This window comes from Eulemur rufifrons, chromosome 30 (assembly GCF_041146395.1).
Source record: "Eulemur rufifrons isolate Redbay chromosome 30, OSU_ERuf_1, whole genome shotgun sequence".
NCBI classification, from domain to species: domain Eukaryota; kingdom Metazoa; phylum Chordata; class Mammalia; order Primates; family Lemuridae; genus Eulemur; species Eulemur rufifrons.
The window spans coordinates 100,390,998-100,463,086 of record NC_091012.1 but is presented as its reverse complement, the minus strand read 5'-3'; the positions used below and the strand labels follow the sequence as shown (position 1 = coordinate 100,463,086).

The window sequence follows — 72,089 nt, the reverse complement described above, 5'->3', positions numbered from 1 at the left end:
CCAGTGTCTTCAGGATCCAGGCCTGTGCCTTCAGGACTGGCCAAGGCATAGCCTGACTTCTCCAGGGTCCAAGTTGCTCAGCCAGTGCATCTTGTGGAGAAGAAGCCTATAATGCTGCCTTTAAGTGAGAAAAGAACATTAAAAATAGTGATGGAGGGTGCAGTGCCTCATACCTGTAATCCTAGCACTCTGGGAGGCCGAGGCAGGAGGATATCTTCAGCCCAGGAGTTTGAGGTTGCAGATGAAGCCACTGTACCCTACCCAGGGCAGCACAGCAAGATTGTGTCTTTAAAGAAGAAAATAGCGATGAAAATGAGCTCCTGGTAGGAGGAAGAAGCGGAAGAGGAGGGTCATGTGCCAAAGACCTGGAACAGCACTGACTAAAACCTGGGCCCTACGGGAGCAAGAGGCAGTCCCGGTCTTAGGCTGCCCCCACCTGTGGACACGCAGGCAAGGAGACTCCGAGGGACGCCCCAGCCAGGGGCTCATGTACTCAGAGGCCAGTGACCCCACCAGGTATGAACATAGAAGATTCTGTCCCTCCCCTGTCTTCCCCCAGGCCTTCCCGGTCTTGGGGATGAGTCTCCCCCTGCTGTAAAGGCTGGTATTGCTGCAATGTGGACAGTCCATGGCTGACCAGCATCTGGTGACACCAAGACCTCACCATGGGGCCACAGGCTTCAGTCATGCTTCCCCGACTGAAAGTAAAAGGTCACTTTGACTTTGCAGGAAGCTCAGGCTTGGACCTGGTCTCAACCGGGCCCACAGGCTCCCAGAAGGGGAAGTGGAGGGGGCGTAGGATGTTGGCATTGACAGCAGGCTGGGGGCTGAGGACAGAGAACAGAGGCCACCGTGAGATTAACATGCTGGGCCTAGTAATGAGGAGGAGGAGGGAGAGGAAGATCTGGAAGGTTCCTGCAAAGGACTGTGCTTAGAACTCATGAGAACACAGAAGACCCCCAGGGCCTCAGTGTCCTCATCTGTAAAGTGGTGCTAAAAGTAGAATTTACGCTCCTGGAGTAGGTATGAGAAGAGCATGATTTCTGTGACGTGGTCAGCCGGTGCCTAGCACAGAGTACGCGGGAGGCAAATGCTGCGGTATTGTTCCAGAGAGCTGCATTAGTCAGGGTTGTCTGGAGAAACAGGAACATATAGGTGCAGGTACGTAAGAGGGGACTCACTGTGGAAATTGGCTCGTGTGGTTATGGGGGCTGACAAGGCCCACGAGCTGCCGTCTGCAAGCCGGAGAACCAGGGAAGCCCGCGCTGCGATTCCGGTTCAGTTCATTGCAGAAGTCCTGCCCTCCGTCTAAAGTGGAAATGCTGGCCAGGCGCGGTGGCTCACGCCTGTAATCCTAGCACTCTGGGAGGCCGAGGCGGGTGGATCGCTCAAGGTCAGGAGTTCGAGACCAGCCTCAGCAAGAGCGAGACCCCCGTCTATACTAAAAATAGAAAGAAATTATCTGGCCAACTAAAATATATATAGAAAAAATTAGCCGGGCATGGTGGTGCATGCCTGTAGTCCCAGCTACTCGGGAGGCTGAGGCAGGAGGATTGCTTGAGCCCAGGAATCTGAGGTTGCTGTGAGCTAGGCTGACGCCACGGCACTCTAGCCCGGGGAACAGAGCGAGACTCTGTCTCAAAAAATAAATAAATAAATAAATCAAAAATAAAGTGGAAATGCTGTCACAGCCGAGCTTCCCTTAGTATAATTTGCAATTTATACTGGCTGTGGCTGACATCTGGCATGGGTGGCATCCTCCCTCTAGCTGTGGGGCTCCCGCCCTCTGTCCCCCATGGGGCACTAGGTCAGGCATCCTTTAGGAATTTCAGCTGTGAGCAGGAGAGCAGGCTCAGGGCACTTCTCTGAGCCTCGGTCTTTCACCTGTACCAGGGGGACAACCCCACCAACTTCACATGTATTGGGAGAAATAGAGACGGGGACACCAGGCACCTTCCAATGAGCGCGTCGTGCCAAAACCTGGGATGAGGCTATAGGAGTATCACAGGACTCCTTGATATCCAGGAACCCACCAAGCGCTCCCCCCGCCCCCCCCCTCCCGGGGCTGTTGCACCTTCTGCCCCTGCCTGGAAGGGTCTTCCCCCAGGGAATGCCATGGCCTGCTTCCTCACTGCCTCCAGGGCTTTGCCTGGTCACCATCTCTTCAGGGGGTAGGGCTTCAAAGTCCCAACTCCCTAATCCTTTATCCTAGACTAGAGCAATGTAGGGGCTGCCAGCCTCAGTCGATTCATTAGCATACAAAAAGATATGACTCTGTGGCCATGCTAAGCATTTTAGGAGTTCTGTGCCAGGAAACCCAATAGTATATTTCAAAGATAAATAGTGTATTTCACAATTTCAAACTATAACACTTGTATATACCGGCTCAATCAGAATACAAACTTTCAAAGATGATATAATTTTCAATAGTTCCAAAGACCTGAGAATAAACTGAACAAAATATGGGCAAGACTTCTTTCATGAAAACTGTTAAAACTTTATTGAGATAATTTTAAGTCAAATATCCAACGTAACAACAGTCTGCAGTGTTTCAGCTTGTCTTCCTTTAAACCTGTGGTTGTCCTTCACCTATAATATAAAAATAATAGCAGAGAACATTCCTAAGCAAAACTTTATGCAGATTATATTAAAGGCATACAAAGGACATCACACGTTTGGTTTTATAAAACGAGCTATTAATAAAACCAGAAGCCTAAGAGACATCCTTTGGCTTGCATTCAGTTAGACCTCTGTACAGACTTTGCAAATAGACTTCCAAGCATATATATTATCAATATTTTAAAAACAAACCCTGCTTTCTCGTAGTACAAGGAAACCAAAAGACCGCATGAGCTCTGAACAGACTAAATCACATGAACCCATTAAAAGGTACTTTTAAGTAGGAAGCAAACATTGTGTATACTTTTACTAAAAATCTAACCAACACACAAAAAACCTAACAAACAAAAGGAATTTACAAAAAATGTATCATTTAATGCTTTGGCTTGAAGTAATACTCTGGATACAAGATAGATAAAACAGTTCATGTCACATTAGGAACTGCGTAAGTGAACTAATACAAAGGCCAGTATTTCATTTGCTTTTTCTCTCTTGCACAAAAGTACAAAAATGTGTCTTTGGGCTAGTTTACCCTTATGTGGTTGTTACGTAGGGTAACCACCTCTCCCTGGTTGTCACCGTTAGTCCCGATGTAAGTATGAAGAATGCCTCTTCTTACATTTGAGAGTGCTCCAGGTTGTATATTAAGTTATAAGGCCGCACTAGTTTTAAGTTATCACCACCATTTTTGACATCAAAATGTCAAGGAGATATATACCGTATGTCACAATATGGTAAAAAAAAAAAAAAAAAGAAAGAAACAAACAAACAAACAAACAAATGCAGGGACAAGAAAATGGGAAGGTACAGTAAGGCACCTGGAAAAGCCAAACAGTGGTTTCTAAAAGTACGTGATTTTGAAGGACATCTGACCAATTTCAGAAGTTCTTCCATGGTATTTGTGATGTTTACATATTTAGATATACTGGGATACAGTAAATAATGTATGCTTTCCTAGCATATCAACCATTTCATCCGTATTTTAAAAATGTTAGCATTTGGCCGGGCCCGGTGGCTCACGCCTGTAATCCTAGCACTCTGGGAGGCCGAGGTGGGCGGATCGTTTGAGCTCAGGAGTTCGAGACCAGCCTGAGCAAGAGCGAGACCCCATCTCTACTAAAAAAATAGAATGAAATTATATGGACAGCTAAAAATATATATAGAAAAAATTAGCCGGGCATGGTGGCGCATGCCTGTAGTCCCAGCTACTCGGGAGGCTGAGACAGGAGGATCCCTTGAGCTCAGGAGTTTGAGGTTGCTGTGAGCTAGGCTGACGCCACGGCACTCACTCTAGCCTGGGCAACAGAAGGAGACTCTGTCTCAAAAAAAAAAAAAAATGTTACCATTCAAGTTCGCCTCGAACTATACAATATATTCAGTATCTCTTGGTGTCTTGTTCATATTCCTCCATGGGCTTTTTGGACTTTCTTGAAGGTTATGTAAACTACTGGATACTGTATTCATGGCTATTTTTAAAAAAAGCATTATCTTTTTATTAATTGGATGACTTTTCCTTTTAGTAAAGATTCTTATCTGTCTATTATTGAGTACCTCTTTCCTTTTCCCTTAGGTTAATTCGGTTGCTCTCTTATTGTTATTTGTTATACTAATAAAATACTGCTGACGCAGTTTATTATTTTAATAACGTACACTTTTAAGGCTATGATGTTCCTAAGAGTAAGTTTCAGTCATGTATCACAGGATCCTGGAAATTGTCGGAAAAGGATCTTTTAATGTAAACAGTCTAATGCAGCAGGCCCTAACCTTTTGGCAGCAGGGACCAGTTTCATGGGAGACAACTTTTCCATGGGTGGGGGAAGGGGAGAGGGTTTCGGGATGATTCAAGCACATTACATTTATTGTGCACTTTATTTCTCTTATTATTACACTGTAATATATAATGAAATAATTATACAACTCACCATAATACAGAAACACGGGGAGCCCTGAGCTTGTTCTCCTGCGACTACACAGTCCCATCTGGGGGTGATGGAGACAGCGACACCCGAAGTGTGTTGCTTATGTCCAGACTACTCCGTAATCTCCTTTTGGTTGCTGTCCCTGCAGAAAACCCTGCTTCACAAAGATAGGCTGTTGGAAACGGAAGCAGGCTTTTCAGTGCTTTCCTGGCCATCTCAGGATATTCGGCCTTGACTTTCATCCAACACGTATGGAGATTTGACGTTGTCTCAGACATACTTTTAAGGCCACCATCATTTGCACTCTCAAGTAGTTAGCTAATCCTCTTCTAGTGTTGGTTGGCAAGAAAAGTGCACAGAACATGTCCTCACACACATCCTCCTGAAAAGTATTTTGCCCAAAAACAAGCATTGTTGCCTTGTTGTCAACATCAGTAGACTTCTCAACCTGGATTGCGTACCATGCTGAACCCTCTAACAACTGTGCCTCGATGTCCTCTGCTATTTCGTTGTCAATGCGTGTAGCTATGGTGCTAGCCGAAAGAGGGACACATGCCACCCTTTCAACAGCAGCCTCTCCTAAAAGTACACGGCCAATGTCCTTAGCAGCAGGCAGGATCGACCGGTCACCAACACTAAGAGGCTTCTCAGCTTCAGCAGTGTGCTTAGTCACTGAGAATGATGCTCTCAGTGCAGACACGTTTGATGAAGTGGTGGCAATCCATAATTGCTTCTGTTCTTCGTGTTCACCTTTTTTCCTTTCACAAACTTCAAAGGACGGTCTTTTACTGCAGGGTGCTTGGTCTCCATGTGCAAAGCAGTTCTAAGGTTTCATGGCTTCCCTGGACAGTGGTCTCCACGTATGACACAAAGCCGGCTTGGAGAACGTGAATTATCAGTTGTAATAAACCCTAATTTAAGGAGGACTCTTGGTATGTTCTTTTAAATGCAGCTTTCATTTCGTTGGTGGTCTTACCGTCTCCTGCTGTCTCATCATTGGGTCATTCCCCCTTTCAAAGCAGCTCTCCAGCGACGTTTGTTTTCCACTCCTTTTCACTAGGGGTAGCTTGTGGGCTTACCAACGCTGGGACGGACACACGTGCACAGTGGGGGAAAGAGGCCCAGACAGAAGTGGTAAATACAATAACGGGCAGGCCGCACATGGACTAAAGTCAATGTCGGATTCTGTCTTAAAGCCTGCCACCAGATGCAGCTTAATTGGCACTTGCCACACAGTGATAAGATTTTGATATGAGTCTGCAAGCAACTGATTTATTATGGTCTCTGTGCAGTGAAACCGCTCTGCCACTCATCATCTGTATTTGCAGCCACTCCCCACTGCTAACACCACCGCCTCAGCTCCCCCTCAGATCGTCAGGCATTACGTTCCCATAAGGAGCGCGCAACCCAGGTCCCTCACGTGCATAGTTTACAGTAGGCTTCGTGCTCCTGTGAGAGTCTAATCCCTCTGCTCATCTGACAGGAGGCGGTGCTCATGCGGTGATGTGACTGATGGGCAGTGGATCTAAACACAGATGAAGCTTCTCTTGCTCACGAGCCGCTGACCTCCTGCTGTGTGGCCGGGTTTCTAACAGGACACGTACCGGGACTGGTCCCAGGACTGGGGGTTGGGGACCACAGGTCTAATGGAACGGTTCAGCAGCATAGAGTAAGAACATTTAGAAAACTAATGCAAGGAAATTCTTTCCCTAAACATCAACTGCTTGCTTTAAATTCACACACTCTTGTAATTAACAGTCAGGCGATTTGGAAAACGCCTGTAAAACGCGTGTAAAATATACTTTCGTTGAGTATTTGGGAATTACGACGTTAAGGACTTCGAATTTCAAACCCTATCAATTGGTGCCTCAAGGCAGAAACTTGTGGTATGTAACATATGCTGTGGTTAGAGGTGATTGTATCACATGGGTGTCTACGGTTTCATGGGAAATAGTAGCTCATGAAGACTGACAGTGGGGCAGAGAGCATGCTGGGCATAAGCACCTTACTCATCATGATCATCGCTCATCTACATGCAATGTCCCCACTTGATCAGGCACACAAACTAGACTCTGGACTATCCCTTGCCATTTTATTATTCAGTCCTTCAGAGCTTCATTGGGGGAAGGATTTAACATGCAACTTTCAGAGTTCAGAATTTGACAAAATCCAGGAACAGGCATTTAGGTCTCCATACAGAAAAAGAAATAATCAAGCAGAGTACCTCCTCGTTTTCTTAGGAGCAATGAACTCTTGATTCAGATATTATAATTTGACTCAACGTGTTATTTTCCAAGAAATTATTTAAAACACAGTATCTTTGAATTCTAGCCAACAGAAACAGAGAATGCAAAAATTCAGCACTGAAGCTGACTTTAAATTCTTAATTCTTAAGAATGTATTTCCTCTTCTTATTTTTCTAGAGATAGGGTCTCACTATGTTGCCCAGGCTGGAGCACAGTGGCTATTCCTAAGTGTGATCATAGCTTACTGTGACCTGCAACTCCTGGCCACAAGTGATCCCCCTGCTTCACCCTCCCGAGTAGCTGGGATCACAGGTACTCAACATCATACCAAGCTGAATTCACTAATTTTAGTAAGACCAAAGGTAAGTCTACAAGTTAAGGGATTCATCCAGAATCTCCTAAATTATGTTACAGCCAGTGCCAGAAGCTTCCTCAGTGCCATAGCGTATTTCATACAAACTGATACTCCAAATGCATTGTGTATCTGTGAAAAGCAGAAATGATAAAAGATTGTGAAAATTGTTAGCTGTTGCTTACACTCAAAAGGAAGAAAATACTTTCACATGTGATGATTCACTGTGGCTTAGACCCAATTTGTTTCTGTGTCTGATAGTGGTTAACACATGGGGTCAGGCACCTGGGGTCTGAACTACCTTCCAAAGATCTTCACATGTGAACTCTCTCGCTAGAGTAGCAGTAAGTTTATCTTTATATTATTGAAGATGTAATATTGTGGAAAAAAGGACCCACATAGTTGTGTATCTTAATGGATAACATACCTCCTTCGGGCACTTCAACGGGCTTTCGCTTTGGTAGACTCTCCTCTTTGACGTCAGGACCCGGACCTTCAGCACCAGTCTCTGGCTGAGACAGTGCCTGGAGATCAGCTTCCAGGTCAGGGCCTTAAACATAAAAATGTTATCATTTTAAGCAGAAAGCATGAAATATAAATAAGTAAGTTATAATTTTCATTCCCTCAGCCTTATGAAATAAAAGCCTGTAGGCCGGTGTGGTAATGTCATACAAACATGGCCTTTACTCCTGTGTTTTCCTGTACTGTGAAGTCTTATTTTATTTTTTTTTTGTGGGACAGAGTGTCACTTTGTTGCCCGGGCTAGAGTGAGTGCCATGGCGTCAGCCTAGCTCACAGAAACCTCAAACTCCTGGGCTTAAGCGAACCTACTGCCTCAGCCTCCCGAGTAGCTGTGACTATAGGCATGAGACACCATGCCCAGCTATTTTTTTTCTATATATATTTTTAGTTGGCCAGATAATTTCTATTTGTAGTAGAGACGGGGTCTCGCTCAGGCTGGTCTCAAACTCCTGTACTCAAGCGATCCTCTCGCCTCAGCCTCCCAGAGTGCTAGGATTCCAGGCGTGAGCCACCGCGCCCGGCCTACTTGTGTATCTTAATGGATAACATACCTCCTTCGGGCACTTCAACGGGCTTTCGCTTTGGTAGACTCTCCTCTTTGACGTCAGGACCCGGACCTTCAGCACCAGTCTCTGGCTGAGACAATGCCTGGAGAACGGTTTCCAGGTCAGGGCCTTAAACATAAAAATGTTATCAATTTAAGCAGAAACCACGAAATATAAATAAGTAAATTATAATTTTCATTCCCTCAGCCTTATGAAATAAAAGCCTGTAGGTCGGTGTGGTAATGTGACGCAAACATGGCCTTTACTCCTGTGTTTTCCTGTACTGTGAAATCTTATTTTATTTATTTATTTTTTTTGTGGGACAGAGTATCACTTTGTTGCCTGGGCTAGAGTGAGTGCCATGGCGTCAGCCTAGCTCACAGAAACCTCAAACTCCTGGGCTTAAGCGAACCTACTGCCTCAGCCTCCCGAGTAGCTGGGACTACAGGCATGCGCCACCATGCCCAGCTAATTTTTTTTCTACATATATTTTTAGTTGGCCAGATAATTTCTATTTTTAGTAGACATGGGGTCTAGCTCAGGCTGGTCTCGAACTCCTGACCTCCAGCGATCCACCCGCCTCGGGCTCCCAGAGGGCTAGGATTACAGGCGTGAGCCACTGCGCCTGGCCTTGAACTCTTATTTTAAATGACAATGCAAGGATAAAGCACAGTACACCTACATTTCCTATGTTACCACCATGTATTAAGGGGAATGCGGATTAGCTACCCAACAAATCTGGAGTCGCACCATGGGTAGGATTTTAATTATAACCAAAATGTAATCTTCTGAAGGGTTAGGTAAGTGTATCTGTGCGCTATGACAAATCTTATAGTCATGACAACCATCCCTTATTGAGGTAATTGGAAAATTAGTTTGTCCAAATTAACTGAAGTTATGTTGAGACCCAAAGGCCCTATAAGAAACTTTCTATAAAAGAATGCCATTTACAACAAAGTGCCAAAAAGAAAACCAAAATTACTGTAACTTACAGTGAGTAGGGAAGTTGAGTGTAAAGAAATTCATGGGCATTGTTGTCAGTCATATACCAGAAACTTCAAATAGTTAATTGCTAAAATGACCCATGGCCTCCATTACGTAAATGTTTAGCTTCAAAATGGTATCCTCTGAGAAAATAATTTTTTCATGATGATCTTATGATAGTTTTGATTTTTCTCACCATAGAAGTATTTAAGTATCTTTTAAAAGTCACTTATGAATCATACTCATAAGCCATGTGTATACAAGTATCCTAAATTATCCAGCTTTTACCAAAGTTAGTATAAACAATATCAACCACAGGAAACAGCGGCTGTCAGTCATCGGGTCTTTTCTAGAGTCTCTATCCTGCTGCACCGAACTGTGCTGTTTCCTGGCCAGTACGAGCGACCCTACAGTACAGACACAGTTGAGCCTTAAGCATTTTAACCAAAACTCTGCACTTTTTCTGACAACACAGACGGTAGGAAGAACACAAACCTTGGAGTGAAACATGAATTCCGCTTCCATGAGTCAAATGCTCTTTGGTAAGCCTCAATCCCCGAGCCTCAGTTTTCTTATTCATAAAATAGCGCCAACATTCCTATGCAAATGGCCTTTATTTAGGGTGCTACAAGGTAGCTTGACTTGGTACTCCACATGCTATTAAAGGTCGCTGACACTTTTGACCCAATGGCTGAGAAGACCGTACAATAACATTGGAAGAACAAATTAAACTAGTGCAATAATATACAGTTTATAGCTACAGCTGAACACCTTCCTCTGATTTAGCAACGACTGTATTTTCAAGCACAACAAAATAAATCTTGAAGACAAAGATAAGATTCAGTACATCAAGGTTCTGCATGAAGCTGCAAAGTGTACTCTTCACTTTTCCAGCCAACTTTTAGGACATGTGTCAGATCCTTTTCTAATGTTTTCTTTCCTCCTGTTACTGGTTATGTCATCATGCATGATGCACACATATGCCCTCTTACCCCATGGACATTCTTTCTTTCCTTCCCCGTGACCTGGACTCTCAGGTGCTCCCGCATCTCTCTTCCGACCAGGAGTCACATCCTGAGTTGCAGTTGGTGGCTCCTCCTGCAGAGACTCTTCATCACTGAGCTGTTGGGCCCACACCGGTATGTGTGCGTGCAAAGGAAAAGATTCATTATTAGTACGTGTCAGTAATATAAATCTACAGACTATATAGATATCTCTGATCATAAGGAAGTCTAAAGTCGTTTCCCCAACATGATTGTATATACTTATTCTTAATAAAGTTACTCTTCCCAAAGACAGGTAATTCCAAGAAGAGTTACCCACAAGGAGTCTGGAAGCTATCTGGATCAATCTTGGGATGGACGTGTACCGTCTGTCACCGATAACCATGAGAAAGAAATCAAGGGCAGAATCCGGGGAACTTAAGAGAACACAATCCTCCTCGATCAATGTTTCCTTCGGGAGATTGCATTATCACTTTTTATCAGCATAGAAGACCTTTACCAGCGTTATCTATCCCTGCTCAAGAACACTCCCACAAAAATAAATTTCTGCTAACGGGAAAACATCAAATGTGAAAGCACTCACAGTCATAGGCCCAATCAGCTCACAAAATTTTTGCGCCATCCTTCCTGGCCTAGGCCTGTATGTTGATCTTCCTCGGTGACTCATATTTCTCACTGAAAGCAGAATACTGTGATTGGCAAAATGAACTTAAGAGGATAGTTATATCTGATCACTTCCATGACCAAATGTTAACTTGGAATTATTTTTTTTAAATTCTCAAAATACTTTGAAATTAAGTCCCGAGGTAAGTATAAGCATGTACCCCTACTCAGTGCTCGCAAAGCCATTTATGTTGGCCAAACTGGCAGAGGAATCCTCTAAAGGTTTGTGGCAAAAGACAGGACACTTCTGACGAGGTCTAGTTCCACAGCTAGACTCTCATCATGGACACGTTTGGGAAAATACGGCTAGAAAATTAAAGCTGAAGTGACTGCGACGGAAGGAGCACTAGGCCAATTCCTTAGGCCCACGTCCCCCCCACATCGAGTTTTGTTGGGGCGCACGGCCTCCCCCATTCCTTCCCGTGGCGTCTACTAGGACCCTTTCCCAACCTCCATGGCGGAGATGAGAAGTCGTGACACAAGGCATGGGCCCGCTCCTCACTGGGCACCGCTGTGGGGTGCTGCACAGACCTCGGGGATGCGGTCACCAGCCCGCCCAGTTCCCAGTTTCCAGGGCCCTGCTTACCGCCCGCCCCGCCCCTGCACGCCTCCCTACAAAGGACCCCGGGATCTGTCCTCCGTTGTCGGGGGTCCCGGGCGACCCTGGGACTCAGATACTTCCAACAACACCCCCCAGCACTTGCCCCATCTTTACCTGACCCATCCCATACACAGAGCCGTCCTCCCTTGTCCCAGCCCCGACACGTGGACAGGGCCCATGGCGGCATCGCTGCCTGTAAGGAGAACGACGACCACCTCAAGGACCTTCCCCCAAGATTACGGACCACGCAGCCCTATGGCCCGCAGCCCACTGCCTCCTGCTCACGTTCACTCACACTTAAACTTCTGAGAGGAGTAGTCCACTGACCTGGGGACCGAGTCTCACAGAAGGAAAACAAAGACGCTACCTCTCCTTCCACAGCTCTGCATGCAGCAGGCGGAAAGCAAAGCGCATGCGCAACAACAGCCTTGGGCGGAATGGAGCATGCGCACTGAGTTGGGCACGTGTGGTGGGGGCTGGGTTTTCCCGTAGTCCGCAGACCTGCGTCCGCTGAGTCTTCTGAGTATGAAGAAAGACACGTAAAGGGCGCTTCACCGCCCCCGGGGCTCAACCAACTTATGCATCCGCCTCCAGCAACTTTAGGGACAAATAGGCGCTCGTGGCCCTTAGTGGAGGATGTCTCAGAGAGACCTGCAGTGACAGAAATAGAAATTAGGAATTTTAATATCTGTTTTATACATGCTTTTATTACTCATTTCCTTCTCTGGTCGTGGTGTTTCATCATGCTTGCCATGAATTTAACTATTTCTATAGGAGAAATACATTCCCACACTATTTGCTTCTTTTGCGTTGTGTTTCGTCACTTTTAAATTTCTGGACTGGTAACCGAGTTCTCTAAATATGTCTGTGGTCATTCAGGCAGTGCATGGTTCAGATATCCATAGCTATTTGTCCTAGGTTCTAGGCTCAGTCTACTGTCATATGATGTACAGCATTGGTGACGATGCTCATCGTATACTGTCCTCCCCAATTATCAGCCAAATAACCTGTTGATAAGACAACGCTGACATAATGTCATGATGCTGTAAGGGAGAACACTACCCTGACAGAGGCACTAGCATCTCAGGTGTGGAAGAGCTTTAGGGATATTTATCCTGAGGTTCAAGTCTGGTGTAAAGCGGGTCTTTCACGCTGGGGGACACTTTGGTTAGAATTGGGTAGGAATTGTGATAGAATGTTTTAGGATTGGTGGACACAGCAAGGCAAGGATTTTAAGAGGAGGAGTTCAAAGAGTTTTCGATGGAAAAATATCATTTTATTAGCGGCCTCCAGGTGGGGGTTTTTCCAGGTTCTTGGTGATCGTCAGGAAAAAAAAAATTCCAGGATGCACTGAGTAAGCCAAGCAAGGGACAGCTTTTTTTTTTTTTTTTTTTTATGGAAAGTGAAATTACCCTGTGAAGAGAAAGAGCCCAGGGAGGCTGAAAAAGAGCAGGTGCTCCTAAAGGAAGTTGTTTTTGGTCTTTTCAAGTCTTACTAATTGAGGAGAGGAATATTCAAGGCTAAGGGGTTGGCTATTACTAAGAATTTGGTAGTAATTCCTAGAATTGAGTTTCTTCCCATTTTCATGCCTTATATAGTTGCCTTGGAATTGTCATGGTGATTTCAAGGGTGGAGAAATCTCAACACTGCAATGTAAATAATATTGTAATTAGCCAATGTTCATGTAAGGTGACAGAGATAGCTGACAAGCCGGTTGAAGCCAGTTGAAGCCGGTTCTTGCCTGCAGTTATCACCCCCCCCCTCTAGTTAGCTTCTGCCTGAGAGTTGTTTAACACCTGCACCTAATCTTCAAGTCCCTGCATCTGCTCTCAGCCCTGTTGACTAGTCTCCTACTCTAACAGTTTGACATTTTCATTTCAGGAGTTGGTGGATGTTTCAGACAGCTTCTGGAATGAATAAACTGTTTTGCAACTGTTATTTTCCTAGGCAAGAGATTCCTGTACTAGTAAATTTATGCTGATGAAGCCGATGGCATATTAACTCTCATTAATGTAAACAGCCGTATGCATGATTTCTGTCCTCCTCACTTTTATGTAACTTAGTACTTTAGTGTAGGAAATAGTATATGTAAGAGAAGGACAGGAAGGGGTCCCTGATGAGAAAGTATACTTTTGTGTAATAAATAAATTAGGATATATTGTTGAACTGACTGCTATATATTCCATGCAGCTGGGCTTCTTCTGAGGCAGTATCTTGAGTGGGGAAACGAAGGTGTTGCGGTGGTCGAGAAGAGTTGAGGCCACTGATGAACATAGCTAGCATAAGAAAGCATAGATAAGAACTTTAGCACAAGATCAGCTGCCTTTCTGAAGGTCAGGATATGTGGTGAGGCAGGAGATGTTGAAAATGAGAGTTCACCCTAGGGTAGAAAGCCACCCTGAGACTGGTTAATGAAATGACCAGCTGGATGAAAGGCAGGTTTGGCTTCTGGCTCACAGTTAATGGGTTTGTTTAATAGAAGGCTAGAAATAGCTTACCCGAGAGCAACAGCTTTGTTAAGAAGAATATGTAACTGTAAAATATAAATCTTTACTCTATTGTCTTATGATCACATGCATCACGTGTGTCCTTCTTTATGGTTCAATGATTTCTTGCTTTTGAATGCTATCAGAATGGAAAACTTACAGCACCTGCTTTAGTATAAGAAAAATTTCTTAAAGTTAAACTTTAGTTTGATTGATGGGCTTGTTTTCTTAAGAGAAATAAATACGAGTGAGTTGCTCAGCTCGGGCCTCTTGGTTCTGGAGAAGCCTTGATCCCTCTGACCCTGCTCTTTGAATTACTGTCTTTCCTTATTCCTCTGTGATGCCCTGTGTCCAACCCTGGTTGTCGGGCCGCACGCCTGACAGGCAGGTTTCTCAATCTCTCTGTCTCCCTAAAAAGCAGCTTGAATAGGAACAGTGCTTCAAATTATTTTAGAGAGAGAGCAGTCATAATCCTGATCTTTTAATTAGTTTATCATTTATCTCTTTTATTCTTTCTCAGCAAGGACACTATCATGACCAAATTTTATTGGGTTCCCCCCCCTTAACTCCAGTTTTTAGTGGAATGCACTCAGTTCTCAAAGAATAGGAGATAGTGATTTTGGATTTAGACTTTCTGTCAGCAACTAATTAGCAAATGGTGAAATTCATGCTATCGGATGGCTGGATGGTTGTGCTTCATGGGAACCTGGCTCTAATGATTCCTGAATAGCTCCACTCCAGCGTCAAAGGGCAGGCTTTAACCTGATGCCAGTTTCTAGCTTCCTCCTGCCATTCCTTTGGGACCTAACTTCTGAGCAACTGAGTGAGTTCACAGGATCATACTTGGATTTGGATGGGAGAACGTTGTGATGGAGCTCTGGTGACTGACAGGAAGCAGCAGAAAGTAGGAAAGATATTGCAGAGACAAGAAGAATTGCCTGATACATGAGCCTAGGAACTATGTCTGGGCTGCTAATTGGGGAGTTAGAGCTAGAACTGACAGCAGCCCCTCTACCTGGGGGAGGGCTCAGTTTCCCAGATGACTAGAGCTTCCCATTGTCCAAGAATCTGTGAAGAAACTTAGATTTCCACAGGATGGTGGGTGGGTGGGACAAAGTCCACAGATTCTGGCCAGATGGCAGTTTTCAGAGCACTGTAAACCAAGCTCAGGCTGCTTCATGACGGAGGTGAAATTATTGATCACCTACCATGTTAAATGTAACTCTGATGCCTGCCCCATAAAATGGGAGCACAGTAGGGAAATGGAGGTGCCTTTGCTACAGCACAGCAATGCTTGACAATCAGCTATGCTTCAGCCCAAGCAAAGCCTCCACATGATGCCAAGAGAACAAGGGACCACATGTACTTGCTGACCCTTTTGCTTGTGAGTTCCTGTCTTTCCAGGGACACTTGACATGTGCACATGGAACGAACATTTCATCAGTAATTATATATTTTGTGGTGGTCTGTAACATACATAAGCCGTAACACTTGAAGTTATGGTTATTATGTGAGCATTAACTTTCAAAGATAGGTAATCTTTCTGTACGTACCTTTTTTTTTTCTTTTAGCATATTACGGGGGTACAACTGTTTAGGTTACATATATTGCCCTGCCTCACCTGAGTCAGATCTTCAAGCGTGTCCATCCCCCAGACATTGTGCACCGCACCCATTAGGTGTGTATGTACCCATCCCCTCCGCCCTCCTCCCACCTGCCCGACACCCCGATGAATGTTATTACTATATATGTTGGTCAGTGAAGTCAGTGAATAACAATTTGATGGTTAGTACATGTGCCTGTTTTTCCATTCTTGTGACACTTCATGTAGTAGAATGGGCTCCAGCTCTATCCAGGATAATGCAAGAGGTGCTAGATCAGCACTGTTTTTTGTGACTGAATAGAACTCCATGGTATACATATACCATATTTTATTAATCCACTCATATATTGAAGGGCACTTGGGCTATTTCCACATCCTTGCAATGATGAATTGTGCTGGTATAAACATTCTAGTGCAGATGTCTTTTTTATAGAATGTCTTTTGTTCCTTTGGGTAGATGCCCAGTAATGGGATTGCTGGATCAAATGGTAGTTCTACTTGTAGCTCTTTGAGGTATCTCCATGTTGCTTTCCACAGAGGTTGCACTAGTTTGCAGTCCCACTAGCAGTGTATGAGTGTTCCTATCTCTCCCCATCCTCGCCAACATTTATTGTTTTGGGACTTTGTGATAAGGCCATTCTCACTGGAGATAAGTGATATCTCATTGTGGTTTTCATTTGCATTTCCCTGATGATCAGAGGTGTTGAGCATTTTTTTATATATTTGTTGGCTATTAGTCTATCTTGTTTTGAAAATTTCTGTTTATGTTCTTTGCCCTCTTTTTTTTTTTTTTCTTTTTGAGACAGAGTCTCGCTTTGTTGCCTGGGCTAGAGTGAGTGCCGTGGCATCAGCCTAGCTCACAGCAACCTCAAACTCCTGGGTTTAAACGATCCTACTGCCTCAGCCTCCCGAGTACCTAGGACTACAGGCATGCGCCACCAGGCCCGGCTAATTTTTTCTATATATATTTTTTAGTTGGCCAGATAATTTCTTTCTATTTTTAGTAGAGACGGGGGTCTCGCTCTTGCTCAGGCTGGTCTCGAACTCCTGACCTCGAGCGATCCACCCACCTCAGCCTCCCAGAGTGCTAGGATTACAGGCGTGAGCCACCGCGCCCGGCCCCCTTTGCCCTCTTTTTGATAGGACTGTTTTGTTTTTGTTTTTTTTTTTTTTTTGAGACAGAGTCTCACTTTGTTGCCCGGGCTAGAGTGAGTGCCGTGGCATCAGTCTAGCTCACAGCAACCTCAAACTCCTGGGCTTAAGCGATCCTACTGCCTCAGCCTCCCGAGTAGCTGGGACTACAGGCATGCGCCACCATGCCCGGCTAATTTTTTGTATATATATATTTTAGTTGTCCATATAATTTCTTTCTATTTTTAGTAGAGACGGGGTCTCGCTCTTGCTCAGGCTGGTCTCGAACTCCTGATCTCGAGCGATCCACCCGCCTCGGCCTCCCAGAGTGCTAGGATTACAGGCGTGAGCCACCACGCCCGGCCCAGGACTGTTTGATTTTTTCTTGTTGATTTTCCTGAGTTCTATATAGATTCTAGTTATCAGCCCTTTATCGGATGTGTAACATGTGAATATTTTCTCCCATTCTGTAGGTTGTCTGTTTGCTCTAATGATAGTTTCCTTGGCTGTGCAGAAGCTTTTTAATTTGATCAGGTCCCATTTATTTATTTTTGTTGTTGCTGTGATTGCCTTTGGGGTCTTCTTCATAAATAAATTCTTTGCCTACACCAATGTCTATAAGAGTTTTTCCAAGATTTTCTTCTAGAATTCTTCTAGTTTCATGCCTTAGGTTTAAGTCTATTATCCACTGTGAGTTGATTTTTGTGAGAAGTGAGAGGTGTGGATCCTGTTTCAGTCTTCTACATGTGCCTATCCAATTTTCTCAGCACCCAAAAGATTCTGCCATGTATGTAACTTTGAATAAAAATATTTTTATATGCTTGCTATATTGATATCCTGCTCTTCAGTGACAGTATAAATGGGTATTTATCATAGGTAGAATAATATTCTGCAATAATTATTGATGATTGTAAAAGGTCCTAATATTATAAACAAAAACAAAGAAATTTCAGATGATTAGTAGGGAAATAGATTTAAAGTTAAATAAAATATTAAGAGAGCATATGTCTGTTGGAAAATATCTGAAACAGTATTATATATTCGTGAGTCGACTAGTGTTTATAAAAATGTACATAGTACAACATAAATATGTCATTGTATAATTACAAATTGTTGGTAAACATAGATAAAAACATTATTTTCTACTTTTTTTTTTTCTGAGACAGGGTCTTCCTCTGTTGTCTGGGCTAGAGCACAGTGGCATCATCAAGCTCACAGCAACCTCAACTCCTAGGCTCAAGCAATCCTCCTGCCTCAGCATCCTCAGTAGCTTGGACTACAGGCATATGTCACCATGCCTGGCTAATTTTTAAAACTTTTTCTAGAACTGGGGGTCTTGCTGTGTTTCCCAGGCTGGTCTCCTGCTCCTGGCCTTAAGGGATACTCCCACTTCGACCTCCCAAGTGCTAGTATTTCAGTCATGAGCCACTGTACCTGGCCTCATTTGTATTTAAGAGTTTTTCATGTTGCTTGTTGAAAAGTTACAAAACACAAAAAATTATACAGAAAAAAATCTCAGCAATGGGTGATTTATAAAAGTGCCCATTTCACTGTACCATTATAAATGATATCCATGGGGTATTCTTTGTTTTTTAGAAAATAAATATCCACTAATTTGATGGAGATAATTTTAATCTCAACTTTGCTTTAGTTTTCATTTAAGAATTACTAGAAGGTCTATAAGTGTTCCTATATCTTTGTAATTTGAACTTTTGTGGGGGCTAATTTTCTATTCTATCCTTTTATTTATTTATATTTTTATTTCCATAGTGCCTTAAAATTATTTGGCTGGTAATTGGGGAGGACAGTATACGATGAGCATCGTCACCGACCTGTACATCAAATGACAGCAAACTGACTCTAGATCCTAGGATCAATGTCTATGGATGTTTGTGAACCACCCCCTGCCTGAATGACCACAGACATATTTAGAGAACTCGGTTACTAGTCCAGAAATTTAAAAGTGCCGAAACACAACGCAAAAAAAGCAAATAGTGTGGGAATGTATTTCTCCTATAGAAATAGTTAAATTCATGGCAAGTATGATGAAACACCACGAACCAGAGAAGGAAATGATTAATCAAAGCATGTATAAAACAGATATTAAAATTCCTAATTTCTTTTATTTTTTTTTTTTTTTGAGACAGAGTCTCACTCTGTTGCCCAGGCTAGAGTGAGTGCCGTGGCGTCAGCCTAGCTCACAGCAACCTCAAACTCCTGAGCTCAAGCGATCCTCCTGTCTCAGCCTCCCGAGTAGCTGGGACTACAGGCATGTGCCACCATGCCCGGCTAATTGTTTCTATATATATTTTTAGCTGTCCATATAATTTCTTTCTATTTTTAGTAGAGATGGGGTCTCGCTCTTGCTCAGGCTGGTCTCGAACTCCTGAGCTCAAACGATCCGCCCACCTCGGCCTCCCAGAGTGCTAGGATTACAGGCGTGAGCCACCACGCCGGCCAAAATTCCTAATTTCTATTTCTGTCACTGCAGGTCTTTCTGAGACATCCTCGACTAAGGGCCACGAGCGCCTATTTGTCCCTAAAGTTGCTGGAGGCGGATGCATAAGTTGGTTGAGCCCCGGGGGCGGTGAAGCGCCCTTTACCTGTCGTTCTTCATACTCAGAAGACTCAGCGGACGCAGGTCTGCGGACTACGGGAAAACCCAGCCCCCACCACACGTGCCCAACTCTGTGCGCATGCTCCCTTCTGCGTAAGGCTGTTGTTGCGCATGCGCCTTGCTTTCCACCTGCTGCGCGCAGAGCTGTGGAAGGAGAGGTCGCGTCTTCATTTTCCTTCTGTGAGACTCGGTCCCCAGGTCAGTGGACTACTCCTCGCAGAAGTTTAAGTGTGAGTGAACGTGAGCAGGAGGCAGTGGGCTGCGGGCCATAGGGCTGCGTGGTCCGTAGTCTTGGGGGAAGGTCCTTGAGGTGGTTGTCGTTCTCCTTACAGGCGGCGATGCCGCCATGGGCCCTGTCCACGTGGCGGGGCTGGGACAAGGGGAGAGGGCTCTGTGGAGGGGACGGGTCAGGTGAAGATGGGGCAAGTGCTGGGGGGTGTTGTTGGAAGTATCTGAGTCCCAGGGTCGCCCGGGACCCCCGATGACGGAGGACAGAACTCGGGATCCTTTGTAGGGAGGCGGGCAGGGGCGGGGCGGGCGGTAAGCAGAGCCCTGGAAACTGGGAACCGTGCGGGCTGGTGACCGCGTCCCCGAGGTCTGTGCAGGACCCCGCAGCGGTGCCCAGTGAGGAGCGGGCCCATGCCTTGTGTCACGACTTCTCATCTCCGCCATGGAGGTTGGGAAAGGGTCCTAGTAGACGCCACGGGAAGGAATGGGCGGGGCCGTGCGCCCCAACAAAACTCGATGCGAGGGGGGACGTGGGCCTAGGGAATGGGCCTAGTGCTCCTTCCGTCGCAGTCACTTCAGCTTTAATTTTCTAGCCGTATTTTCCCAAACGTGTCTATGATGAGAGTCTAGCTGTGGAACTAGACCTCGTCAGAAGTGTCCTGTCTTTTGCCACAAACCTTTAGAGGATTCCTCTGCCAGTTTGGCCAACATAAATGGCTTTGCGAGCACTGAGTAGGGGTTCATGCTTATACTTACCTCGGGACTTAATTTCAAACTAATTTGAGAATTAAAAAAAAAAAATTCCCAAGTTAACATTTGGCCATGGAAGTGGTCAGATATAATTATCCTCTTAAGTTCATGTTCCTAATCACAGTATTCTGCTTTCAGTGAGAAATATGAGTCACCGAGGAAGATCAACATACAAGCCTAGGCCAGGAAGCATGGCGCAACAATTTTGTGAACTGATTGGGCCTATGACTGTGAGTGCTTTCACATTTGATGTTTTCCCGTTAGCAGAAATTTATTTTTGTGGGAGTGTTCTTGAGCAGGGATAGATAACGCTGGTAAAGGTCTTCTATGCTGATAAAAAGTGATAATGCAATCTCCCGAAGGAAACATTGATCGAGGAGGATTGTGTTCTCTTAAGTTCCCCGGATTCTGCCCTTGATTTCTTTCTCATAGTTATCGGTGACAGACGGTACACGTCCATCCCAAGATTGATCCAGATAGCTTCCAGACTCCTTGTGGGTAACTCTTCTTGGAGTAACCTGTCTGTGAGAAGAGTAACTTTATTAAGAATAAGTATATACAATCATGTTGGGGAAACGACTTTAGACTTCCTTATGATCAGAGATATCTATGTAGTCTGTAGATTTATATTACTGACAGGTACTAATAATGAATCTTTTCCTTTGCACGCACACATACCGGTGTGGGCCCAACAGCCCAGTGATGAAGAGTCTCTGCAGGAGGAGCCACCAACTGCAACTCAGGATGTGACTCCTGGTCGGAAGAGAGATGCGGGAGCACCTGAGGGTCCAGGTCACGGGGAAGGAAAGAAAGAATGTCCATGGGGTAAGAGGGCATATGGGTGCATCATGCATGATGACATAACCAGTAACAGGAGGAAAGAAAACATTAGAAAAGGATCTGACACATGTCCTAAAAGTTGGCTGGAAAAGTGAAGAGTACACTTTGCAGCTTCATCCAGAACCTTGATGTACTTATCTTTGTCTTCAAGATTTATTTTGTTGTGCTTGAAAATACAGTCCTTGCTAAATCAGAGAAAGATGTTCAGCTGTAGCTATAAGCTGTATATTATTGCACTAGTTTAATTTGTTCTTCTTCGAATGTTATTGTACGGTCTTCTCAGCCATTGGGTCAAAAGTGTCAGCGACCTTTAATAGCATGTGGAGTACCAAGTCAAGCTACCTTGTAGCACCCTAAATAAAGGCCATTTGCATAGGAATGTTAGCGCTATTTTATAAATAAGAAAACTGAGGCTCGGGGATTGAGGCTTACCAAAGAGCATTTGACTCATGGAAGCGGAATTCATGTTTCACTCCAAGGTTTGTGTTCTTCCTACCGTCTGTGTTGTCAGAGAAAGGTGCAGAGTTTTGGTTAAAATGCTTAAGGCTCAACTGTGTCTGTACTGTAGGGTCGCTCGTAGTGGCCCAGGAAGCAGCACAGTTCAGTGCAGCAGGATAGAGACTCTAGAAAAGACCCGATGACTGACAGCCGCTGTTTCCTGTGGTTGATATTGTTTATACTATCTTTGGTAAAAGCTGGATAATTTAGGATACTTGCATACAGATGGCTACATGAGTATGATTCATAAGTGACTTTTACAAGATTCTTAAATACTTCTATGGTGAGAAAAATCAAAAGTATCAAAGGGCCGGGCTCGGTGGCTCACCCCTGTAATCCTAGCACACTGGGAGGCCGAGGCAGGTGGATCGTTTGAGCTCAGGAGTTCCAGACCAGCCTGAGCAAGAGCGAGACCCCGTCTCTACTAAAAATAGAAGGAAATTAGGCCGGGCGCGGTGGCTCACGCCTGTAATCCTAGCACTCTGGGAGGCCGAGGCGGGTGGATCGCTCAAGGTCAGGAGTTGGAGACCAGCCTGAGCGAGACCCCGTCTCTACTAAAAATAGAAAGACATTATATGGACAACTAAAAATCTATATAGAAAAAATTAGCCGGGCATAGTGGCGCATGCCTGTAGTCCCAGCTACTCGGGAGGCTGAGGCAGTAGGATCGCTTAAGCCGAGGAGTCTGAGGTTGCTGTGAGCTAAGCTGACGCCACGGCACTCACTCTAGCCTGGGCAACAAAGTGAGACTCTGTCTCAACAAAAAAAAAAAAAAAAAAAAAAGAAGGAAATTATATGGACAGCTAAAAATATATATAGAAAAATTACCCGGGCAAGGTGGCACATGCCTGTAGTCCCAACTACTCGGGAGGCTGAGTCAGTTTGATTGCTTGAGCCCAGGAGTTTGAGGTTGCTGTGAGCTAGGCTGATGCCAACGCTCTCTAGCCTGGGCAACAGAGTAAGACTCTGGGCCGGGCGTGGTGGCTCACGCCTGTAATCCTAGCACTCTGGGAGGCCGAGGTGGGCGGATCGTTTGAGCTCAGGAGTTCGAGACCAGCCTGAGCAAGAGCAAGACCCCATCTCTACTAAAAATAGAAAGAAATTATATGGACAGCTAAAAATATATATAGAAAAAATTAGCCGGGCATGGTGGTGCATGCCTGTAGTCCCAGCTACTCGGGAGGCTGAGACAGGAGGATCCCTTGAGCTCAGGAGTTTGAGGTTGCTGTGAGCTAGGCTGACGCCACGGCACTCACTCTAGCCTGGGCAACAGAGTGAGACTCTGTCTCAAAAAAAAAAAAAAAAAAAAAAGACTCTGTCACAAATAAAAAAAAAGAGTATCATAAGATCATCATGAAAGAAATTATTTTATCAGAGGATACCATTTTGAAGCTAAACATGGAGGCCATGGGTCATATTAGCAATTTACTCTTTTGAAGTTTCCAGAATATGACTGAGAACAATGCCCATGAATTTCTTTACACGCAACTTCCTACTCACTGTAAGTTACAGTAATTTTGCTTTTCTTTTTGGTACTTTGTTGTAAATGGCATTCATTTATAGAAAGTTTCTTATAGGGCCTTTGGGTCATTTAATTTCAACAAACTAATTTTTCAATTACCTCAATAAGGGATGGTTGTCATGACTATAAGATTTGTCAGAAGCCCACAGATACACTTACCTAACCCTTCAGAAGATTACGTTTTGGTTATAATTAAAATCCTACCCATGGTGCGACTCCAGATTTGTTGGGTAGCTAATCCGCACTCCCCTTAATACACGGTGGTAACATAGGAAATGTAGGTGTACTGTGCTTTATCCTTGCATTATTGTTTAAAATAAGACTTCATAGTACAGGAAAACACAGGAGTAAAGTCCAGGTTTGCATCACATTACCACACTGGCCTACAGGCTTTTATTTCATAAGGCTGAGGGAATGAAAATTATAATTTACTTATTTATATTTCATGCTTTCTACTTAAATTGATTACATTTTTATGTTTAAGGCCCTGACCTGGAAACCGTTCTCCAGGCATTGTCTCAGCCAAGGACTGGTGGTAAAGGTCCGGGTCCTGACGTCAAAGAGGAGAGTCTACCAAAGCGAAAGCCCGTTGAAGTGCCCGAAGGAGGTATGTTATCCATTAAGATACACAAGTAGGCCGGGCGTGGTGGCTCACGCCTGCAATCCTAGCACCCTGGGAGGCTGAGGCGAGAGGATTGCTTGAGTTCAGGAGTTTGAGACCAGCCTGAGCGAGACCCCGTCTCTACTAAAAATAGAAATTATCTGGCCAACTAAAAATATATGTAGAAAAAAAAATAGCTGGGCATGGTGTCTCATGCCTGTAGTCCCAGCTACTCGGGAGGCTGAGGCAGTAGGTTCGCTTAAGCCCAGGAGTTTGAGGTTTCTGTGAGCTAGGCTGACGCCATGGCACTCACTCTAGCCCGGGCAACAAAGTGACACTCTGTCCCACAAAAAAAAAATAAAATAAAATAAGACTTCACAGTACAGGAAAACACAGGAGTAAAGGCCATGTTTGCATCACATTACCACACCGGCCTATAGGCTTTTATTTCATAAGGCTGAGGGAATGAAAATTATAATTTACTTATTTATATTTCATGCTTTCTGCTTAAATTGATAACATTTTTATGTTTAAGGCCCTGACCTGGAAGCTGATCTCCAGGCACTGTCTCAGCCAGAGACTGGTGCTGAAGGTCCGGGTCCTGACGTCAAAGAGGAGAGTCTACCAAAGCGAAAGCCCGTTGAAGTGCCCGAAGGAGGTATGTTATCCATTAAGATACACAACTATGTGGGTCCTTTTTTCCACAATATTACATCTTCAATAATATAAAGATAAACTTACTGCTACTCTAGCGAGAGAGTTCACATGTGAAGATCTTTGGAAGGTAGTTCAGACCCCAGGTGCCTGACCCCATGTGTTAACCACTATCAGACACAGAAACAAATTGGGTCTAAGCCACAGTGAATCATCACATGTGAAAGTATTTTCTTCCTTTTGAGTGTAAGCAACAGCTAACAATTTTCACAATCTTTTATCATTTCTGCTTTTCACAGATACACAATGCATTTGGAGTATCAGTTTGTATGAAATACGCTATGGCACTGAGGAAGCTTCTGGCACTGGCTGTAACATAATTTAGGAGATTCTGGATGAATCCCTTAACTTGTAGAGTTACCTTTGATCTTACTAAAATTAGTGAATTCAGCTTGGTATGATGTTGAGTACCTGTGATCCCAGCTACTCGGGAGGGTGAAGCAGGGGGATCACTTGTGGCCAGGAGTTACAGGTGACAGTAAGCTATGATCACACTTAGGAATAGCCACTGTGCTCCAGCCTGGGCAACATAGTGAGACCCTATCTCTAGAAAAATAAGAAGAGGAAATACATTCTTAAGAATTAAGAAATTAAAGTCAGCTTCAGTGCTGAATTTTTGCATTCTCTGGTTCTGTTGGCTAGAATTCAAAGATACTGTGTTTTAAATAATTTCTTGGAAAATAACACGTTGAGTCAAATTATAATATCTGAATCAAGATTTCATTGCTCCTGAGAACATGAGCAGGCACTCTGCTTCATTATTTCTTTTTCTGTATGGAGACCTAAATGCCTGTTCTTGGATTTTGTCAAATTCTGAATTCTCTGGCTCTGCAGGAAAAGTTGCGTGTTAAATCCTTCCCCCAATGAAGCTCTGAAGGACTGAATAATAAAATGGCAAGGGATAGTCCAGAGTCTAGTTTGTGTGCCTGATCAAGTGGGGACATTGCATGTAGATGAGCGATGATCATGATGAGTAAGGTGCTTATGCCCAGCATGCTCTCTGCCCCACTGTCAGTCTTCATGAGCTACTATTTCCCATGAAACCGTAGACACCCATGTGATACAATCACCTCTAACCACGGCGTATGTTACATACCACAAGTTTCTGCTTTGAGGCACCAATTGATAGGGTTTGAAATTCGAAGTCCTGAACGTGGTAATTCCCAAATACTCAATGAAAGTATATTTTACACGTTTTCCAAATCGCCTGACTGTTAATTACAAGAGCGTGTGAATTTAAAGCAAGCAGTTGATGTTTAGGGAAAGAATTTCCTTGCATTAGTTTTCTAAATGTTCTTACTCTATGCTGGTGAACCGTTCCATTAGACCTGTGGTCCCCAACCCCCAGTCCTGGGACCAGTCCCGGTCCGTGTCCTGTTAGAAACCAGGCCACACAGCAGGAGGTGAGCGGCTGGTGAGCAAGAGAAGCTTCATCTGTGTTTAGATCCACTGCCCATCAGTCACATCACCGCATGAGCACCACCTCCTGTCAGATGAGCAGAGGGATTAGACTCTCACAGGAGCATGAAGCCTACTGTAAACTACGCACGTGAGGGACCTGGGTTGCGCGCTCCTTATGGGAACGTAATGCCTGACGATCTGAGGGGGAGCTGAGGCGGTGGTGTTAGCAGTGGGGAGTGGCTGCAAATACGGATGACGAGTGGCAGAGCGGTTTGACTGCACAGAGACCATAATAAATCAGTTGCTTGCAGACTCATATCAAAACCGTATCTCTGGCCGGGCTCGGTGGCTCACGCCTGTAATCCTAGCACTCTGGGAGGCCGAGGCGGGTGGATGGTTTGAGCTCAGGAGTTCGTGACCAGCCTGAGCAAGAGCCAGTCCCCATCTCTCCTAAAAATAGAAAGAAATTAGCTGGACAACTAAAATCTATATAGAAAAAATTAGCCGAGCATGGTGGCACATGCTTATAGTCCCAGTTACTTGGGAGGCTGAGGCAGAAGGATCGCTTGAGCCCAGGAGTTTGAGGTTGCTGTCAGCTGGGCTGACGCCATGGCACTCTAGCCCGGACAATAGAGCAAGACTTTGTCTCAAAAAAAGAAAAAAAAAAATGTATTACTGTGTGGCAAGTGACAATTAAGCTGCATCTGGTGGCAGGCTTTTAGTCATGTTAGATCCAGTTCCCCTTGGCCCTAGGAACAGAGAGGCAGAGTCACTGAGGCTGCAAAAAGGCAAAGGAGTTTGTTGACTAGCCCCGGACCAGGGTCCAAATTCCAGAGCACCAACGCAGTGGCCTCTCCAGGAACTAGGACCCCGCCCTGGGGTAAAGGTTAAGCTTTTATACTTTTCTGTATGCTAGTTTTCACACGACACGTTAGTCTGCACACGACTCGTTATTCTGCACACAACACGTTACTCTGCACACGACACACTAGTCTGTACATGATACACTGGTCTGCACACGACACACTAGTCTGTACACGACACACTAGTCTGCACACGACACACTAGTCTGCACTTTATCCCCCTTCAGTTTATTTGTTCTTTTTTTAGAAGTGGCTGATCGCGTTGGCTTCTGTTTTGTTGACTCTAAGCTTCGGGCTTTTCGCACTGGCGCCAGTTATAGTTAACATCATCCGGGGGAAGAGGAGGGTCTCCGACAGGGGAGGGGGGACTGTTGTTGCATACCTTCTAGTTTTTGGTTACAAGCGATACTGGGAACACACGCCCTGCATAAGCCATTCATGCGCTGATCATGTCTTGCTCTTCTTATCTACTTAGTTGGTTGGAAGGCACCTGGACTCTCCAGCCCTTTATCAGGAAGTAACTTGCGGTTACCTCCCTGGGGCTTTGTTTTCCTTTACTTTAATGAAGCCTGCCATGGCTCCACTTACACTAAGCACCAAGCCAGCAAGCCATATATACAGAAGCAGAACTAGGCTTCTCACATTCAGGAAGCCTAGCCTATCATGGAGTTACCTTTGTTCTTATCTCTGTTTTTCATTCTGATTAACTATATTTATTAAACAGCTAAAAGCAAGCATAGTCACAGAAGCGAATAGCATCAGTTAGAATCAAAGAGAGCACACATTTTCCTACTATCAATTTCTGTTCTTCAGTCAGAACCCGACACTTACTTTAGTCCATGTGCGGCCTGCCCATTATTGTATTTACCACTTCTGTCTGGGCCTCTTTCCCCCACTGTGCACGTGTGTCCGTCCCAGCGTTGGTAAGCCCACAAGCTAACCCTAGCGAAAAGGAGTGAAAAACAAACGTCTCTGGAGAGCTGCTTTGAAAGGGGGAATGACCCTATGAAGAGACAGCAGAAGACGCTAAGACCACCAACGAAATGAAAGCTGCATTTAAAAGAACATACCAAGAGTCCTCCTTAAATTAGGGGTCATTACAACCGGTAATTCACGTTCTCCAAGCCGGCTTTGTGTCATACGTGGAGACCAGCTGTCCAGGGAAGCCATGAAACCTTAGAACTGCTTCGCACATGGAGACCAAGCACCCTGCAGTAAAAGACCGTCCTCTGAAGTTTGTGAAAGGAAAAAAGGTGAACACGAAGAACAGAAGCAATTATGGATTGCCACCACTTCATCAAACGTGTCTGCACTGAGAGCATCATTCTCAGTGACTAAGCACACTGCTGAAGCTGAGAAGCCTCTAAGTGTTGGTGACCGGTCGATCCTGCCTGCTGCTAAGGACATTGGCCGTGAACTTTTAGGAGAGGCTGCTGTTGAAAGGGTGGCATGTGTCCCTCTTTCGGCTAGCACCATAGCTACACGCATTGACGACGAAATAGCAGAGGACATCGAGGCACAGTTGTTAGAGGGTTCAGCATGGTACGCAATCCAGGTTGACGAGTCTACCGACGTAGACAGCAAGGCAACAATGCTTGTTTTTGTGCAATATCTTTTTCAGGAGGATGTGTGTGAGGACATGTTCTGTGCACTTTTGTTGCCAACCAACAGCGTAGCTGCAGAACTATTCAAGTCTTTGAATGATTCCATTTCCGGAAAGCCGAATTGGTCATTTTGTGTCAGTGTGTGCACAGACGGAGGGGCTGCCGTCACTGGTCGGCTTTCTGGTTTCACTACCAGGGTCAAGGGGGTCGCTACTGAATGTGGGTCTACGCACTGTCATCCATAGAGAAATGCTGGCTAGTGGAAAAATGTCACCTGAACTAAACAGCGTTTTGCAGGACGTGATTACAATTGCCAGCCTCATAAAAGTACATGCCCGTAACTTACAGGTATTCACGCAGCTCTGTGAGGAGGTGGATGCAGAGCACACACATCTTCTCTTATACACAGAAATGAGATGGCTGAAAGGTAGGTGACTGGCCAGAGTTTTTGAGTTATGAGAGCCACTCCAGAGATTTCTTTTAGAAAAACTGTCATGACTGGCAGCATATTTCAGTGACACAGAATGGGTCCCAAAACTTGCTTACCTATGTGACATATTCAAGCTGCTCAACGAACGCAGCCTGTCACGTCAGGGGAGAATGACAACTGTGTCCAAGTACACAGATGAAGTGGCTGCATTCAAAGACAAACTGGAATATGGGGCCACAAGTGAACCTTGGGATTTTTGACGTGTTTCAAACATTAGCAGGGATTTTGAAAGAGACTGAGCCAGGGCCTTCTTTCTCCCAGCTGGTGCATGAGAGCACCTATCTCAGCTTTCAAAAGGGTTTGAGCATTACTTCCCAACCACAAAAGACCCCAAAACTGGGAAGGACTGGATCCCCGACCCACTCACTTGTGAATACGCCAGGTGAATGGACTTTGTGCTAGAAGAGCATCAACTGCTTGAGAGTGCAAATGATGGTGGCCTTAAAAGTATGTCTGAGACAACGTCAAATCTCCATACGTGTTGGATGAAAGTCAAGGCCGAATATCCTGAGATGGCCACGAAAGCACTGAAAAGCCTGCTTCCGTTTCCAACAGCCTATCTTTGTGAAGCAGGGTTTTCTGCAGGGACAGCAACCAAAAGGAGATTACGGAGTAGTCTGGACATAAGCAACACACTTCGGGTGTCGCTGTCTCCATCACCCCCCGATGGGACTGTGAGTCGCAGGAGAACAAGCTCAGGGCTCCCCTTTCTGTATTATGGTGAGTTGTATAATTATTTCATTATATATTACAGTGTAATAATAAGAGAAATAAAGTACACAATAAATGTAATGTGCTTGAATCATCTGGAAACCCTCTCCCCTTCCCCCACCCATGGAAAAGTTGTCTCCCATGAAACTGGTCCCTGCTGCCAAAAGGTTAGGGCCTGCTGCATTAGACTATTTACATTAAAAGATCCTTTTCAGACAACTTCCAGGATCCTGTGATACATGACTGAAACTTACTCTTAGGAACATCATAGCCTTAAAAGTGTATGTTATTAAAATAATAAACTGTGTCAGCAGTATTTTATTAGTATAACAAATAACAATAAGAGAGCAACCGAATTAACCTAAGGGAAAAAGAAAGAGGTACTCAATAATAGACAGATATGAATCATTACTAAAAGGAAAAGTCATCCAATTAATAAAAAGATAATGCTTTTTTTAAAAATAGCCGTGAATACAGTATCCAGTAGTTTACATAACCTTCAAGAAAGTGCAAAAAGCCCATCGAGGAATATGAACAAGACACCAAGAGATATTGAATATATTGTATAGTTGGAAGTGAACTTGAACTCTAACATTTTCAAAAGATGGATGAAACGGTTGATATGCTAGGAAAGCACACATTATTCACTATATCCCAGTAATACCTAAATGTGTAAACATCACAAATACCAAGGAAGAACCTCTGAAATTTGTCACTTGTCCTTCAAAGTCACTTACTTTTAGAAACCACTGTTTGGCTTTTCCAGGTGCCTTACTCTACCTTCCCATTTTCCTCTGCCTCCCTTCTTTCCTTCCTTTCTTTATTTCTTTCTTTCTTTTTTCTTTCTTTTTTTTTTTTTTTTTTTTACCATATTGTGACATACGGTATATATCTTGACATTTTGATGTCAAAAATGGTGGTGATAACTTAAAACTAGTGCGGCCATATAACTTAATATACAACCTGGAGCACTCTCAAGTATAAGAAGAGGCATTCTTCATACTTACATCGGGACTAACGGTGACAACCAGGGAGAGGTGGTTACCCTATGTAACAACCACATAAGGGTAAACTAGCCCAAAGACACATTTTTGTACTTTTGTGCAAGAGAGAAAAAGCAAATGAAATACTGGCCTTTGTATTAGTTCACTTACGCAGTTGCTAATGTGACATGAACTGTTTTATCTATCTTGTATCCAGAGTATTACTTCAAGCCAAAGCATTAAATGATACATTTTTTGTAAATTCCTTTTGTTTGTTAGGTTTTTTGTGTGTTGGTTAGATTTTTAGTAAAAGTATACACAATGTTTGCTTCCTACTTAAAAGTACCTTTTAATGGGTTCATGTGATTTAGTCTGTTCTGAGCTCATGTGGTCTTTTGGTTTCCTTGTACTACGAGAAAGCAGGGTTTGTTTTTAAAATATTGATAATATATATGCTTGGAAGTCTATTTGCAAAGTCTGTACAGAGGTCTAACTGAATGCAAGCCAAAGGATGTCTCTTAGGCTTCTGGTTTTATTAATAGCTCGTTTTATAAAACCAAACGTGTGATGTCCTTTGTATGCCTTTAATATCATCTGCATAAAGTTTTGCTTAGGAATGTTCTCTGCTATTATTTTTATATTATAGGTGAAGGACAACCACAGGTTTAAAGGAAGACAAGCTGAAACACTGCAGACTGCTGTTACGTTGGGTATTTGACTTAAAATTATCTCAATAAAGTTTTAACAGTTTTCATGAAAGAAGTCTTGCCCATATTTTGTTCAGTTTATTCTCAGGTCTTTGGAACTATCGAAAATTATATCATCTTTGAAAGTTTGTATTCTGATTGAGCCGGTATATACAGGTGTTATGTTTTGAAATTGTGAAATACACTATTGGTCTTTGAAATATACTATTGGGTTTCCTGGCACACAACTCCTAAAATGCTTAGCATGGCCACAGAGTCATATCTTTTTGTATGCTAATGAATCGACTGAGGCTGGCAGCCCCTACATTGCTCTAGTCTAGGATAAAGGATTAGGGAGTTGAGACTTTGAAGCCCTACCCCCTGAAGAGATGGTGACCAGGCAAAGCCCTGGAGGCAGTGAGGAAGCAGGCCATGGCATTCCCTGGGGGAAGACCCTTCCAGGCAGGGGCAGAAGGTGCAACAGACCCGGGGGGCGGGGGGCAGCGCTTGGTGGGTTCCTGGATATCAAGGAGTCCTGTGATACTCGTATAGCCTCATCCCAGGTTTTTGCACGACGCGATCATTGGAAGGTGCCTGGTGTCCCCGCCTCTATTTCTCCCAATACATGTGAAGTTGGTGGGGTTGTCCCCCTGGTACAGGTGAAAGACTGAGGCTCAGAGAAGTGCCCTGAGCCTGCTCTCCTGCTCACAGCTGAAATTCCTAAAGGATGCCTGACCTAGTGCCCCATGGGGGACAGAGGGCGGGAGCCCCACAGCTAGAGGGAGGATGCCACCCATGCCAGATGTCAGCCACAGCCAGTATAAATTGTAAATTATACTAAGGGAAGCTCGGCTGTGACAGCATTTCCACTTTAGACGGAGGGCAGGACTTCAGGAATGAGAAAGGAACTGGGGTGGGGGACAGAGACAGGGAGGGGAAGAGGTGACAGTGTAAGAACCGGTTTCCCTCAGTCCCAGGAACAGATAGGCAGAGTCACCAAGGCTGCAACAGACAAAGGAGTTTATTTCCTAGCCCAGGCTAGGGTCCAAGGCTCAGAGCACCAGTGCAGTGGTCTCTCCACAAGCCCGGACCTCGCCCTGGGGCGGAAACAAAGCTTTTATACTTATCAATAGGTTACATGTATCGGGCACACCCCCCCCACCCCTCTTTTAGTTCATTTGTTCCCTCAAAAGTGGCCGATAGCTTTGGCTCCTGATTGGCTGGTTTCCAAGCCGGGGCTCTGGCTCCTACTTGGCCAGTTTCCAAGTCAGGGCTCTGGCTCCTGATTGGCCAGTTTCCAAGCCAGGGCCCTCAGTTTTTACCAGCGGCATTCCGGGGAGGGGGAGGGCGTGCGTTGGGGAAACCAAAACTTCGGCCTTTCCTAAGAGGTCCAGTCTGTCATGGAGTTACTCCTGTTTTCCTTCCTGCTCTACATTTCCCCCCCTTTTTTTTTTCTTTTTTTTGTTTGTTTGTTTCTAGCACTCTTGCTCGGACATGGGGCCTCGTGTTTCCCCTTTTTGTAAGCCAGGGTCATAGCTCAGCTTCTGGTACTGTTGTCGCAGTACCATCAGTTGTACCATGTTGACTCGTTCTTTTACAAAGGTAATTAACCTATTTAGAATATACGGTCCAAAAGTGAGGATGAGCAAAAGCACAATTAGGGGTCCTAATAAAGTTGAAAGCAAAGTAGTCAGCCAAGGGGAGCTATTGAACCATGACTCGAACCACCCTTCTCTTTGTTCACGTTCTCGCCTCCGTTTAGCCAGTCCTTCTCTGACTTTAGCCATGGATTCTCTTACTACCCCGGTATGGTCAGCGTAGAAGCAGCACTCTTCCCCTAGGGCCACACACAGCCCTCCCTGTTGGAGGAGTAGTAGGTCTAGTCCCCTCCGGTTCTGCAGCACTACCTCAGACAGTGAGGTCAGTGACTTTTCTAAATGGGAGATGGATTCTTCGATCCTGGATATGTCTTCATCTACAGCGGCCCTCAGGCTATTGAACCCCCTGTGCTGCACCGCTAAGGATGAGATACCTGTCCCTGTTCCTATTGCACCCAGACCGAAAAGGGTGGCTAAGGTTATTGCTGTAAAGGGCTCTCTTTTTGTAGTTAACCTGGCACCTCCTGTGCCTTTTTCCCATGCATCATATATTATATTTTCTTGGTGGTAGATAACCTTAGGGAATACTAGTACCATGATGCAGACTTCCTCTAACTCATTAAAGACAGACAGGCTAAGGCATGGGGTCAAGCCTGTTTTAGAACAAACCCACCATCCATTGAGTGCCGGAATCACCCATTTTGTTCCTCCATTCCGGTTTATAGATGGGTGGACTATAGCACAAAGTTGTGCATGGCTAGGGGGCACCTTCCCTACGCAGGTCCCATTTCCAGTGATTGCCTGAAGTGTTAGCCCCGGGCCCTTGCGGTCCCATGTGCAGGACCTGGGGGCCTCCTCTCCCGTGCGGTTGAAGGGGGCATCTATTCCTACTGCTTCATAGAAAGGGGGTCTGATGTCATAGCATAACCAACAGGCTTTTGTAGCATTGGGATCGGAGCGATTTAATGCCTCATATGCTGCTGTCAGCATTTTCCATAAGGGATCTCCTGACCCCTTTGTCCTGGGGGTTATTTGCGTTTCTATCTCTGCCACCGGGGTCCTTAAGAGTGAGGGTGGAGCAACAGTCAGGCGTGGGCTATTTTGTTTATCTCCCAGCACCCCCAAAATGTCAGAACCGGTTCCCCCCAGCACTGGATTGGGCCCTACAGCGCCCGAGATGGGAGAAGCCCTCAGTTTGAATTGTATTACGGTGCCTCGCCCCCCCCAGCGGCGATCATAGAGAGTTACTCCCCAGTATAGTCCCGAGACCCACCGTCTGTCTTTTTTTCCTTCTTCTGTGAACCTTACACGTATCAGGTTACAGTCAGAGGTATACCTGGTTCGTGAGCATGGCCGGACATAAGACATCTCAATGAAAAGAGGTCGGACCTGCCATTTCCACTCTCTGTCATTGGTGGTCACACACTTCCAGGCTGCACAGTAGAGAGACTCGATCCCCCCACACGCGCGCCTCATTTCCCCTGTTCTAAATCCCGGACATGCAAAAAAACCATTCCTACTTAATTCTATCCGGGCCTGGCGTTGGGTATACTGATATTCATAGCCCAATCCCTGCCGCTTAGGGTTATACTGCAGATTATCCATGCCTGGCAATTGTTCTAAGTTGAAGTACAGGTCCAGCCACCAAGTGTTTAGTGGGGCCGTTCCTGAAGTCCTACTATAAACTTCATGAGTTTCTAAGTTAGTGATTTCCCAGGTGAGGTTATAGGGCATGTGGGGATTTGGGTCGGTCATTACTTTTCCCATAAGGGTTATGTATATAGCAGTCACCACAAGCATTTTTATTCCGTATTGTCTTTATCCTGAGTCCCGCGGCGGTCTGGTTGTTACGCGAGTCAGTCTGGTCTTTAGTGGATTCTCAGGATCCGCTGAGGCCCTCCACTGAACTTGCTGCTGCTCCCGCTCGTCCTCGTTGGCAGGTCTTACGTGGGAGTGGTGTACCCAAGTTGCCACTCCGTCAACCTTTAGGGCAGTGGGGGTAACAAGAATAGTCTGAAAAGGTCCCTTCTACCTGGGCTCCAGGGTCTTGCTATTATGCCGTTTTACCCATACCCAATCTCCCGGCTGGTAAGGGTGCCCGTTAGCCTTTTCCCCTGCCGGTCGGGTGACCTGATAAATGGCTCGAAGGGCAGGCCAAATCTGGCTCTGAACCCTTTGCAGGGCCTGCACAGCCTGTAGTACTTCTATAGGGTGTTCAGGCAGGGTCTCAGGTTTCATTTTTGGAATTACCGGTGGAGGAGCACCGTATACTATCTCAAAGGGGGTTAGGCCTAAATGGTAGGGGGTGTTCCGGGCTCGGAACAGGGCAAAGGGAAGGAGCGTCACCCAGTCCCCGCCAGTCTCCAGAACCAATTTAGTCAAAGTCTCCTTTAGAGTTCTGTTCATTCTCTCTACTTGCCCTGAGCTCTGGGGATTATATGCACAATGTAGTTTCCAATCTGCCCCTAGAGCCCGGGCGAGTCCCTGACTAACTTGACTTGTGAAGGCTGGGCCGTTGTCAGACCCTATGCTCTCCGGCAGCCCGTATCTGGGAACTATTTCTTCCAGCATTTTCTTGGCTACTATTAAAGCAGTTTCTCTTTTAGTAGGAAAAGCCTCTACCCACCCTGAGAAGGTGTCTACCATAACCAGCAAGTACTTGTATCCATATTTCCCTGGCCTTACCTCCGTGAAATCTATTTCCCAAAGCAATCCTGGCCGCCTCCCCCGTTCCCTGATACCTGCATGGGTCCCTCTGATCCTCCCCGGCTGCATGACCTGGCAGACACGACAGTCCTTGACAATGCTTTCTGCTGTCTTTCCTTGTGATTTGAATCTGAGTTGTGCAGTGTCCAGCAGCTGCAACATCTTTTTCTTGCCGAGATGCGTTGTCTGGTGCAAGTGTCTCAGCAGATGGTTCCCCAAGGCTTCAGGAACTACTAGGCGATGCTCTCTGTCTTGGAACCAACCATCCTTACCCTGCGTTGCCTGCAGTTTTTCTCTGGCCCAGTCCATGTCCATACTGGAATAGTCCGGTTGAGGGGGTATCTCTCCCATTCCTGGGGGCGGCAGGCTCAAGTGTAGGACATCTGTTGGTGTAGGTCCTTCCGCAGCCCTCTTGGCCTCGGCATCCGCGGCCCGGTTGCCTCGAGCTTCTAGGGAGTCCCCCTTCTGGTGTCCCGGAGTGTGGACTACAGCCACTGCCTTTGGTAACAGGATAGCTTCTAGCAATTGAAGTATTTCAGGCTTATGTTTGATTTCTTTGCCCTCTGCCGTGATGAAGCCCCTTTCTTTATAGAGGGCTCCATGTATGTGCACTGTCCCAAAGGCGTAGCGGCTGTCAGTATATACCGTCAGCCTCTTTCCCTGGGCCCGGCGAAGGGCTTCCGTCAATGCAATCAGCTCAGCCTTCTGGGCGGACGTCCCCTGTGGAAGGCGTGCAGCCCAGATAAGGTTGCCTTGTCCATCTACTATGGCTGCTCCTGCGTACCTGTGTCCCTCCCTGACGAAGCTACTCCCGTCCGTGAACCAGGTCAGGTCGCTGTTCGCAAGAGGGCGGTCCTGCAGGTCCTTCCGGGCCATCTGGGTCTCCGCCAGGATCTCAAGGCAGCTATGCTCAGGCGTTGCCGGTCCAGGATCTGGCAGGAGCGTGGGGCTGGATTCAGGATGGCAGGAGCTCGAAACTCGATACGGGGAGTATCTAACAGAAGCCCCTGATAGTGAGTCAACCTCGCATTTGTAATCCATCGCCCTGGTGGCTGCTTCAGGATCCCCTCTATGGCATGAGGGGTGGTAATTCGCAGATGCTGACCCAGGGTGAGCTTGTCGGCGTCTTTGACCAGCAGGGCTGCGGCTGCGATGATACGCAAGCACGCCGGCCACCCTGCCGCTACGGGGTCAAGTTTCTTGGACAGATATGCTACCGGCCGCCTCCACGGTCCCAGCATCTGTGTGAGCACCCCCTTGGCTATTTCCTTTTTCTCATCCACAAAGAGGTGGAACTCCTTCGTGGGGTCAGGGAGGGCTAGGGCCGGGGCCTCTAGCATGGCTGTTCTCAAGGTTTGGAAGGCGCTCTCCATTTGCCTAGTCCATTCCCAAGCCTGACCTGCCTTACACCCTTCATATAAGGGTCGAGCCTTTTCTGCAAACCCTGGGATCCAGAGGTGGCAGTACCCCACTGATCCCAAGAACTCCCTTACTTCTCGACATGAGGTCGGAGTGGGTATTCTTAACACAGTCTGTTTCATTGCCTCAGTTAGCCATCTTTGTCCTCCCTTTATTTTATATCCTAGATAGGTGACTTCTTCCTTGCAGATCTGGGCCTTCGTAGCACTAGCCCGGTACCCCATCTCACCCAGCGCCCTGAGTAAGTCCTTGGTGCCCTCTAAGCAGGTCTGTGAGGTTGGGGCAGCTAGTAACAGATCATCTACATACTGTAGCAGGGTCACCTCTGGATGACTGGCCCGGTACTCACCCAAGTCTTCATGGAGGGCCTCGTTGAACAGGGTGGGTGAGTTCTTAAACCCCTGGGGTAGCCGTGTCCACGTCAACTGTCCTCGGATTCCCCTCTCCTCATCTTGCCATTCAAAGGCAAATATTTCCTGGCTGCGCGGGGCTACTGCCAAGCTGAAAAAGGCATCCTTTAAGTCCAGAACAGTATACCAGGTTTGTGTTGGAGGAAGGGAACTCAGCAGGGTGTAGGGGTTGGGAACCGTAGGGTGGATGTCTAGGACGCGCGTGTTGACCTCCCTGAGGTCCTGCACAGGCCGATAATCCTTTCCACCCGGTTTCCTCACTGGCAGCAGGGGAGTATTCCAGGCTGACTGGCACCTCCGGAGGATCCCGGCGTCTAGGAGCCTTCGAATGTGAGGCGTTATTCCCACTCTAGCTTCTTGGGACATGGGATACTGTCTGACTCGGGCCGGTTCAGCTCCCGGTTTCAGCTCAATATAAAGAGGAGGCCGATGCTCTGCCCATCCTGCTCCCCCTGTCTCAGCCCAGGCTTTAGGAAAATCTCGAAACCAGTGTTCCATCTCTCCTTCCTGACGGATCCCCACAGGCTGGTATAGTCGGTACTCATCCGCCTGGGCCAAGGTCAGGACTTGAGTAACCTGAGGGCTGCTGATATGGTTCCCTTTAGCATCAGTTACTATTATTCCTTTGTCTTCAAAATAGATACGGGCTCTTAGCTTTGTAAGTATATCTCTTCCTAACAAGGGGGTGGGACACTCCGGAACGACCATAAAGGCATGGCTCACTTGCCCTGAGCTCAGGTCTAGCTTTCGCCGGGTAGTCCATCGGTAGGGTCTGGTTCCAGTTGCCCCCTGCACCCAACTAGTCTTGTTGGACAACTTTCCAGTGGTTCCAGTGATTACTGAATGTTCTGCTCCTGTGTCTACCAAGAAACTGACTGGGTTCCCCTCCATTTCTATAGTTACCCTGGGCTCGGGGAGGGGATCCGAACCCCGTCTTCCCTATTCACTGTCTTCTCCCTGCCCCGCTATTAAGACTCTCTTAGGCGATGCTTTCCCCCCTAGCCCCCCTTTTTTCTTAGGACATTCTCTAGCCCAATGCCCCCTCTCCTTGCAATTTGCACACTGGTCTTTCTCTAGCCTTCTCCTACGGGGGCGGCCTCCTCTCTCCTCCCCAAACTCTTTTCTCCCGAGCGTGCTCCCTGTAGCTGCCAGAAGAATCTTGGCCATCTCTTTGTTGGCTTTTCTAGTTTCCCCAGCCTGGAATTTTCTATCTTCTTGTCTAATCCTTTCTAGCCTCTCTTCCGGGGTCTCCCTATTATTATAGACTTTCTCAGCCACCTCTAATAGATCTTGTATTGTCTTTTCACATAATCTATCCATCCTCTGTACTTTTCTCCTTATATCAGGGGCTGCCTGGTTTACAAAGGCCATCATTACTGCCGCCTTGCTCTCTTCTGCCGTAGGATCTATGGGAGTGTACTGTCTGAAAGCCTCCATAATCCTCTCCAGATAGGCCGCTGGACTTTCCACAGGCCCCTGCTGAACATCCCCTACCTTAGCCAAATTGGTCGGCTTTCGTGCCGCCGCCCGGAGACCGGCCATTAGAGTCTGGCGGTAGACCCGGAGACGCTCCCTACCTTCAGCCTCATTGTAGTCCCAGGGCGGCCGTTCAAGGGGAAAAGTCTGGTCGATGACTCGAGGGTTGATGGTGGGTCTGCCGTCCTCTCCAGGGACTAACTTTCGTGCCTCTCCCGGGATTCGCTCCCGCTCCTCCGTGGTAAAAAGAACTTTAAGCAACTGTTGACAGTCGTCCCATGTGGGCTGATGAGTGAAAAGGACCGAATCTAAAAGGTTAATCAAATCTCTGGGATTATCAGAGTAATTTGCATTTTGCGATTTCCGATGGTAAAGATCGCTAGTGGAAAAGGGCCAGTACTGATACGCTTGTTCCCCGTCCACTCCTGGGGGTCCCACAGCCCTCAAGGGAAGTGCCCTTACGGGCTCAAGATCTGGGGTTTGCCCAGTCCGTTGCCTAGTTCCAAACGCCGGCCCCCTCCTCAGAGGTCCCACATTCTCCTGAGCCACGGGAGCCGCAGGAGCCACAGGGGCCGCCTGAGCCTTTCCAGGATTGTAAGGTGGGGGTGTATGCCACTCTAGGTCTATTAAATCTGGATATAGATTAGAGTCTGGCAGCACAGGTGATCCTGTGGGCTGAGGATCCTGCACCCCACTTTTTTTTTTTTTTTTTTTTTGGTAACTAGGGCTTGTGTCTTTTTCCTGGATGCTGGCAGGAGGGTCTTTAGCCAAGGTGGCGGATCCTGGACCAAGTCCTGCCAGACTATAATATAGGGGGCTTGGTCCGGATGGCCGTGATGACCAAAGACTGCCCCTTTTATTTTTCTAATAAGCTCAGCATCAAATGTTCCTTCCTGTGGTCATCTTATCCCGAAGGTCGGCCACTCTGCCTCACACAGGGTGATAAATTTCTTTTTCTTTACATCTAGGGAAAGGCTGTGTGCCCTTTCCCTAACATCTTTAAAATGATCAATGAGGATAGACAGAGGCATTGTCTGAGTCTGACCCATGCTCACAAGGGTATCAGGGGAGAGAGTTCTTTCAGGTGTCCGCCTGGCTGCATCCCTTGCGGGAACTTAGGCATGTCTTACTAAGGTGTACCCGTATAAAGCCCGGGCCTGGTCACTCCTTTTTAGGGGAGTGAATCACCGTTATGCCGTACGACGTCACCATAGAAATGCAGGTTAGGACCCACTCAGATTCCGTAGCCGCAGCCGTGGAACCTCATACAATCACTCTCCATTCATTCCATCAGACAAACAGACTTTACCTCTTAAAAAAGGGGGGGGGGCAGTTCACAGCCACACAAGGAGTCCCACCAAGAGCCAGTAGAGAAGTGTGAAGGCAGCCTTTTTTAGAGGTTCCCAAGATTGAGGGGTCACAACGTACAAGCCAATACCAAGCAGTAGTGCCAACAGGGAAGGAAGCCCCCAAAGGACAACCTGTAACCAGGAGATTGCAAATCCAGAGATTGAGAGGGCCATAGAAAAAGGACAAGCTATTGGGCTGTTCCATTCACCAGCACCTCGGCTCAGCAGACTCACCCACAAATCTCATTCACCATTAGTTGCACTTACAGACTCTCCACACAGTAAACATTAATTCCAATCACACACCTGACCTAAGAGTCCGGACTCGTTTCTAGGTTTTTCTCCCAAACAAAATTGGCCAATATCACTCGAAAGAAATCCACAAAGGCACAAACAGACAATACTAGACCGGTCCTGTGTTAACCATCTAAAACTCAGACAAATAGAACCAGAATTTTCGCTGAGTGGCCCCGGACTTACCCCTCTCGGGTGCCTCCCACTCTTTGAAAAACAAAAGAGAAGCAAAAGAACAACAGAAATCAACAGAAATTTTAGCCGGCTACTCCGCTTGGACTTCCACTTCAAACGGATCCACTTGGTTTCCCTTTCCCAAATAGAATTTCCTCTGAGTGGCCCCGGACTTACCCCTCTCGGGTGCCTCCCACTCTTCGGAAACCAAAAGAGAAGCGGAAAACCTACCAGGGGCGAGGGACGTCTCCCTTCACCCCCGACCGGCGACCCACCAGCGCGTCCGCCTAGGCCTTCTGCCGGTCACTTCCCAGGGCCCATTTACCTGCACCGTACGGATTTTCAGAGATCCAACTCCTCCTCGGATCCGGATTCTGTTCCGGGGGTTTCGGGATCCCGGACGAGCCCCCAAAATGTTAGATCCAGTTCCCCTTGGCCCCAGGAACAGAGAGGCAGAGTCACTGAGGCTGCAAAAAGGCAAAGGAGTTTATTGACTAGCCCGGGCCAGGGTCCAAATTCCAGAGCACCAATGCAGTGGCCTCTCCAGGAACTAGGACCCCGCCCTGGGGTAAAGGTTAAGCTTTTATACTTTTCTGTATGCTAGTTTTCACACGACACGTTAGTCTGCACACGACACGTTATTCTATACACAACACGTTAGTCTGCACTTGACACACTAGTCTGCACATCATCCCCCTTTAGTTTATTTGTTCTTTTTTTAGAAGTGGCTGATCTCGTTGGCTTCTGGTTTGTTGACTCTAAGCTTCGGGCTTTTCGCACTGGCACCAGTTGTAGTTAACGTCATCCAGGGGAAGAGGAGGGTCTCCGACAGGGGAGGGGGGCTGTTGCTGCATACCTTCTAGTTTTTGGTTACAAGCGATACTGGGAACACACGCCCTGCACAAGCCATTCATGCGCTGATCATGTCTTGCTCTTCTTATTTACTTAGTTGGTTGGAGGGCACCTGGACTCTCCAGCCCTTTATCAGAAAGCAACTTGCAGTTACCTCCCTGGGGCTTTGTTTTCCTTTACTTTAGTGAAGCCTGCCATGGCTCCACTTACACTAAGCACCAAGCCAGCAAGCCATATATACAGAAGCAGAACTAGGCTTCTCACATCCAGGAAGCCTAGCCTATCATGGAGTTACCTTTGTTCTTATCTCTGTTTTTCATTCTGATTAACTATATTTATTAAACAACTAAAAGCAAGCATAGTCACAGAAGCAAATAGCATCAGTTAGAATCAAAGAGAGCACACGTTTTCCTACTATCAATTCCTGTTCTTCATAACAATGGAGAAAATAAGAAACCTGGCCCGTGGGGAGAGGCAGGGAGGGCGAGAGGACATTAGTCATCTCTGTTTTTCAAAACTGTTCTTGGAAACTTTCTACTTGTCATGAAGAAATACTCACTGTGCAGCCTTTCCAAGCTGGTGTGAGCTCTTGGCAATCACACTGACTGCTGAGCGCAGAGTCACACCTCCTGAACTTCCAGCAGAACACCTATGGATGTCATCCACACCTGTAAAGAGGAAGAACTGGCCTCAGTGACTAACAGCGCTGGCACTGACTGCCTCACTGGTGGCCCCTCTGAACCCAAAGACGCAAATGAATCGTTTGGTCAGGATGGGAAACCCCAGCGTGGTGAGAGGTCCCACAGTGGGAGGCCACACTGGGGGCCCTGGCCAGCTGTCCTGCCTGGTCAGTGTACGTCCTGCCAGGGTGACCTGACAGTTGTAAACTCTTGGATTCCAGGGGCATCCCGTGTGCCCCTCACTAGCCAGACACTGTCTGGGCCCAGGCAGGCATTCAGGTCAGCTTCGGCTTAGTGGCCAGGATGTGCTGAGCCTGAATTAATGCGGCAGGCCAGGCAGAAAGGGTTAATATAGAGACTTAGGTAGCAAGTCACCTGCCTTTCAAAAATAGACCTTCGTGGTTAATGGGATTTGTGTTAGATGGCTGTCATGCTTACTTTCATGTGTCACCTAGGCTAGGCCACGGTAAACAGGTATTTGTTCAACCAGCAGGCTAGAGGTCTCTGTGAAGGTGTTTTTTTCTGATGAGATTAACAAATGACGAGATTTTCCGAACTTGGATTACCTTGAATTATTGGGTGGGCCTCGTCCAATCAGTTGAAGGCCTTAAGAGAAAACAGACTGGGGCCCCCCGGAAAGAAAATATTCTGCCTCCAGAGTGCTCTTCATTTCAGCGACAATGCTACCTTTTCCCAGGGTCTGCAGCCCCATGTCCTGCTCTGCAGTTTGCCCCTGCCAGCTGCCACGGTTCCGTGAGCCAGTAGCTCCTCAAAAGCAATCTCTCTCTCTCCGTCTCTCCCTCCCTCCCTCCCTCCCTCCCTCCAGGTCCACACACACACGTAGGAGAAACCTAATACACTGATTAAAAGAAACAAAATGAAGACAATCCAATAAAACATGTGTGAGAGATTTTGAACAGGCAAGAATGTACGTGGATAGCAAATAAGCACATCAAAATATGCTTCACATGCTGAAATGCAAATTAATCCACAAGGAGATATGACTACACACCTATGAGAGCAGCTAAAATTAAAAGGACTGACCATACCAAGGACTGGCAAGAATGTGGAGCCCGTAGAGCCCTCACACTCTGATGGTAGGAATGCGAAGTGGTGCTGAGGTGTGTGCTACCGCATGACCCGGATGTTGACTGATTTTTTCTGTGGCTTCACACACTGTAGACCAGGAAGGAAAACAGGAGTACCTCTATGACAGACTGGACCTCCTAGGAAAGGCCTAAGTTTTGGTTTCCCCAACGCAGGCCCTCCCCCTCCCCGGAATGCCGCTGGTAACAACTGAAAGCCCTGGCTTGGAAACCGGCCAATCAGGAGCCAGAGCCCCGGCTTGGAAACTGGCCAATCAGGAGCCAAAGTCCCAGCTTGGAAACTGGCCAATCAGGAACCAAGGCCTCGACTTGGAAACCGGCCAATCAAGAGCCAAAGCTATCAGCCACTTTTGAAAGAACAAATGAACTAAAAGGGGGGTGGGGGGAGGTGTGCCCGATACATGTAACCTATCGATAAGTATAAAAGCTTTGTTTCCACCGCAGGGCGAGGTCCGGGCTCGTGGAGAGACCACTGCGGCTGGTGCTCTGAGCCTTGGACCCTAGCCTGGGCTAGAAAATAAACTCCTTTGTCTGTTGCAGCCTTGGTGACTCTGCCTACCTGTTCCTGGGGCTGAGGGAAACCGGTTGTTACAACACAAAAAGGAGCACAGTTTTCAGCACATACCATGACGTAGGGTTAGCCTTGTCAGATCTCAGTTATTTACAAACCACCTTTAGAATTGATGCCGTGTCTGACACCAAGTAAATCTCTGAACTCAAATTCATTTAAAAAATTAACCTGAAATGTCTACTTGAAATTCAAAAGTACTATCACTTGCTAGACATGTAATTGTAAAGGCAAATGAAAGTTTAAAAATTTGGAAATTGAAATGAAATATAACTAGTAAATCAAATTTATCTGCAAGGTAATAGCTACTTCATATATATATTACTTCATTTATTCATTCATTCATTTTTTTTTTTTTTTGAGACAGGGTCTAGTGCCACCCAGGCTAAAGTGCAGTTCCACAATCTTAGCTCAGTACAACCTCAAACTCCTGGGCTCAAGGTATCCTCCTGCCTCAGCCTCCCGACTAGCTGGGACTACAGGCATGCGCCACCACTCCCGGCTAATTTAAAGTTTTTTTGTTTTTTATGGAGACGAGGTCTTGATATGTTGCTGAGGCTGTTCTCAAACTCCTGGACTCCAGTGATCCGTTCTCCTCAGCCTCCCAAAGAGCTAGGATTACAGGTGTGAGCCACGGCGCCCAGTCTCATGCATTCTTCACAGCAGTCGTTTAGCATGACTAATTTAATTTCTGCCTTAGAAATGGGGACACAGACCCAAGAATGTAAGTACCTTTCCCACCATTGCAGGTCCGTGTGTGTCAGAGCTAGAGTGGAAATCCACGGCTATTTCATGCCATGGCCTGTAGGAGTGGACGTAGGACCCAAGTAAGTTTGATCAGCAAGTTCCCCTGGTTGGTTCCTTTCCTCTTTCTTCTAACTAGGCCCTAATGGTTTCACCCAGCTCTACAGCCTAGGAACTTTTCATATATTTTGTGGCAAATGGGATATCCTAAATTTACTCTCACGTTTTATTTGAACCCTAGATTTCCAGTCATTCAGGACCAAGAAATATTTTGCAACCTTTGTAAGAAGGAGAAATAGTTGCTGTTTATAATTTCCTGCCATTCTCCAAGTAGTGTGGATTCTGAGTAAGGCCCTTGGTGGTAGAATTATCTTTTTGGGTATTCAGAGTTGTGATTCTTGTATTGTGTATAGTAACAGGGGTATAAGGCTGGAAGCAGGCAGCTGGAGGGGCTTCTGAATGAGATGTGGTGACTGTCAGGCTGACGGAGTTTCACGTAGAGGAAAAAAGAGGTTTGGTGCTTCTCCTTCCCTGCCTCTTCATAACTTTAAAGAAAGGACAGAAGTGTTTGCAGATGTGGCATTTTTCCATGGGAATTGTGATGTCGGTTCTTTCCTCTGTGTCCTCACAAACTATTCCAAATGTCTAGTTACATTTTTGTGTAGCACACTAAAAGAAGTATGTTATTATTACAATGTTTTTTAAAACCTTGTTTTTGTGCCCATGATTTCATCCGGGGCATCATGTGAGGTCTGTACGTCACGTTTTAGGAAACTCTTCCTTCAGGAGAAGAACAAAGCCATTTATGTCAAACAATAAAAAGATGTATTTATCTATACTTCCATAAATTTATATGACAATATCACATGAGCACTAAAGTCAACGTATATAACAGTTCTTCTGCACTCAACACTTTCAGAAGTATTTGGTTTGAGAAAGAGCAAGAGCTTTGAACTTAGAACTTGAATCCCCAAATCTGTTTCTTCCTAGGGTCAGGTATTTATGAAAAGTCTGACTTTGTTTTTTAAAGGATTAATGAGTTCATAAACAATGGAACCCAGTAGCAAGAAGTGGCTAACAGATAAGACACACTCTATAAATATGACTTATTAATATTCCTGCCGTTATCAGATAAAGGACTCAATAAATGGAGCTGTTGTCACCACTATACACAGATCGAGGGTCAGCCAACACATTGAAGACCAGGTAGCACAGATCAAAGTTATGCCGGCAAATTAATAGAGTGGCAACATTTAATTTTCTGTGCACAGAAGGTTAGTTTCAGCCCGGAAACAGGCCCAGGTAGTTTTCAGTGACAGCATCGTTGTAGGCATCCCACAGGGTAGCTGGGTGCCTTACAAAGTGTGAAGTGACGGCAACTTGGAGCGGCCCCTTCTAGAAACAAATGAACATGGGAAAGCCTAGCCCTTCGTTATTTAGAGTCTTGCAAAGACTTCGGTTGCAGAGAACAGAAAAAGGTTTTATATCCCAATTCATTTTATGAAGCTAGCCTAACCTTGATACCAAAGTCCAAAAAAGAGAATGCAGATGGTCCCTGACTCACAATGGTACAAGCTATGATTTTTCAACTGTATGATGGTACAAAAATTACATACATTCCGTAGAAACAGTACTTCGAGTACCCATGCAGTGGAAACACTGAAGGTGTTTCTCGTTTCAGTCTAGTATTCAATAAATTACATGGGGTATTTAATATGTTATTATAAAATAGGTACTGTGTTAGACGATTTTTCCAAACTGTAGCTAATGTTTAAGTGTTCTGAGCACATTTAAGGTAGGCTAGGCTAAGCTATAATGTTTGGCATTATAAACTAAAAAAAATTTTCTAGCTCAGCCCCCGCCCCACAGGCTGATTGAAGGGACTCCCTGGTGGACAAAGGAATATCCTAAAACTAAATTGCCTGCCAGGAGGAGGGAGGTCAGACATGCCTCATCATGCCCCCTCCCTCCTTGGGGACATCCTTTGTAACCCAATAAGAGGTCTAAGGGTATGCAAGGCAAACCTGCAGGTCCTCAATATACACAACAAGTCTATGTCCCAGGGCTTATCTCTGATAAAGAGCTCCTTATGTTACAACATTCCAAGCCTTTAGACAAAGCTTCATGTCTTCAACCAATTACAAGTCAAAGAATCTTTATTTATTTATTTTTTTTGAGAGAGTCTCACTCTGTGGCCTGGGCTAGAGTCCTGTGGCATCAGCCTAGCTCACAGCAACCTGAAACTCCTAGGCTCAAGCAATCCTTCTGCCTCAGCCTCCCAAGAAACTGGGACTACAGGCATGCGACACCATGCCCAGCTAATTTTTCCTATATATTTTTAGTTGTCTAGATAATTTCTTTCTATTTTTTTGATAGAGACAGGGTCTCGCTCTTGCTTAGGCTGGTCTCGAACTCTTTTTTTTTTTTTTTTTTTTTTTTTTTTTGTTGAGACAGAGTCTCACTTTGTTGCCCAGGCTAGAGTGAGTGCCGTGGCGTCAGCTAAGCTCACAGCAACCTCAGACTCCTCGGCTTAAGCGATCCTACTGCCTCAGCCTCCCGAGTAGCTGGGACTACAGGCATGTGCCACTATGCCCGGCTAATTTTTTCTATATAGATTTTTAGTTGTCCATATAATGTCTTTCTATTTTTAGTAGAGACGGGGTCTCGCTCAGGCTGGTCTCGAACTCCTGACCTTGAGCAATCCACCCGCCTCGGCCTCCCAGAGTGCTAGGATTACAGGCGTGAGCCACCGCGCCCGGCCTTGGTCTCGAACTCTTGAGCTCAAACGATCCACCTGCCTCGACATCCCAGAGTGCTAGGATTACAGGCGTGAGCCACCGCGCCCGGCGTCAAACAATCTTTAAACCCACCTATAACCTGTAAGCCCCTGCTTCAAGATGGCCCACCTTTTCAGGCCAAATGAATCGATGCCTCCCACGTATTGATTTATGATTTTCCCTGTAACCCCTGTCTCCCTGAAATGTATAAAACCTAACTGTAACCCAGCCACACCAAGTCCACTTGCCCAAGACTTCTTGAGCGTGGCTCTGGGTCATCGCCCTCAAATTTGGCTCAGAGTAAATCTCTTTAAAATTTTTTACAGAGTTTGACTTTTTTTCCATTAACAGTATGTTTGGTGTATTAAAGGCATCTTCAACTTAAGAAATTTCCAATTTATGGTGGATTTATGGGACATAATCCCTTGATAAGCTGAAGAGCATTAGTACATGAAATAAAAGTATAGGCTAATGTCATCCAGGAGGATATATATAAAAATCCTTAACAAATTATTAAGACATGGATTAAAACAGGGTATGTCATGACCAAAGTTTTTCCCCTAGGAATGCAAGGTTGGTTGAAACATAGCAATCTACGAATTTAACGCACCACACTAACAGATGAATGGAAGAAAAAAAATTCCGTGATCATCTAACGGATGTGCTACAAGTGCTTGACGAAATTCATATATTCAAGGTAAATAGTCTTAGCAAATTAGGAATGGAATGGAACATCCTATTCTGATAAAAATATATCTACAAAAAGCACAGTAAACATGGTGAAATGTTTAAAACTTTCCATTTCCTCTCAGGCATGAGACAAGGATGTCCACTATCACCAGTTCTATTCAACACTGTAGGGAGTGGGTCTGTCCAATGTTGTAAAATGGGAAAAGGAAACATTGTATAATATTTTAAATGTCAGAAAAAAAGCTGATATTATTCAAAGATGATGTGATTGTATATGTTGAAAATCAAAAAGCATCTAGATATAAATCTGGTAAGCTTATTTAGCAAGATCCCTTCATAGACAATAAGTAAACCGAGGATGGGGCAAGATGGCTGACTAGAGACATCAGTTGCTGGAACATCCCTGAGAGAAGGAAGAGTTTCAGACAAGGGAGATGGGAGAGGGCACCCAGCAGAGGTGAAATTTCAGTGAGAAAAGTGCCAAAGCCTGCCAGGGACCTCACGGAGGAAAATTGGGAAGCTCACCAGGAAGAAGATAAAGGAAAAGCAGGTGTCGGTGAGGCCCAGACCCGGGGACGCTAGGAGTCAAGAGAAAGGGTAAGGGGGATCCCTCTCTCCTACTCATGGTCCTTCGGAGATCAGCCGGCTACCAAGTTACTGGGAAGCTTTTCCACCCCACAAACCCATGCACTGCGGCAACTAAGGAATTGTGGGAGACCTTGCGTGATCCCAGAGCTTGGACACTCTGTGAGGGGTTCCCCTCCACGGAGACTGACCAGAGAGGACAGAGAGCCGGGTTTCTTCTATTCAGACGCTTCTCTCTCCCCACCTCTCCCCTACCCACTGCAACTGGGACAGGAGTTAGAGCAGAGAATTTGGTGAGCAGCCCCTTCCTCCCAGCTGGTACATCCTGCAGTCTGAAGTGTCCAGAGAGACTGGGGGCCCACGCCTCTACCCTTGGGGACCTGAAGGGCTTCTAGATATGGGTACAGGCAAAGACTTTATGAAAAAGACCCCAGTGACAATTATGGCAACAACAATTAATAAACGAGGTTTCATTAAACTAAAAAGCTTCTGCACAGCTAAGGAAACAATCAACAGGGCAGACAGACAAGCGACAGAACACAAGAAAATATTTGCAAGTTACATATCCAATGAAGGGCTAAATAACCAGAATTTACAAAGAACGCAGGCAAATGAGCAATATAAAAACAAACAACCCTATTAAAAAGTGGGCAAAAGATATGAACAGAAGCTTCTCAAAATTAGAAAACTGGCCAACAGACATAGGAAAACATGCTCCACATTACTATTCATCAGGAAAATGCAAATTAAAACCACAATGAGATATCACCTAACCCCTGTTAGAATGGCTTTTATTAAAAAGTCCAAATACAATAGATGCAGATATAGATTCAGAGAGAAAGGGACACTTATACACTGTTGGGGACTGCAAATTAGTACAACCTCTATGGAACACAGTGTGGAGATTCCTCAAAGGACTAAAAGTAGACCTACCATTTGATCCAGCAATCCCACTATTGGGTATTTACCCAAAGAGAAAACGGACTTTATCAAAAAGACACCTGCACTCCAATGTTTATTGCAGCACAATTCACAATTGCAAAGATGTGCAGTCAACCCAATTTGCCCATCAATTCATCAGTGGATTAATATAACGTGGTGTATGTATACCATAGAGTACTACTCAGCCATAAAAAGAGATGAATTAATACCTTTTGCAACAATCTGGATGGAACTGGAGATCATTCTCCTAAGTTTCTCATGAATGGAAAAAGAAACACCACACATACTCACTATTAACCTGGAACTAAGTGATGAACACACATGTGCACAGAGGGAATTAAAACTCAGTGGATATGAATCAGGGTGTAGGTGGAGGAGAGGAGGGTCAATAACCTACCTACTGGGTACTATGAACGTTATTTGGGTGATGGGCACACCTTTAGCTGGGACTCGAGCATTACAAAAGCGATCCATGTGTCAATGGAAAAAAAGCCAAACTCTGTAGAATAATTTTAAAGAGATGCATTCTGAGCCAAATTTGAGGACCATGACCCGGAGCCACGGCCAGGAAGCCTTGAGCAAGTGGACTCCCTGTCCTGGGTTACAGTTTTATACATTTCAGGGAGACAGGGGTTGCAGGTAAAATCACAAATCAATACCTGGAATGCATACATTGGTTTGGCCCCAAAAGGTGGGCCATCTCTATGCCCCGGAGTCGAGGTTGTAAATGGGGTTAAAGATTCTTTGACTTGTAATTGTTTAAAGACACCAAGCTTATTCTAAAGGCTTGGAATGTTTTAACTCAAGGAGCTGTTAATCAGAGAGAAGTCAGGGGACATGTATTTGTTATGTAAATTGAGGACCTGCAGGTTCGCTTGCATACCCTTAGGCCTGTTAATGCCTTACAAAGGATATCTCCAAGAAGGGAGGGGGCAGGATGAGGCACGTCTGACCTCCCTCCTCTTGGCAGGGAATTAAGTTTTAGGATATCCCTTGGCCAACAGGGGGTCCATTCAGTCAGCTGGTGGCCGGGAGGTTTAGGAGTTTATTTTAGTTCACACATGTAACCTAAAACATTTGTACCCACTTAAGATTTTGAAATAAAAAAAATAAGTATACATACATTATACTTGTGGAGTCCAAAAAGCAAACTGTTTTTCCTCTGCACTCACCCCACAAAAATTAACATAGAAAACTTCTGTGACCAAATCTACGGGGATTTTCCCCACAGATCAAGCAAGCAATCAATTCTGCAGTGAACACTAGGCTGGGAGTCCTCCAATTCAATCCTGAACCTACCTACCTGAAGACAGTGTCAGATCACACAGGTTTGCAGCTTAGGTCTACAAAACTGATCCCCACTTTGGATGCTACTTGCAGGCCCCAGGGTGTGTTACCTCTGCTTCTGACCCACCGGGCTCTGAACTGGTGCGCCCCTGACTCACTTCGTCTAGACGAATTTGCTAGAGTCGCTCATAAAACTCACGCAAACACCTATTTATGTTTATCGGTTTACAAAAAAAGGGTATTACAAAGGATACAGATGAAGACATGCATAGGGTGAGGTATGGGGGAAGGGGTGAGAGCTTTCATGCCCTTTCTAGGGTGCCACCTACTGGAAACTTCCATGTGTTCAGCTATCCACAAGGTCTCTGAATCTTGTCCTTTCATATTTTTATGAAGGTTTCATGAAGTAGGCATGGTTGATTAAATCACTGGCCATTGGTGATCAATTTAACTTTTCAGGGGGCCCTCTCCCCTCCCTAAAGATTGGGGAGGAGCTGGAAAGTCCCAACGTTCTAATCCTTTATCCTAGACTAGAGGAATGCAGGGGCTGCCAGCCTCAGTCAGTTCATTAGCATACAAAAAGACATCTCTCTGTGGCCATGCTAAGCATTTTAGGAGTTGTGTGCCAGGAAACCCTGTCTAAGACCAACAGTATATTTTAAAATTTCAAATTATAACACCTGTATATATTGGCTCAATCAGAATACAAAATTTCAAAGATGATATAATTTTCAACAGTTCCAAATACCTGGGAATAAATTGAGCAAAATATGAGCAAGACTTCTTTCATGAAAACTGTTAAAACTTTATTGAGATACTTTTAAGTCAAATATTCAACATAACAACAGTCTGGAGTGTTTCAGCTTGTCTTCCTTTAAACCTGTGGTTGTCCTTCACCTATAATATAAAAATAATAGCAGACAACATTACTAAGCAAAACTTTATTCAGATGATATTAAAAGTATACAAGGGACATCATACTTTTGGTTTTATAAAACAAGCTATTGATAAAACCAAAAGCCTAAGAGTGATCCTTTGGCTTGCATTCAGTTAGACCTTTGTACAGACTTTCCAAATAGACTTCCACGCATATACAGTATCAATATTTTTAAAACACACCCTGCTTTCTCGTAGTACAAGGAAACCAAAAGACTGTATGACTTCACAACAGATTAAATCACATGAACCAATTAAAAGGTAGTTTTAAGTAGGAAGCAAACATTATGTGTACTTTTACTAAAAATCTAACCAACACACAAGAAACCTAAGAAACAAAAGGAATTTACAAAAAATGTATAACTTAATGTCTTGGCTTGAAGTAATACTCTGGATACAAGATACATAAAGGAGTTAATGTCACATTAGGAACTGCATAAGTGAACTGAATAGAAAGTCCAGTATTTCGTTTGCTTTTCCTCTATTGTACAAAAGTACAAAAATATGTCTTCGGGCTAGTTTACAGTTATGTGCTTGTTTAAGTAGGGTAACCAACTCTTCCTGGTTGTCACCCTTACTCTCGACCTAATTAAGAAAAATGCCTCTTCTTACACTTGAGAGTGCTCTAGTTTGTATATTAAATTATATGGCCGCACTAGTTCTAAGTTATCACCATCATTTTTGACATCAAAATGTCAAGGAGATATATACCGTATCTCACAGTATGGTAAAAAAAAAAAAAAAGAAAGAAAGAAAGAAAGAAATGGAGGGAGAGGAAAATGGGAAGGTAGAGTAAGGCACCAGGAAAAGCCGAACAATGGGTTCTAAAAGTAAGTGATTTTGAAGAACAAGTGACAAATTTCAGAAATTCTTCCATGGTATTTGTGATGTTTGCATATTTAGGTAGTACTGGGAAATAAATAATGTATGCTTTCCTAGCATATCAACCATTTCATCCGTAGTTTGAAAATGTTAGCTCACAAGTTCACTTCCAAGTATATGATATATTCAATATTTCTCAGTGTCTTGTTCATATTCCTTGATGGGCTTTTCCCACTTTCTTCAAGGTTATGTAAACTACTGGATACTGTATTCACGGCTAGTTTTAAAAAGAGCATTCTCTTTTTATTAGACGGATGACTTTTCCTTTTAGTAAAGATTCTTATCTGTCTATTATTGAGTACCTCTTTCCTTTTCCCTTAGGTTAATTCGGTTGCTCTCTTATTGTTATTTTTTATACTAATAAAATACTGCTGACGCAGTTTATTATTTTAATAACATACACTTTTAAGGCTATGATGTTCCTAAGAGTAAGTTTCAGTCATGTATCATAGGATCCTGGAAGTTGTCTAAAAAGGATATTTTAATGTAAATAGTCCAATGCAGCAGGCCCTAATCCTTTGGTAGCAGGGATCAGTTTCATGGAAGAGAATTTTTCCATGGGTGGGAGGAAGGGAGAGGGTTTAGGGAAAATTCAAGCACATTTACTGTGCACTTTATTTCTATCATCATTACATTGTAATATATAATGAAATAATTATACAACTCACCATAATACAGAAAGGGGAGCCCTGAGCTTGTTCTCCTGCGACTCACAGTCCCATCGGGGGGTGATGGAGACAGCGACACCCGAAGTGTGTGGCTTATGTCCAGACTACTCCGTAATCTCCTTTTGGTTGCTGTCCCTGCAGAAAACCCTGCTTCACAAAGATAGGCTGTTGGAAACGGAAGCAGGCTTTTCAGTGCTTTCGTGGCCATCTCAGGATATTCGGCCTTGACTTTCATCCAACACGTATGGAGGTTTGACGTTGTCTCAGACATACTTTTGAGGCCACCATCATTTGCACTCTCAAGCAGTTGATGCTCTTCTAGCACAAAGTCCATTCACCTGGCGTATTCACAAGTGAGTGGGTCGGGGATCCAGTCCTTCCCAGTTTTGGGGTCTTTTGTGGTTGGGAAGTAATGCTCAAACCCTTTTGAAAGCTGAGATAGGTGCTCTCATGCACCAGCTGGGAGAAAGAAGGCCCTGGCTCAGTCTCTTTCAAAATCCCTGCTAATGTTTGAAACACGTCAAAAATCCCAAGGTTCACTTGTGGCCCCATATTCCAGTTTGTCTTTGAATGCAGCCACTTCATCTGTGTACTTGGACACAGTTGTCATTCTCCCCTGACGTGACAGACTGTGTTCGTTGAGCAGCTTGAATATGTCACATAGGTAAGCAAGTTTTGGGACCCATTCTGTGTCACTGAAATATGCTGCCAGTCATGACAGTTTTTCTAAAAGAAATCTCTGGAGTGGCTCTCATAACTCAAAAACTCTGGCCAGTCACCTACCTTTCAGCCATCTCATTTCTGTGTATAAGAGAAGATGTGTGTGCTCTGCATCCATCTCCTCACAGAGCTGCGTGAATACCTGTAAGTTACGGGCATGTACTGTTATGTGGCTGATAATTGTAATCACGTCCTGCAAAACGCTGTTTAGTTCAGGTGACATTTTTCCACTAGCCAGCATTTCTCTATGGATGACAGTGCGTAGACCCACATTCAGTAGCGACCCCCTTGACCCTGGTAGTGAAACCAGAAAGCCGACCAGTGACGGCAGCCCCTCCGTCTGTGCACACACTGACACAAAATGACCAATTCGGCTTTCCGGAAATGGAATCATTCAAAGACTTGAATAGTTCTGCAGCTACGCTGTTGGTTGGCAACAAAAGTGCACAGAACATGTCCTCACACACATCCTCCTGAAAAAGATATTGCACAAAAACAAGCATTGTTGCCTTGCTGTCTACGTCGGTAGACTTGTCAACCTGGATTGCGTACCATGCTGAACCCTCTAACAACTGTGCCTCGATGTCCTCTGCTATTTCGTCGTCCATGCGTGTAGCTATGGTGCTAGCCGAAAGAGGGACACATGCCACCCTTTCAACAGCAGCCTCTCCTAAAAGTTCACGGCCAATGTCCTTAGCAGCAGGCAGGATCGACCGGTCACCAACACTAAGAGGCTTCTCAGCTTCAGCAGTGTGCTTAGTCACTGAGAATGATGCTCTCAGTGCAGACACGTTTGATGAAGTGGTGGCAATCCATAATTGCTTCTGTTCTTCGTGTTCACCTTTTTTCCTTTCACAAACTTCAAAGGACGGTCTTTTACTGCAGGGTGCTTGGTCTCCATGTGCGAAGCATTCTAAGGTTTCATGGCTTCCCTGGACAGCTGGTCTCCACGTATGACACAAAGCCGGCTTGGAGAACGTGAATTACCGGTTGTAATGACCCCTAATTTAAGGAGGACTCTTGGTATGTTCTTTTAAATGCAGCTTTCATTTCGTTGGTGGTCTTAGCGTCTTCTGCTGTCTCTTCATAGGGTCATTCCCCCTTTCAAAGCAGCTCTCCAGCGACGTTTGTTTTTCACTCCTTTTCGCTAGGGTTAGCTTGTGGGCTTACCAACGCTGGGACGGACACACGTGCACAGTGGGGGAAAGAGGCCCAGACAGAAGTGGTAAATACAATAACAGGCAGGCCGCACATGGACTAAAGTAAGTGTCGGGTTCTGACTAAAAGCCTGCCACCAGATGCAGCTTAATTGTCACTTGCCACACAGTGATACGGTTTTTTTTTTCTTTTTTTGGATACAAAGTCTTGCTCTATTGTCCGGGCTAGAGTGCCGTGGCGTCAGCCCAACTCACAGCAACCTCAAACTCCTGGGCTCAAGCGATCCTTCTGCCTCAGTCTCCCAAGTAGCTGGGACTACAAGCATGTGCCACCATGCTCTGCTAATCTCTTCTATATAGATTTTAGTTGTCCAGCTAATTTCTTGCTATTTTCAGTAGAGATGGGGACTGGCTCTTGCTCAGGCTGGTCTCGAACTCCTGAGCTCAAACAATCCACCCTCCTCGGCCTCCCAGAGTGCTAGGATTACAGGCGTGAGCCACCGAGCCCGGCCAGTGATACGGTTTTGATATGAGTCTGCAAGCAACTGATTTATTATGGTCTCTGTGCAGTCAAACCGCTCTGCCACTCGTCATCTGTATTTGCAGCCACTCCCCACTGCTAACACCACCGCCTCAGCTCCCCCTCAGATCGTCAGGCATTACGTTCCCATAAGGAGCGCGCAACCCAGGTCCCTCACGTGCGTAGTTTACAGTAGGCTTCATGCTCCTGTGAGAGTCTAATCCCTCTGCTCATCTGACAGGAGGCGGTGCTCATGCGGTGATGTGACTGATGGGCAGTGGATCTAAACACAGATGAAGCTTCTCTTGCTCACCAGCCGCTCACCTCCTGCTGTGTGGCCGGGTTTCTAACAGGACACGGACCGGGACTGGTCCCTGGACTGGGGGTTGGGGACCACAGGTCTAATGGAACGGTTCAGCAGCATAGAGTAAGAACATTTAGAAAACTAATGCAAGGAAATTCTTTCCCTAAACATCAACTGCTTCCTTTAAATTCACACACTCCTGTAATTAACAGTCAGGCGATTTGGAAAACATGCGTAAAATATACTTTCGTTGAGTATTTGGGAATTACCACGTTAAGGACTTCGAATTTCAAACCCTATCAGTTGATGTCTCAAAGCAGAAACTTGTGGTATGTAACATATGCTGTGGTTAGAGGTGATTGTATCACATGGGTGTCTACGGTTTCATGGGAAATAGTAGCTCATGAAGACTGACAGTGGGGCAGAGAGCATGCTGGGCATAAGCACCTTACTCATCATGATCATCGCTCATCTACATGCAATGTCCCCACTTGATCAGGCACACAAACTAGACTCTGGACTATCCCTTGCCATTTTATTATTCAGTCCTTCAGAGCTTCATTGGGGGAAGGATTTAACACGCAACTTTTCCTTCAGAGCCAGAGAATTCAGAATTTGACAAAATCCAGGAACAGGCATTTAGGTCTCCATACAGAAAAAGACATAATCAAGCAGAGTGCCTGCTCATGTTCTCAGGAGCAATGAAATCTTGATTCAGATGTTATAATTTGACTCAAGCTGTTATTTTATAATACATCATTTAAAACACAGTATCTGTGTATTCTAGCCAACAGAACCAGAGAAGGCAAAAAATCAGCATTGAACCTGACTTTAGTTCGCTAATTTTTAAAAATTTATTTCTTCTTCTTATTTTTCTAGAGATAGGGTCTCACTATGTTGCCCAGGCTGGAGCACAGTGGCTATTCATAAGTGGGATTATGGCCCACTATGGCCTCGAACTCCTGGCCACAAGTGATCTTCCTCCTGCCTCAGCCTCCCAAGTAGCTGGGAGTACAGGTACACGACATCATACCAAGCTGAAATCACTAATTTTAATAAGAGTAAAGGTGGGTCTACAAGTTAAGAGATTCATCCAGAATCTCCTAAATTATGTTATAGCTGGTGCCAGAATCTTCTTCAGTGTCTTAGCATATTTCATACAAACTGATACTCCAAATGAATTATGTATTTGTTAAAAGCAGAAATTATAAAAGATTGTGAGGATTCTTAGCTGTTGCTTACACTCAAAAGGAAGAAAATACTTTCACATGTGATGACTCAGTATGGCTTAGACCCAATTTGTTTCTGTGTCTGATAGTGGTTAAGTCATGGGGTCAGGCACCTGGGGTCTGAACTATCTTCCAAAGATCTTCACATGTGAACTCTCTCACTAGAGTAGCAGTAAGTTTATCTTTATATTACTGAAGATGTAATATTGTGGAAAAAAGGACCCACATAGTTGTGTATCTTAATGGATAACATACCTCCTTCGGGCACTTCAACGGGCTTTGGTAGACTCTCCTCTTTGACGTCAGGACCCGGACCTTCAGCACCAGTCTCTGGCTGAGACAGTGCCTGGAGATCAGCTTCCAGGTCAGGGCCTTAAACATAAAAATGTTATCATTTTAAGCAGAAAGCATGAAATATAAATAAGTAAATTATAATTTTCATTCCCTCAGCCTTATGAAATAAAAGCCTGTAGGCTAGTGTGGTAATGTGATACAAACATGGCCTTTACTCCTGTGTTTTCCTGTACTATGAAGTCTTATTTTAAATGACAATGGAAGAACAAAGCACAGTACACCTACATTTCCTATGTTACCACCGTGTATTAAGGGGAGTGCGGATTTAGCTACCCAACAAATCTGGAGTCGCATCATGGGTAGGATTTTAAATTTTTTTTTTTTCTTTGAGATAGAGTCTCCCTCTGTTGCCCGGGCTAGAGTGCCGTGGCATCAGCCTCGCTCACAGCAACCTCAAACTCCTGGGCTCAAGCGATCCTCCTGCCTCAGCCTCCCGAGTAGCTGGGACTACAGGCATGCGCCACCATGCCTGGCTAATTTTTCTATATGTATTTTTAGCTGTCCATATAATTTCCTTCTATTTTTAGTAGAGACGGGGTCTCGCTCTTGCTCAGGCTGGTCTCGAACTCCTGAGCTCAAACAGTCTGCCTGCCTCGGCCTCCCAGAGTGCTTGGATTACAGGCGTGAGCCACCTCGCCTGGCCGTAGTCTTCCGAAGGGTTAAGTAAGTGTATTTGTGGGCTTATGACAAATCTTATAGTCATGACAACCATCCTGTATTAAGGCAAACTAAAAATCAGCTTGTTAAAATTAACTGATGTTTAGGCCCAAAGGCCCTCTAAGTAACTTTCTATAAATGAATGCCATTTACAACAAAGTACCAAAAATAAAAGCAAAATTACTGGCTTACAGTGAGAGTAGGGAAGCTAGTAGAAAGAAATTCATGGGCATTGTTGTCAGTCATATTCCGGAAACTTCAAAACAGCTAATTCCTAAAATAACCCATGGCCTCCATCAAGTAAATGTTTAGCTTCAAACTGGCATCCTCTGAGAAAATAACATGTTTCATGATGATCTTATGATACTTTTGATTTTTCTAACCATAGAAGTATTTAAATCTCTTGTAAAAGTCACTTACGAATCATACTCATGTAGCCATCTGTATGCAAGTACCATAAATTATCCAGCTTTTACCAAAGTTAGTGCAAAACATATCAACCACAGGAAACAGCGGCTGTCAGTCATCGGGTCTTTTCTAGAGTCTCTATCCTGCTGCACTGAACTGTGCTGCTTCCTGGCCAGTACAAGCGACCCTACAGTACAGACACAGTTGAGCCTTAAGCATTTTAACCAAAACTCTGCACCTTTCTCTGACAACACAGACGGTAGGAAGAACACAAATCTTGGAGTGAAACATGAATTCCGCTTCCATGAGTCAAATGCTCTTTCGTAAGCCTCAATCCCCGAGCCTCAGTTTTCTTATTTATAAAATAGCGCCAACATTCCTATGCAAATGGCCTTTATTTAGGGTGCTACAAGGTAGCTTGACTTGGTACTCCACATGCTATTAAAGGTCGCTGACCCTTTTGACCCAATGGCTGAGAAGACCGTACAATAACATTCTAAGAAGAACAAATTAAACTAGTGCAATAATATACAGTTTATAGCTACTGCTGAACACCTTCCTCTGATTTAGCAACGACTGTATTTTCAAGCACAACAAAATAAATCTTGAAGACAAAGATAAGATTCAGTACATCAAGGTTCTGCATGAAGCTGCAAAGTGTACTCTTCACTTTTCCAGCCAACTTTTAGGACGTGTGTCAGATGCTTTTCTAATGTTTTCTTTCCTCCTGTTACTGGTTATGTCATCATGCATGATGCACCCATATGCGCTCTTACCCCATGGACATTCTTTCTTTCCTTCCCCGTGACCTGGACCCTCAGGTGCTCCCGCATCTCTCTTCCGACCAGGAGTAACATCCTGAGTTGCAGTTCCTGCAACTGAAGGCTCCTCCTGCGGAAGCTCTTCAACACTGGGCAGTTGGGCCTAGAGGGGTGTGTGTGCATGGAAATGAAAACATTCATTATCAATACATGTCAGTAATATAAATATACAGACTACATAGATATCTCTGATCATAAGGAAGTCTAAAGTCATTTCCCCAACATGATTGTATATACTTCCTCTTAATAAAGTTACTCTTCCCACAGACAGGTTACTCCAAGAAGAGTTACCCACAAGGAGTCTGGAAGCTATCTGGATCAATCTTGGGATGGACATGTAGTCTGTCACGGATAAGTATGAGAAAGAAATCAAGGGCAGAATCCAGGGAACTTAAGAGAACACAATCCTCCTGGATCAATGTTTCCTTCGGGAGATTGCATTATCACTTTTTATCAGCATGGAAGACCTTTACCAGTGTTATCTGTACCTGCTCAGAACACTCCCACAAAAATAAATTTCTGCTACTGGGAAAACATCAAATGTGAAAGCACTCACAACCACAGGCCCAATCCGCTCATGAAATGCTTGCTGGTTTCTTCTTAGTCTAGGCCTGTATGTTGATCCTCCTCGATGACTCATATTTCTCACTGAAAGCAGAATACCGTGATTGGCAAAAAGAACTTAAGAGGATAGTTATATCTGACCACTTCCACGGGTGAATGTTATCTTGGAATTATTTTTTTTTAATTCTCTAAATATTTTGAAATTAAGTCCCAAGGTAAATATAAGCATGTACGCCTACTCAATGCTCGCAAAGCCATTAACTGAAGTTATGTTGAGGCCCAAGGGGCCTATAAGTAACTTTCTATAAATGAATGTCATTTACAACAAAGTACCAAAAATAAAAGCAAAATTACTGTAATTCACAGTGAGAGTAGGGAAGTTGAGTGGAAAGAAATTCATGGGCATTGTTGTCAGTCATATTCCGGAAACTTCAAAGGAGTTAATTGCTAAAATGACCCATGGCACCCATTGCGTAAATGTTTAGCTTCAAAATGGTATCCTCTAAGAAAATAATTTCTTTCATGATGATCTTATGATACTTTTGATTTTTCTAACCAGGAAAGTATTTAAGTATCTGGTAAAAGTCACTTATAAATCATACTCATGTAGCCATCTGTATGCAAGTATCCTAAATTATCCAGCTTTTACCAAAGTTAGTGCAAAAAATATCAACCACAGGAAACAGCGGCTGTCAGTCATCGGGTCTTTTCTAGAGTCTCTATGCTGCTGCACTGAACTGTGCTGCTTCCTGGGCCAGTACGAGCGACCCTACAGTACAGACACAGTTGAGCCTTAAGCATTTTAACCACAACTCTGCACCTTTCTCTTACAACATAGACGGTAGGAAGAACACAAATCTTGGAGTGAAACATGAATTCTGCTTCCATGAGTCAAATGCTCTTTGGTAAGCCTCAATTCCCGAGCCTCAGTTTTCTTATTTATACAATAGCGCCAACATTCCTATGCAAATGGCCTTTATTTAGGGTGCTACAAGGTAGCTTGACTTGGTACTCCACATGCTATTAAAGGTCGCTGACACTTTTGACCCAATGGCTGAGAAGACCGTACAATAACATTCGAAGAAGAACAAATTAAACTAGTGCAATAATATACAGTTTATAGCTACAACTGAACACCTTCTTCTGATTTAGGAAGGACTGTATTTCCAAGCACAACAAAATAAATCTTGAAGACAAAGATAAGATTCAGTACATCAAGGTTCTGAATGAAGCTGCAAAGTGTACTCTTCACTTTTCCAGCCAACTTTTGGGACGTGTGTCAGATCCTTTTCTAAAGTTTTCTTTCCTCCTATTACTGGTTATGTCATCATGCATGATGCACACATATGCCCTCTTCCCCCGATAGACATTCTTTCTTCCCTTCCCATCACCTGGACCCTCAGGTGCTCCCGCATCTCTCTGCTCTCCAGGAGTAACATCCTGAGTTGCAGTTCCTGCAACTGAAGGCTCCTGCGGAGGCTCTTCAACCCTGGGCAGTTGGGCCTAGAGGGGTGTGTGTGCATGGAAATGAAAACATTCATTATCAATACATGTCAGTAATATAAATATACAGACTACATAGATATCTCTGATCATAAGGAAGTCTAAAGTCATTTCCCCAACATGATTGTATATACTTCCTCTTAATAAAGTTACTCTTCCCACAGACAGGTTACTCCAAGAAGAGTTACCCACAAGGAGTCTGGAAGCTATCTGGATCAATCTTGGGATGGACGTGTACAGTCTGTCACGGATAAGTATGAGAAAGAAATCAAGGGCAGAATCCAGGGAACTTAAGAGAACATAAGCCTCCTGGATCAATGTTTCCTTCGGGAGATTGCATTATCACTTTTTATCAGCATGGAAGACCTTTACCAGTGTTATCTGTACCTGCTCAGAACACTCCCACAAAAATAAATTTCTGCTAATGGGAAAACATCAAATGTGAAAGCACTCACAACCACAGGCCCAATCCGCTTATGAAATGCTTGGTGGTTTCTTCTTAGTCTAGGCCTGTATGTTGATCCTCCTCGGTGACTCATATTTCTCACTGAAAGCAGAATACCGTGATTGGCAAAATGAACTTAAGAGGATAGATATATCTGACCACTTCCACGGGTGAATGTTATCATGGAATTATTTTTTTTTAATTCTCAAAATACTTTGAAATTAAGTCCCAAGGTAAATATAAGCATGTACGCCTACTCATTGTTTGCAAAGCCATTTATGTTGGCCAAACTGGGAGAGGAATCCTCTAAAGGTTTGTGGCAAAAGACAGGACACTTGTGATGAGGTCTAGTTCCACAGCTAGACTCTCATCATGGACACGTTTAGGAAAATACGGCTAGAAAATTAAAACTGGAGTGAATGCTACTTCCGTCACAGTCCCATTCCCAGTGCCCACGTCCCCCCCACATCGAGTTTTGTTGGGGCACACGGCCCCGCCCATTCCTTCCCGTGGCGTTTACTAGGACCGTTTCCCAACTTCCATGGCGGAGATGAGAAGTCGCCACACAAGGCATGGGCACGCTCCTCACTGGGCACCGCTGCGGGGTACTGCACAGACCTCCGGGACACGGTCACCAGCCCGCCCAGTTACCAGTTTCCAGGGCCCTGCTTACTGCCCGCCCCGCCCCTGCACGCCTCCCTACTAAGGACCCCGGGTTCTGTCCTCCGTCGTCGGGGGTCCCGGGCGTCCCTGGGACTCAGATACTTCCAACAACACCCCCCACCACTTGCCCCATCTTCACCTGACCCGTCCCCTCCACAGAGCCCTCCTCCCTTGTCCCAGCCCCGCCACGTGGACAGGGCCCATGGCGGCATCGCCGCCTGTAAGGAGAACGACGACCACCTCAAGGACCTTCCCCCAAGACTACGGACCACGCAGCCCTATGGCGCGCAGCCCACTGTCTCCTGCTCATGTTCACTCACACTTAAACTTCTGCGAGGAGTAGTCCACTGACCTGGAGACCGAGTCTCACAGAAGGAAAATGAAGACGCGACCTCTCCTTCCACAGCTCTGCGCGCAGCAGGTGGAAAGCAAGGCGCATGCGCAACAACAGCCTTGCGCAGAAGGGAGCATGCGCACAGAGTTGGGCACGTGTGGTGTGGGCTGGGTTTTCCCGTAGTCCGCAGACCTGCGTCCGCCGAGTCTTCTGAGTATGAAGAAAGACAGGTAAAGGGCGCTTCACCGCCCCCCGGGGCTCAACCAAGTTATGCATCCGCCTCCAGCAACTTTAGGGACAAATAGGCCCATGCGGCCCTTAGTGGAGGATGTCTCAGAAAGACCTGCAGTGACAGAAATAGAAATTAGGAATTTTAATATCTGTTTCATACATGCTTTCATTAATCGTGTCCTTCTGTGGTTCTTGGTGTTTCATCATGCTTGCCATGAATTTAACTGTTTCTATAGAATAAATACATTCCCACACTATTTGCTTTTTTTGCATTGTGTTACTGCACTTTTAAAACATCACAATTCCTACCCAATTCTAAACAAACTGTCCCCCAGCTTGAAAGACCCGCTTTACACCAGACTTCAAACTCAGAAGACATATCCCTAAAGCTTTTACACACCTGAGAGGCTGGTGCCTTTGTCAAGGTGTTGTTCTCCTTTACAGAATCATGAAATTATATCACTGTTGTCTTATGAACAGGTTATTTGGCTGGTAATTGGGGAGGACAGTATACGATGAGCATCGTCACCGACCTGTACATCAAATGACAGCAGACTGACCCTAGATCCTAGGACCAATGTCTATGGATGTTTGTGAACCACCCACTGCCTGAATGACCACAGACATATTTATAGAACTCGGTTACCAGTCCAGAAATTTAAAAGTGCAGTAACACAACGCAAAAAGGGCAAATAGTGTGGAAATGTATTTCTCCTATAGAAATAGTTAAATTCATGGCAAGCATGAGGAAACACCACGAACCAGAGAAGGAAACGAGTAATCAAAGCATGTATAAAACAGCTATTAAAATTCCTAATTTCTATTTCTGTCACTGCAGGTCTTTCTGAGACATCCTCCACTATGGGCCACGAGCGCCTATTTGTCCCTAAAGTTGCTGGAGGCGGATGCATAAGTTGGTTGAGCCCCGGGGGCGGTGAAGCGCCCTTTACCTGTCTTTCTTCATACTCAGAAGACTCAGCAGACGCAGGTCTGCGGACTATGGAAAAACCCAGCCCACACCACACGTGCCCAACTCTGTGCGCATGCTCCCTTCTGCGCAAGGCTGTTGTTGCGCATGCGCCTTGCTTTCCACCTGCTGCGCGCAGAGCTGTGGAAGGAGAGGTCGCGTCTTCATTTTCCTTCTGTGAGACTCGGTCCCCAGGTCAGTGGACTACTCCTCGCAGAAGTTTAAGTGTGAGTGAACGTGAGCAGGAGGCAGTGGGCTGCGCGCCATAGGGCTGCGTGGTCCGTAGTCTTGGGGGAAGGTCCTTGAGGTGGTCGTCGTTCTCCTTACAGGCGGCGATGCCGCCATGGGCCCTGTCTACCTGGCGGGGCTGGGACAAGGGAGGAGGGCTCTGTGGAGGGGACGGGTCAGGTGAAGATGGGGCAAGTGGTGGGGGGTGTTGTTGGAAGTATCTGAGTCCCAGGGACGCCCGGGACCCCCGACGACGGAGGACAGATCCCGGGATCCTTTGTAGGGAGGCGGGCAGGGGCGGGGCGGGCGGTAAGCAGGGCCCTGGAAACTGGGAACTGGGCGGGCTGGTGACCGTGTCCCCGAGGTCTGTGCAGCACCGCGCAGCGGTGCCCAGTGAGGAGCGGGCCCATGCCTTGTGTCACGACTTCTCATCTCCGCCATGGAGATTGGGAAAGGGTCTAGTAGACGCCACGGGAAGGAATGGGGGTGGGGCCGTGTGCCCCAACAAAACTCGATGTGAGGGGGGACGTGGGCCTAGGGTTTGGGCCTAGTGCTCCTTCCGTCGCAGTCACTTCAGCTTTAATTTTCTAGCCGTATTTTCCCAAACGTGTCCATGATGAGAGTGTAGCTGTGGAACTAGACCTCATCACAAGTGTCCTGTCTTTTGCCACAAACCTTTAGAGGATTCCTCTGCCAGTTTGGCCAACATAAATGGCTTTGCGAGCACTGAGTAGGGGTACATGCTTATATTTACTTCGGGACTTAATTTCAAAGTATTTTGAAAATTAAAAAAAAAAAAAATTCCAAGTTAACATTTGGCCATGGAAGTGGTCAGATATAACTATCCTGTTAAGTTCATGTTCCTAATCAAAGTATTTTGCTTTCAGTGAGAAATATGAGTCACCGAGGAAGATCAACATACAGGCGTAGACCAAGAAGTAATGCAGAAGAATTTTGTGAGCGGATTGGGCCTGTGGTTGTGAGTACTTTCACATTTGATGTTTTCCCGTTAGCAGAAATTTATTTTTGTGGGAGTGTTCTGAGCAGGTACAGATAACACTGGTAAAGGTCTTCCATGCTGATAAAAAATGATAATGCAATCTCATGAAGGAAACATTGATCCAGGAGGCTTATGTTCTCTTAAGTTCCCTGGATTCAGCCCTTGATTTCTTTCTCATACTTATCCGTGACAGACTGTACACGTCCATCCCAAGATTGATCCAGATAGCTTCCAGACTCCTTGTGGGTAACTCTTCTTGGAGTAACTTGTGTGTGGGAAGAGTAACTTTATTAAGAGGAAATATATACAATCATGTTGGGGAAATGACTTTAGACTTCCTTATGATCAGAGATATCTATGTAGTCTGTATATTTATATTACTGACATGTATTGATATTGAATGTTTTCATTTCCATGCACACACACCCCTCTAGGCCCAACTGCCCAGGGTTGAAGAGCCTCCGCAGGAGGAGCCACCAGCTACAACTCAGGATGTTACTCCTGGAGAGCAGAGAGATGCGGGAGCACCTGAGGGTCCAGGTAATGGGAAGGGAAAGAAATTCTGTCTATCGGGGGAAGAGGGCATATGTGTGCATTATGCATGATGACATAACCATGAACAGGAGGAAAGAAAACATTAGAAAAGGATCTGACACACGTCCTAAAAGTTGGCTGGAAAAGTGAAGAGTACACTTTGCAGCTTCATGCAGAACCTTGATGTACTGAATCTTATCTTTGTCTTCAAGATTTATTTTGTTGTGCTTGAAAATACAGTCGTTGCTAAATCAGAGGAAGGTGTTCAGCAGTAGCTATAAACTGTATATTATTGCACTAGTTTAATTTGTTCTTCTTAGAATGTTATTGTACGGTCTTCTCAGCCATTGGGTGAAAAGGGTCAGCGACCTTTAATAGCATGTGGATTACCAAGTCAAGCTACCTTGTAGCACCCTAAATAAAGGCCATTTGCATAGGAATGTTGGCGCTATTTTATAAGAAAACTGAGGCTCGGGGATTGAGGCTTACCAAAGAGCATTTGACTCACGGAAGCAGAATTCATGTTTCATTCCAAGGTTTGTGTTCTTCCTACCGTCTATGTTGTAAGAGAAAGGTGCAGAGTTTTGGTTAAAATGCTTAAGGCTCAACTGTGTCTGTACTGTAGGGTCGCTCGTACTGGCCCAGGAAGCAGCACAGTTCAGTGCAGCAGCATAGAGACTCTAGAAAAGACCCAATGACTGACAGCCGCTGTTTCCTGTGGTTGATATTTTTTACACTAACTTTGGTAAAAGCTGGATAATTTAGGATACTTGCAAACACATGGCTTATGAGTATGATTTATAAGTGTCTGTTACCAGATACTTAAATACTTTCCTGGTTAGAAAAATCAACAGTAAATAAGATCATCATGAAACAAATTATTTTCTCAGAGGATACCATTTTGAAGCTAAACATTTACATAATGGAGTCCATGGGTTATTTTAGGAATTAGCCGTTTTGAAGTTTCCGGAATATGACTCACAACAATGTCCATGAATTCCTTTCTACTACCTTCCCTACTCTCCCTGTAAGACAGTAATTTTGCTTTTCCTTTTGGTACTTTTTTGTAAATTGCACTGATTTATAGAAAGTTTCTTATAGGGCCTTTGGGCCTGAACATCAGTTAACTTTAACAAACTAATTTTCAGATTGCCTGAATACGGGATGGTTGTCATGAGTATAAGATTTGTCAGAAGCCCACAAATACACTTAACCTAACACTTCAGAAGATTACGTTTTGGTTATAATTAAAATCCTACCCATGGTGGGACTCCAGATTTGTTGGGTAGCTAATCCGCACTCCCCTTAACACACGGTGGTAACATAGGAAATGTAGGTGTACTGCGCTTTGTCCTTACATTGTCATTTAAAATAAAACTTCATAATACAGGAAAACACAGGAGTACAGGCCATGTTTACATCCCATTACCACACTAGCCTACAGGCTTTTATTTCATAAGGCTGAGGAAATGAAAAGTAGAATTTACTTATTCATGTTTCATGTTTTCTGCTTAAATTGATAGCATTTTTATTTTTTATTTTTATTTATTTATTTATTTTTGAGGCAGAGTCCTGCTCTGTCACCCTGGGTAGAGTGCCGTGGCATCAGCTTACTTCACCAGAACCTCAAACTCCTGGGCTCAAGCGATCCCCCTGCCTCAGCCTCCTGAGTAGTTGGGACTACAGGCATGCGCCACCATGCCCGGCTAATTTTTTCTATATATATTTAGCTGTCCAGTTCATTTCTTTCTATTTTTTAGTAGAGACTGGGTCTCGCTCTTGCTCAGCCTGGTTTCGAACTCCTGAGCTCAAAGGATCTACCCACCTCGGCCTCCCAGAGTGCTAGGATTACAGGCGTGAGCCACCGCGCCTGGCCAACCATTTTTATTTTTAAGGGCCTGACCTGGAAGCTGATCTCCAGGAACTGTCTCAGCCAGAGAATGGGGGAGAATTCCTGGGTCCTGATGTCAAAGAGGAGAGTCTAACAATTCCAAACCCCATGGAAGTGCTCGGAGGAGGTATGTTATCCATTAAGATACAAGACTATGTGTTTCCTTTTTTCCACAATATTCCATCTTTAGTAACATAAAGATAAAATTACTGCTACTCTAATAACATAGTTCACCTTTGAAGATCTTTGGAAGATAGTTCAGCCCCCTGATGCCTGAGCGCATGCCTTAACCACTATCAGACATGAGAAAGAAATTGGGTCTAAGCCATACTGCATCATCACATGTGAAAGTATTTTCTTACTTTTGAGTATAAGCAACAGCTAACAATTTTCACAATTTTTTATAATTTCTGCTTTTAACAAATACATAATGCATTTGTAGTATCAGTTTGTATGAAATATTCTAAGCCACTGAAGAACATTCTGGCACCAGGTCTAATATAATGTGTGAGATTCTGGATGAATCCCTTAACTTCTAGACCCACATTTGGTCTTATTTAAATGAGTGAATTAAGCTTGATATAATGTTGTGTACCTGTAATCCCAGCTACTCGGAGGCTGAGGCAGGTGGAGGATCACTTGTGGCCAGGAGTTCGAGGCCATAGTGGGCCATAATCACACTTATGAATAGCCACTGTGCTCCAGCCTGGGCAACATAGTGAGACCTATCTCTAGAAAAATAAGAAGAAGAAATAAATTTTTAAAAATTAGCGAACTAAAGTCAGGTTCAATGCTGATTTTTTGCCTTCTCTGGTTCTGTTGGCTAGAATACACAGATACTGTGTTTTAAATGATGTATTATAAAATAACAGCTTGAGTCAAATTATAACATCTGAATCAAGATTTCATTGCTCCTGAGAACATGAGCAGGCACTCTGCTTGATTATGTCTTTTTCTGTATGGAGACCTAAATGCCTGTTCCTGGATTTTGTCAAATTCTGAATTCTCTGGCTCTGCAGGAAAAGTTGCGTGTTAAATCCTTCCCCCAATGAAGCTCTGAAGGACTGAATAATAAAATGGCAAGGGATAGTCCAGAGTCTAGTTTGTGTGCCTGATCAAGTGGGGACATTGCATGTAGATGAGCGATGATCATGATGAGTAAGGTGCTTATGCCCAGCATGCTCTCTGCCCCACTGTCAGTCTTCATGAGCTACTATTTCCCATGAAACCGTAGACACCCATGTGATACAATCACCTCTAACCACAGCATATGTTACATACCACAAGTTTCTGCTTTGAGACATCAACTGATAGGGTTTGAAATTCGAACTCCTTAACGTCGTAATTCCGAAATATTCAACATAAGTATATTTTACGCATGTTTTCCAAATCGCCTGACTGTTAATTACAGGAGTGTGTGAATTTAAAGGGAGCAGTTGATGTTTAGGGAAAGAATTTCCTTGCATTAGTTTTCTAAATGTTCTTACTCTATGCTGCTGAACCGTTCCATTAGACCTGTGGTCCCCAACCCCCAGTCCAGGGACCAGTCCCGGTCCGTGTCCTGTTAGAAACCAGGCCACACAGCAGGAGGTGAGCGGCTGGTGAGCAAGAGAAGCTTTATCTGTGTTTAGATCCACTACCCATAAGTCACATCACCGCATGAGCACCACCTCCTGTCAGATGAGCAGAGGGATTAGACTCTCACAGGAGCACGAAGCCTACTGTAAACTACGCACGTGAGGGACCTGGTTTGCGCGCTCCTTATGGGAACGTAATGCCTGACGATCTGAGGGGGAGCTGAGGCGGTGGTGTTAGTGGGGAGTGGCTGCAAATACAGATGACGAGTGGCAGAGGGGTTTGACTGCACAGAGACCATAATAAATCAGTTGCTTGCAGACTCATATCAAAATCTTATCACTGTGTGGCAAGTGCCAATTAAGCTGCATCTGGTGGCAGGCTTTATAGTGGCAAGGGAGCTGATGTACTTCAATTGTACAGCTGCATCTGGTGGCAGGCTTTAAGTCAGAACCCGACACTTACTTTAGTCCATGTGCGGCCTGCCCATTATTGTATTTACCACTTCTGTCTGGGCCTCTTTCCCCCACTGTGCACGTGTGTCCGTCCCAGCGTTGGTAAGCCCACAAGCTAACCCTAGCGAAAAGGAGTGAAAAACAAACGTCGCTGGAGAGCTTCTTTGAAAGGGGGAATGACCCAATGATGAGACAGCAGGAGACGGTAAGACCACCAACGAAATGAAAGCTGCATTTAAAAGAACATACCAAGAGTCCTACTTAAATTAGGGTTTATTACAACTGATAATTGACGTTCTCCAAGCCGGCTTTGTGTAATATGTGGAGACCAGCTGTCCAGTGAAGCCATGAAACCTTAGAACTGCTTCGCACATGGAGACCAAGCACCCTGCAGTAAAAGACCGTCCTTTGAAGTTTGTGAAAGGAAAAAAGGTGAACACGAAGAACAGAAGCAATTATGGATTGCCACCACTTCATCAAACGTGTCTGCACTGAGAGCATCATTCTCAGTGACTAAGCACACTGCTGAAGCTGAGAAGCCTCTTAGTGTTGGTGACCGGTCGATCCTGCCTGCTGCTAAGGACATTGGCCGTGAACTTTTAGGAGAGGCTGCTGTTGAAAGGGTGGCATGTGTCCCTCTTTCGGCTAGCACCATAGCTACACGCATTGATGACAAAATAGCAGAGGACATCGAGGCACAGTTGTTAGAGGGTTCAGCATGGTACGCAATCCAGGTTGAGAAGTCTACTGATGTTGACAACAAGGCAACAATGTTTGCTTCTGGGCAAAATACTTTTCAGGAGGATGTGTGTGAGTACATGTTCTGTGCACTTTTCTTGCCAACCAACACTAGAAGAGGATCAGCTAACTGCTTGAGAGTCCAAATGAGGGTGTCCTTAAAAGTATGTCTGAGACAACGTCAAACCTCCATACGTGTTGGATGAAAGTCAAGGCCGAATATCCTGAGATGGCCACGAAAGCACTGAAAAGCCTGCTTCCGTTTCCAACAGCCTATCTTTGTGAAGCAGGGTTTTCTGCAGGGACAGCAACCAAAAGGAGATTACGGAGTAGTCTGGACATAAGCAACACACTTCGGGTGTCGCTGTCTCCATCACCCCCAGATGGGACTGTGTAGTCGCAGGAGAACAAGCTCAGGGCTCCCCGTGTTTCTGTATTATGGTGAGTTGTATAATTATTTCATTATATATTACAGTGTAATAATAAGAGAAATAAAATGCACAATAAATGTAATGTGCTTGAATCATCCCGAAACCCTCCCCTCTTCCCCCACCCATGGAAAAATTGTCTCCCATGAAATTGGTCCTGGCCGCCAAAGGGTTAGGGCCTGCTGCATTAGACTATTTACATTAAAAGATCCTTTTCAGACAACTTCGAGGAGCCTATTGTACATCACTGAAACTTACTCTTAGGAACATCATAGCCTTAAAAGTGTTTGTTATTAAAATAAACTGGCTCAGCAGTATTTTATTATTACGAAAAATAATAAGAGAGCAACCAAATTAACCCAAGGGAAAAGGAAAGTGGTACTTAATAATGGATATCAATGTGTACTAAAAGGGAAAGTCATCCACGTAAGAAAAAGAGAATGCTCTTTTTAAAAATAGCCGTGAATACAGTATCCAGTAGTTTACATAACCTTGAAGAAAGTGGGAAAAGCCCATCGAGGAATATGAACAGGACTCTAAGAGATATTGAATATATTGTATAGTTGGAAGTGAACTTGAACTCTAACATTTTCAAAAGATGGATGAAATGGTTGATATGCTAGGAAAGCACACATTATTCACTATATCCCAGTAATACCTAAATATGTAAACATCACAAATACCATGGAAGAACTTCTCAAATTTGACAGTTGTCCTTCAAAATCACTTAACTTTTAGAAACCACTGTTTGGCTTTCTCAGGTGCCTTACTCTACCTTCCCATTTTCTTCTCCTTCCATTTCTTTCTTTGCTTTTGTGTTTTCGTTTTTTTGCCATACTGTGAGATACGGTATATATCTCCTTGACATTTTGATGTCAAAAATGATGGTGAGGCCGGGCGCAGTGGCTCACGCCTGTAATCCTAGCACTCTGGGAGGCCGAGGCGGGTGGATCGCTCGAGGTCAGGAGTTCGGGACCAGCCTGAGCAAGAGTGAGACCCCGTCTCTACTAAAAATAGAAAGAAATTATCTGGCCAAC

At 45.0% G+C, this 72,089-nt stretch overlaps 1 protein-coding gene across 1 annotated transcript; it reads right to left on the bottom strand.

The window, feature by feature from the left end:
• Positions 1 to 19,491: 19,491 nt before the first annotated feature.
• On the bottom strand, positions 19,492 to 54,654 carry LOC138378996 (uncharacterized). Its single transcript, XM_069464279.1, has 8 exons — positions 54,599 to 54,654; positions 40,935 to 41,076; positions 38,811 to 39,053; positions 37,256 to 37,865; positions 35,197 to 36,419; positions 34,633 to 34,764; positions 24,275 to 24,352; positions 19,492 to 19,683 (listed from the first exon to the last, which is right to left on the bottom strand). Exons 1-8 carry the CDS (start codon positions 54,652 to 54,654, stop codon positions 19,492 to 19,494), a joined length of 2,676 nt encoding a protein of 891 aa, XP_069320380.1.
• Positions 54,655 to 72,089: the final 17,435 nt, after the last annotated feature.

Bases quoted from the DNA above. Each gene is read 5' to 3' on its own strand.
- LOC138378996 (XM_069464279.1), bottom strand. From the start codon at position 54,654: ATGGACGACGAAATAGCAGAGGACATCGAGGCACAGTTGTTAGAGGGT. The intron at 37,866-38,810 runs GTAGGGGATGTT...ACCTTGGCCCAG, and splicing joins AGCCGACCAATTTGGCTAAG to GCGGATGAGTACCGACTATA. The intron at 24,353-34,632 runs GTAACAACCAGA...TCGCTTTGGTAG, and splicing joins TAAAGACCAGACTGACTCGC to ACTCTCCTCTTTGACGTCAG.